Here is a 72089-nt window from a genome sequence, read left to right on the forward strand (position 1 = left end):
AGTCTAAAAAATTAAAAAAATAAATCAAAAAAAGAAGAAAAGAAAATGGAGAGGCCGAGGTGAAAACCCGCAAAGGGCGCTTTGAGACCAAAGGGGATTTGAGTTGAAAACCGAAAAAGGGTGACTCAAATATTGATCAAAATGGGGCATGAGGTGATGAGAGCAGTTCAAATTTTGATCAGATTGGGGCATGTGGTGATCTTGCTATACCTGAATCAATAGGAAAGGGTAGGCAACATCTTGGGGCATCGACAGAGTAATGTAGATCTCCTAAACACATGTCAAATTCAGAATGGTCTTCAGAAAGTTTGTATAAAGAAATTCAAGTTGCGATATTTGGGGCACCCAATTTTCATACTATTTATATTGAATTTGTTGTTCTTGGAATACTTCATTCTTTTCCAAGATACATATTCCCAATCAATTTTTTTTGTTATCCTTCTTTACTATTTTTGATAATTTATTTCTTTCGAGCTATACTCAGAACCAACTTTATTCTTATCCATTGTTATGACCTTTTTTGCAAGCATACTGCATTGGGATAATGATTAATGGACTAATAAAACTTTCACAAGGGAAGTTTTTCATATTACTCTAGAAGTTTCTAAATAATACAGGAACCTGAAACAGGACTATTGTTTAGAACGCACCAAGTTTAAAGGTTGGAAGTCTAAAAAGGAAGAGCCTAAATTAAGACTTTCTCTTTGGATTTTGTTTTCAAAAACATTGATTGAATAAAATGACAAGAATGTCATGTTGATGACAAGGCTTAAATAAACAAGCAAGCAATGATTACCAGGCAATAGGAAGAGGTTTCCTCGGAGAAGAAAGCCTTCATTTGAGCATGAGACTTTGGTACGACACCTTGGAAATGGTGTAAAGGATCAGAAAGATTTAAATCTGGTATCCTTGAATTGTGATAGGAAAGGATTGAGGAAAAACCATATATTTCTACCCTTGGGTTACAGTGAGAGAATAATGGTATAGATTTTGCGTCCCAGTGGATTGAACTTTAAAGTTTACAGTGGGGGCAATCTGACTAAGTGTTTCTTTGAAAACGCCAGCCAAGAAGGAAGGTGTTGTAGCACTTCAAGTGATAAAGCCTTAATAAACTTTGAGCAATGATAACCTAAGTGATAAAGAAGGATCATTCTCGAAAAAATAAATTATGCATTCATGCAAACACCATTCACACATGTCTAGTTAGGAGCATTTGATTTATTTTGATCATGTTATCCTAATCATTAGGCATAATTAGGTTCATTATACAGGTCATGTTCCCCAGAGAACAGATTAGTGAAAATAGCAGATCTTGCCTTCTTGCACCTACAGCAAAGCAGATTAAAAATTATAGATCTTATCTCCCTAAGCAATAGTGGAGTAGATTGATGACCCCAGCCCTATCTCCCTGGACAGTAGTGGAATAGGTTGAAGGTTGTGAATCCTATATCCCTGGTCAGCAGTGGAATAGGTTGAAAATTGAGAATTCTATCTCTCTGTGCAACAGTGGAATAGATTGAAGGTTGTGAATCCTATCTCCCTGGTCAACAGTGGAATAGATTAAAGATTGAGAATTCTATCTCTCTGGGCAGCAGTGGAATAGATTGAAGATTGTGAATTCTATCTCCCTGGACAATAGTGGAATAGATTGAAGATTTAGAATTCTATCTCCTTAAGCAGCAGTGGAGTAAGTTGAAAATTACAGATCTTATCTCTCTAAGCAATAGTGGAACAGATCGAAGACCCTAGCCTTGCCTCCCTGGGTTGCAGCGGAGCAGGTTGAAAATAACAGAGCTTTCCTTCCTGTACTGACGGTGAAGTAGATCGAAGATTGTAAGTCCTATCTCCCTGGACAGCAGTGGAATAGGTTGAAAATTGTAAATCCTCTCTCTCTGGACAGCAGTAGAATAGGTCAAAGATTACAGATCTTATCTCCTTAAACAGTAGTGGAGCAGATCGAAGACACCAGCCTTGCCTCCCTGGACAGTAGTGGAATAGGTTGAAGATTACAGATCTTGCCTTCCTGCACCGACAGCGAAGCAGATCAAAGACACTAACCTTGCCTCCTTGGGTTACAGTGGAGCAGGTTGAAAATAGCAAATTTTGCCTTCCTGTACCAACAGCGAAGCAGATTGAAGACACTAGCCTTGCCTCCCTAGTTTGCAGTGGAGCAGGCTGAAAACACCAGATCTTGCCTTCTTGTATTGGCAATGAAGCAGATCGAAGCGAATAATCCTATCTCTCTGAAGTGGTAGTGGAGCGGATTCAAATAATAGATCTTATCTCTCTAAAGTTACAACAGAGTGAATTGCATCAAGTCTTATCTCCCTGAGGTTGCAGCGGTGCAGACTGAGAAAGCAAGTCTTATCCCCCCTGAAGTTACGGTGGGGCAGACTGAGAATAGCGAATCTTACTTCCCCGGCGGTGTAGGAGAACAGATTGAAGCTACAATGGCGAATCTTTCTTCCCCGACATCACAGTTAAGTAGATTAAAGTTACGAGTTACAAATCCTATCTCCCCGACGTTGCGGTGGAGTAGATCGAGGCACCAATTCCTATACCTCAGAGGATGCAGTAGGATGAAATGAGGCTACGTGGAGAAGAAGAGCACCAAGGTCCAGCATGACCGGGCAAAATTGGCCATTTCTAAAGTCTTTGCTCCGTTCCCGTTACACGACAACGAGCAAAGAGGGGCAGTTGTAATACCAATTTTTAGCCCTGGCCCATATACCTTATATATAATAATATAAAAATCAGATAAACAAAAAAAAACAAATAGAATAAATGTCCCATAAAACAGTCCATTTACAAACTATTAATCCATTTAAAACCCAATTAGCCCAATTAGCCCAATTAGCCCAAACCTGAATTACAAATACCAAATACATGGCCCAAATCATTTCAACCTAAATTACCCCAAATTAACCCGATCAGACCCAACTCTACCCAAACCCAAAACACATCAACTCAACCCCAAACCCGATTATAATAAGTAGAAACCCAACACCAGCCCAAAAATAACAAGAAACCCTAGCCTTCCTCAGCAGCTTTCTGTTTCAGCCGCCACAGTAGTAGCCCAGGCGCACCTCTCCCCTGCGCGTGCTGCACCACCGCGCGCGTACATCTCCAGGCTGGCCCTGTACCTGCAACAACCAAAACAAACGAAACCAATCAGCAAACAGAAATAGCAGCATAACAAATTGAGCGAATTAAAAATTGTAATAGAAGAGAAAAAAGCGAAAAACAGAAAAAATAGGGATTTTTGTATTTTCTTTTTTTGGCTATATAAAGCCATTACAAAATCTGTAGACGGAGACACAAATTGAATACAAAAATCAAAAAAGATATTCGAAAGGTGATTTGAATTTTTTTCTTTTTCTTCTCTTTTCTTTTTTCTTTTTTTTCTTGGCTCTTTTGTTCATTAATAATACTGAAATAAAAGAGAAAATAAGGTTAGAGAGCGAGGAGTTTACCTGATTAGCCGGATCTTCATTTGCTTCGTCACAATCAGAGTCGGGCGATGGTTCGAAGGCCTCTGAGCAGTCTTTTTTGAGCGGCGCAACCTTGGAATGGGGGGCAAACGTTTAGTTTTTTTATTTAAATTTGTTTAAGGCTGATAACTACTAATTTTAGGGTTTTAAAGTTTGTATTTATCGTGTGAAAAACGACGTCGTTTAGGGCCTGCTTCAGTGGCCTTAAAACGGCACCGTATTGGTCATATAACCCGCGCATGTGACCCGACCCGAGGAAGGATTCGCGCGTTTTGTATTGTTTGGGCAAATTGTGCGAATGACCCTCGTGCTTTTACGGGGTGTTGCAACTTAGTCCTCATCATTTCTTTAAATTTTAACTCGCATTTTGCTACTGTTACATTTCAACCCATGCCGCAATACATCGTTTTGGGGATGAGGAAATATTTCTTATCTGGCCCCCATGTAATCCGAATATTGCGATTTTGACCCCGCATTTTGTTTTTAATTTTTTTTTCTGTTAACTCGGTTTTGAGTGCGATTTAATCGTTTTTGTTATTTAGTTTTTTTATTAATTAATCTATTGTTATTATTATTATTATTATTATTAGTAATATTATTATATGTTTATACTGATATATCTAACCTATATATATACATGATTTTATTCTACTGTATATTGTTATTTAAAGTTATTTTATATATATTATTATCATTTAAGTTTACAATGTATTATTTTATTTTATATATATATTTTAATGATTTTTTATCTTATAAAATGTTTTTCTCTAAATTAGTTTTTATATGTTTCTATGTTTTAAAGATTTATATGAATATATTTTTTTATAACATACTATTTTATATATACATATATAATTTATATTGGATTATTTCTTATCCTATGTGTATATTATTGATATTCTAAAAGTTTTATATGTTATTTATTCAAATTAATATATGTATATTATTTTGCTTCAAATTTATTTCAAATACTATTATTCAATACTTATTTTTTATTCTATTTCGAATCTATTTTATACTCATACATGAAATTTATTTTAAAACTTTTATACATATGATATATTGATTTATTATTATTATTATTATTATTATTATCATCTTGGTGAACCTTTTAAGAAATTGATGATAGATTTATTTAGTTTTTGAATATTGATATTGATGTTTGCATAATGTGATTAAAATCATTGTTGCTATTCTTGTTTGAATTTATCTATTGATCATTCATTACTCATTAATGTATATTTTATTTTCGAATTATTCTTTTGCGTGGTACATTGCCGTTCAACCACACTACATTTGTTTTAAAATTATGTTGCATTAAAGCATTAAAATCATCTTATTTCGTAAATTTCTAAAATATTTGGTATTCACGATTCTCGAGAAGGATTGTGTGCTAACTTATTGGGCTTCAATTCTTTTTGATGAATTTAGGTAGCCAAATATTTATGTTGCAATAAAATCACACAGATTCAAAATAAAAAGCTCTCTCGGGATTTTAAAATGTTGGATCCTAACTTACTGGATATGACATTTTGCTATCTTGAGTTAAAGATTTCTAAAATTAAAAGCAATATTCTGTATTTAGGAATTTTGGGAAATTGAACCCTAACTTACTGGGTTTTTATTTTCCATTCGACCCAAATAACTGAATATCCTTTTCAAATTTAAATGCATGGGTTTTAAAAGTCAAGAGATAAACTTAATTTTAAAGATTAAAAATGTTGCGCCCTAACTCACTGGGTGTGACATTTTCTTTCTTTGAAATAAGAGTGTCTCATTATTCGATTCAATATATTCAAGTTAAAAGGATCATATTTTAAAATCTTTTCGAATTTTCGACGCTAAGACATTAAATAATAGATTCGATACCAATTTTGGACGTCACGAGGGTTCTAACCCTTCCTCGTGCGTAACTAGCTCCTGAACCTATTTTCTTAAAATTCGCAGACTAAAATTATTTTCAAGGTGATCCGATCACACCTTAATAAAAGATCTGTGGCGACTCCAATTTTCATTTTTACAGTCGACAACTAGATTTTTTATTTTATAAAAAAGATGGTTTCTACAACATGGATAAATCTTCTAAAAGTTTATATGAACTTTTTGAAATTTGTTGATTAAATATTTATGATTATTTTTAAATTTTTATGAATTATACATGGATTGTCACGCTAGTGGCCACATCAATGTTGTTAAAATTTTTAACAGGTCAATCTATTTTTTCTTTTAAAAACAAACAATTTGACTAAATTTTAAATGTTGGAGGCCAAAATGACCCCCCAAAATAAGTAAACATTAGGGGCTAAATTAAAATTTATGCCTATTTTTTATTAACTAGTTTCCAAGTCACTTACGTTGCATGTGATTTTACGCTTTTACTTTTTAATTAATTTTTAAATAACGTATTTTTAATTATTATTGCCTATCATTAATAGTGATAATTTCTCTTACTTTTTAAATAATATATAAATTTGGAACTATATAAGAAAATAAACTATAACATTAATTTGAAAAAAAAATAGGTAAAACAACTTACAACAATTATTATAATAGTTCATGATAAATACAAAAGATATTTATATCTAATTAATAAACACATTTAATAATAATGGATAAAAATAATTATTGAAATTTGACTTTCTTTTATAAACAAATCCACAAAACATTTTTTACATACACAAAACAAATAACAAATAGATAAAAGAAATGATTTTAAGGGTACTTACTTCACACATAAACAACTTATGTAAAAAAAAATTAAAATAGTATCATAATATTATATTATCTCATTATCAATTAAAATAATCTTCGATCACATCTCTATTTTAGTGGTAAGTTTTTTTAGATGTTACTTAATAGAATATGTCTAACTACTGGATGCTATTTATAAAACTAAATCTAAATTTTAATTGGTATATAACTCTAATATTAATTTAGTGATAATTAATATGCTTGAATTTCTATTCAAGCAATTCAAGTAATAACATTATTTTATATTAATAAAATTAAAAAAGTTTAAAAATAAAAATTAACACAACTTTTTTACATAAAAATTTTAACTAATAATTATAAATTAAATTATAATTATCAAAATTTTCTTATATTTTATACTTAGAGTTGTATTCAAGTAATAATTTTATTTTAAAATTAGTACAACTTTTTTAATTAATATTTCTAAATTAAATTACAATTATTTTTAAAATTAATTTAGTAATATGATGAAAAATGAAAGGTATTCTCATTGGTTCAAAAAATTTTCTAAACTCATACTTTTATTTATCGGAGGAATGGCTAAAAAATTCAACATCAATGATGTTGGTGAAAAAATTGAAAATTCTTGAGGAGTAACTGGTTGTAGGATAGATATTGCCTTATATTGATTACCATATTTTTGTCCAATTTTTTTTTTTTACCTTTATTTGATGAATTTTTAAAATTGTATAACAACAATTTAATGAAATCAAACATACCTAAAATGTGCTTAGTAAGGATGAGATCGAAGACTTTTAATATAATTCAAGTTCCCTCATATACAAGATCAAGATCAATTTTAAAGAAAATTTGATCTCAATAAAATCTCTACTAAACCGGAGATAATTGAAAATAATTGAAGATATTTTTATTGGAATACTTCAAGGGAATTGTGATTATAATTTAACAAGCTATATTACTCTTGTATATATGCATGACTTGTTTAGGTTTTATTTACGAATTAGAGGGCACTTTATTTTATTTATAAACTGCACATTAATCAATTAATTTACATCTAAGCTTTGGAGAGAGAAATATAAAAGTAAAGTTGCTACTTGAAGAATGAGTGAAACTTAACAAAATTTTTTTTTTATTGTTTTGTAGCATCAATATCTTTTTTGAGCAGATTGACAGCATTCTTAAATTCAGTGAACTCATCTTCATGGAAACATGGTGGGATTGTCATGTGTTGGACATCTTTAAAGTCTTGCCAATACTTACGGGCTTCTTCCTCTCTCTGGTCCATCAAGCAAATAATAGCCTACAAATTTAATATTCACAAGTACAGCTATTTTAGTTAAATTTCAAGTGTTTGCTTTTCATTACAACATTGCGAGGGGAAGGAGACATCATAGTTTGAATCCATGTCATTTAATCATTATTCTAATTTATGATACTTGAATTGGCGAATATATATATAACAAGGTACACAAATATAATATTGTGAGAAGAGACGTACCTTTTTTTTTAATTTTAATTATTATAATTTATTTTTCTATTTTAAATATAATTAAATAAATATTTATTTATATATTGCATTTATAACAACTTCAAGACTCTAACTCAACATTGAATATCTTTGTTGTTTTTTTTTTGTAATTTTATATTTGATATATCTCTGTTAAAGTAATTTTCTTTTCTTTTTTTAGTTTTAATTTTATTTTTTATTTCAGATTTAATTCTAATAATTATTTTTATTTATTTAACTTTTTATTGTGAACTCTCTATTGATATTTTATGTTGTTATTATTTGATTTAACTTTTGGTTATTTAATTCATAGTTGCATCTTAAGTTAATTCTAATTTAAAATTTAAATTACTTTTAATTATTCTACTTTTTCATTAATTTTAATTTAATATGGAAGCATTATAATTTCATTTATTTCAATTTTTTTATTTACTTTTTTTATATGAGTGTAGAATTATGATTTTTAGTTTTTATATATATATATATATAATGTTTAAAACTATCCATAGCACCTCTCCAATCCTTAAATAAGAGGATAATGTGCTTCAATACAATCGAATCCACTTTCTCTTGCACTAGCAACAATGTCAATGCCAACTAAGCTAAGACTCAATCTATTATTTTATGACATTTTTATATAGTAAATGTTAACTTCATTAGAATTTGGACTTATTTTATTCTTTTTAGTAGTATAAAGACTAAATTAATCAATTTAATAATAAAGAGACTAATTTGATTCAACCCCTATAATACAAGGACTGTCTAGATACTTTAGCGAATTAGAAAAGGTATAAATTAGAATTTTTATAATTAAAAAAAAATAAACATGTTCTCAATCATAAGTGAATTTATCTATTTCAATATCCCCCATTTAAATTTTTTTTACTTGAATGCCTACTTATAGCCAACACATAATTTTTTTAAATCTAAAAAGCTGAAAAAATAATGTTTTAAATTAGAATTAAAATATCACTTTATCTATCGTATTAAAATTAACTTGTTTTAAAATAAAATTTGGGTTAGTATTTGGTACATTGACAGCGTATTTTTTATTCTACAAATAATCTTAAAAAATTGACACGTATATCTTCTTTTAAATATTTATTTTTTATTATTTTACTTTACCCATAGGGCACTTGTTAATTCCCTGTGTACTAAATAATTTCACATAAAATTTATGTATACACTTTAAAAAAATTAAAATCTGATTTTAAAATTTTTTAAACTATTTATATTTAAGGCTCAAAAAAATAAATTGTTTTAAAATACAGTATCAAAATAATTTATCAAAATTTTGTATGCATTTTGAAATATTATTTTTAAAATGATTTTACAAGTTTTGAAATTTTAAAATATTTTTTTATAAGTTTTTCTAATAAAAAGTTTTAAACAATTAAATAAAAAAATATCTTATTAAAATCTAAATAAATTACATAAGTATTTTTAATTGCTATTTAGGATTTTGAAAAATAAAGTGAGAATAGTAATTTTATCACCTTATAAAGGGGACGTCGTGCATCAGAATCCCCTGCATCTTCTACTAAGCATTTGCAGTTCAAAGCCTGTTGAACATCTCCCTGCACAGAAATTCCAAATCAAAAGCCTGTTTAAGAGAAACCTTTTGTTCCAGCCGTTGAATATATATAGCATCCCTCAATGTTAGAAATTGGCCAAATACATTTCCCAGTCAATCAAAGCAATTGTTAGAAACCATTAATAATGACAAAACTTGTTGGTCACTTGAGTGGCAGATTGTTGCATAAGTGGAAACTAGAATTTGATGAAGTGAATAAATTTAAGGAAAAAAAATAGACCTTGTAGATATACAATTCTGCAAGCAGAATTTCAAGCTCGTAAACTTCATGCGGTTTGCCTTGCTTTCGGGCCTTTTCCAATGCTTTATTCAACACTTCCATGGCTTCATCTTCTTTTCTGCTCATTTCCAGCCTCGCAAGAACACGCTTCCAAAACAAATGCAGATAACACACTTGGTATACGCGTATAAAATTGGTGAGTCGGAATAATTAGAACAAGATTACAAACCTGAATTTCCTTGAAACGAGGATGTTCATCAGCAAGTAACTCCTCCAGCTTCTTGATATCAGCATCAATGTTGGTTGACTTGCCTCCATAATTGTGATAATCAACCAATCTCTCCAAAGCCAGTTTACCTCCATGAAGGGCAGAAAAGGACATGGACCTTGCGAGCTTCGGCTTTGGTTTCCGATTCCATGCACGGCTCACATATCTCCATCCCAAACCAATGCATATACCGCCCAGGATGATAAAGGGTGTCACCGTCACTGCTATTGTTCTATATTTATTCTCTGAATTCATCTTTTTAGCCGAGTTTTCCATTACAGACCTTTATGTTTCTTTCTTGGGTGGTGGATATATATACACTATAGGTTTAGATTTATCAAAGCTGAAAAATGGGGCCACCAATGGAGGTCAAATTATATAGATTTCTGACTTGCTTGATAGGCAAAGAAAATCCCCTATATGTTCTTGGAATGAAATCAAGTTCAAACATTTACGTTATTATTCCTTACTCACCTCTTAAAAATTAAAATCCTTTTGTATTACCTGATTCCTTGCCAATAAGCAAACATTACTTCCCTGTAAAGCAATAATATGATGCCTTTCTTGGCAACTTGAAAGATTAGAAATAGAAGTTTGAGTGTTCCATACTTTATTTTGCTCTTCAAAGCAATGCCCAAATTTCCATCAATACACAATAGGTATTCTGATTTCATTCAAGAAACATCAAATTCTTCATGGAAGCTGCACTCTGCCTTGGCTATGGACCTTTGCCCAGCATTTCCCTTCGCACAGTGCCAGCCTCCACCAGACTTCATTTCGGGTTTAACCCTTCTTTTTTATTGGTTTCGAGTGGCTTCATAACGAATCACCGACAATGTCGTAGGTTCTATGGTCCGGGAGCTCTTGCACTTGACAGGTCTAATTCGTCAATGGCTTCTGCAAACGAAAATGGTGGTGCCAAAGTTGTTCGAGGGGCAGTTGGGGCGTCTCTTGCTTTGGCTTGTGCATTAGGCATCATCGGTTGTGGCTGTAAGATGAACTTTAAAGCTATTGCCGGCCCGAAGCCTGTTTATCGGAAAGCTCCATCTTTCGAACATATTGCACCTCCAGCACCGAGGAAAATGGCACTTAAGTCATTGTTGGATGTCACGGTGAACCTCGCTTCAAAAGAGGGAAGAAGGGCCAGGGACAGTCCAGGGTCACAAATCCCTGGTCCACGGCCTTCATCTCCATCTAAGGATCAAATTGATCAACTCAAGGTTCAGTTTTATACATAGTTGTGTGATTTCTTGTTAAGCTCGTTGTAGTATGCAATGATTTATTGGTTCATTTTTTGTAGAAAGAGGCAGTGAGCCTAATGAAACGTGGGCTGCCTGAGGAAGCACTATATATGTTGAAGAATGAATACAAGAAATATGAAATGTCGGAACCTGAGGCGGCTTATTACATGAACATGGTACTAGTTGAAATTTTGATCAGTCAGGTATTTTCCCTTCATCGATTAATGCAAGTAGCCATTCACATTGGATTCCGTAGCTGGAACTAACTAGAGTAGTTTGAATCAACGAGTGTTGTTAAAATGGCGGTCATCCCATTTCGGGTTTTAAGTTAGATACCTAAGAGCTGTTAACTACATATATACTCCATATCTATGTTCCAAATATAGGTAGGTATAATAAGTGTAATAATATGAAATCTTCAGAAAAAAAAATTGGAAATGCTAGAAGGAGTGTTAACCGGTAAAAGTACTATGGAGGTCTTTGTGTTAAGATTTAGATTGTATTTTGCCTCCTCAACTCAAAAAATGAGTAAATTAGTCTCTGTACATTAGATCATAGAGCAAACCAATCCTTTTGTTAAAATTTTCATTAATTTCTACCGTTAAAATCTAGTCTCAGTACATTAGTATGAGGCACATGTGACACACCATGTGTTAGCGTCAAGTTATTTTATTAGCCACACCAATTTTCAATAGTAAAAATGGATAAAAATTTTAAAAGAAAGAATCAATTTGCTCTTTGACCTAACATATATGAATTAAGTTACTCATTTTTTGGTAGAAGAGGCAAAATACAATCCGACTCCTAATACAACGAATTCCATAATACTTTTACTAAAGTTAACCACATTAAGATACCATAAAAATGATGAAAAATAGGTCGTCTTTTTTTTTTCCTTGATAGTGTGATTATCATTTATGTATAGGGAAAATATGAAGAAGCCTATGAATTTATGACTTCTCATGATCAGAAGGTTTCAGAGTTGGATGTTCGGCCTACTCTTTACAAGGTATGTTATGGGACATCTAAATTGGGTTAGCAAAAGAATCTATGTTTAAGCTCTTCAAGTAGATAAGACCTTTAATCAGTCTTTCTTACTCTATTTTAACATGTTGATTTGCAAAATTTTGATTGAGAAGTGATGTTTTATTGCAGGCTATTATATGCACCATGTTAGATAAAGATGATGAAGCGCAGCGTTTATGGGATGATTTTGCAGGATCCGTTGAAGGGTTTTTCCCCCATGGTTTCTAATTGGCATAATATGGCAGGAGAGTTGGGGGCATAAACAACAAAACTAATTACTTGCATACAATTTAGTCCGAAACAGAAACCCCATGATTTTCAAGTTAATTAGTATATCCATATGTATTTAGGCCTTTAACCCAGAGATTGCTCATATGAAATCACTATTCTTTGTGCTCCATCTATATATCAAATTAAAGATTGAAATCAACTAGAAACAAAAGAAATATTAGAAACAGAAGAAAGATTTACCAATCATCGTCACCAATTGCCGATGAGACGAGCTCAAAATTCTGCTGATATGGGCCATGTATGTATTCTCTATTTAGTTCGAACGCTAATGAAATGTTTTTAGAATAATGTTGATGGCATATATGAGATGGAAGAATTTGCACAAAAATAAATTTTTAAGAGAAAATACTTACCCCATAAACATGCATGACACATAGTGCATACAATATGTAAAATAATATAAGGTGATGCACAAATGTCATTGTCCGCAGAAAAAGTTCAAATAGAGGAGAAAAACAAACTGAAAAGAATAATTGTAATACTATAAAGATTCAAGATCAAACCAAAGATGCATCATATTGATCAAATTGTTTATATTTCTACCCTAACCTTGCCATCATAAGACCAACTTGATGATGAACACTATTCAATAAAAAATTCATTGTCAAAATCTTAGAGACCTATCGCATCATATGTGCAAAAAGGCAAATCTCAAATGACCTATCCTCTTTAGCACCTTAAAGTCCATTTTTTATGAACACTCTCCTAATGAGGTTTTCTGGGAATAGTTCCCAATAAATCTAGCAGTGCCCTTGTTGAAACACCTTGGACCCGATCCGATTGGTTGGATCCAGATCTTGGGTATTACCACGCTAATACAGACAAAAACTTAATCTACTTTTACAAATTTAAATCAATTACAAGTTACATAATTACAAAGTTTCAAAACTAAGATACATGATTACATATACAACTTCAACACATATAATAAGTTACAATGATACTTATATAAAAATTCTAATCCATTACAGATACCCCAAAGTAGGAATTTCCAAGTGACATTTCAGACCTTGAACACATCGCTGAACTCGCTCTATATGCATAATAACCCGATACACCACTTCTTGGCGTAGTCCTAGCATCGTCCCTCTTGGCGCAAACCCATATCATCTTGCCTGTAACATAACACACACATATAAGTTCATAACAACTTAGTGAGGGAAAACATCATTTACCTGAGTCATATTTTCACGTTGCAACTAATAGTTCAGATAGGCGTTCCCATCATTCTTAACTTTCAACTTTGTCTTTGACGAATACTTCCTCAAGTTATGTTCCCATATTCACGTCAGATACCATACCTTACTCCGAAATCACTTCCTCCTATCGAAGTCTTCAATACATCACTTCCTTCAATCAGAACAATCATAAATCTTTATTCATTTCCTTTCCAGAGTTCAATACAATCAGTGACAACATTACACTTTCAAACTTACTTCTGAGCCATCAGATCATCACAATTCAAATGAATGTATGCACAGACTATAGATAACTCCTTCAAACATGGAAATTTATATCCTTATTCTCAGTCGAGTCATAGCCTTATATAACTCCTTTTTACCGTATAACCCATAGAGACATAAAACCTTTTTAATCTTACTTATTTCAATTAAGATTCATGCTAAACGCGCCAAATCAGTTTATTACAGAACTCGCCACAAGAACATTCCTTTCGATATGCCATTAAGAACTTTATTTTGACACGCCACTAAGGCATTTATTTCAGAGTTTTCCACAAAGGATACTCTTTCATATTGCACCAAAAAGGCGTTCCTTTCATATTGTGCTACAAAGGCTATCCTTCAGGGTTCGCCGCGAGGGCATTTTTTTTCTTGACGTGTGATAGGTGCTAAAAGTAACATGTTTTAACCTCATTTTTAATGAGTTTTTGGGTGATTATTTGATGCTAATTGTGAATTTTATGTTCCTAATCTTTTAAATTCATGTTTTGATGCTTAATAAAGCACTTGGAAGAAAAAGGAACAAAAACCAAAAAATCGGAGCAAGCTACAAAAGCCATACAAGCTGACCCATTTCACACGGGTGTGTGGTAGGCCATGTCATTTTCACGGGATTTCACATCGAACTTCAAAAAATCACAATTTTTAGATTTTTCAGGCATTCTAATATGTATATATATGAACTCTATGATGGATTTTGTCATTTGATTTCTATTTTACGCAATAAATACTTAGTTTCTTATTCTCAATTATTTGTACTTAATTCTTTGTTTGATAGTTCTAGATTATTGATTTATGTTTGATGTGCTTAAGTCGAAGGTTGAATAAACTCTGTTTAAAAGTAGATCTTGAATAGTTGAGTGGAGTTGCATGCAATCCTAAAAATAAGACAACATAAATCTACCAGATTATAGTCAAATCTAATAGGGGAATCCATAACACCAGTTAATACGATAATAGGGGCTTTAATTAGAAAGAAAATTCAATTAATCAACCTAGAGTGAGTTTCTCTTATACTCGAAAGAGATATTTGCGTAATTTAAGGATTTCTACAGATTAAGGCACTAAGTAAAGAAATTGTGTAATTTAGATTGATAGTGCCAGATGAAATCTAGGTGAATTCTTTCTTAGGTATTGTTTTGCTTCTTGGTTTTTAATCGATTATTTTCTTGTTCTGCTCTTTGTTGTGTTCGTTAGTTAATTAAATTAGTTAATTTAGTTTTTAAATCAATCACTCGAATTATTCGGTTAAATAATAAAAATATAGTAATTACTAGCACTTTTAGTCTTCGTGGGAACGATATTTTTGCTCACCGTAACTATACTATTAATTGATAGGTGTGCTTGCCTTAGTCAAATTTTTAGTTAGTTTCGTGGACATCAAGTTTTTGGTTTTATTATTGGGGACTAAAATATTAGGAAAACTTTATTTCTATTAATTTATTCATTACTTACAGACTTACATATACCTTACCCGCTGAGAACTTGCTCTAAACATCATACTTTGACAACAGTAATCGAATCACTAGAACTACGTCGGGAGAGATGTTACACAATTCACAAACATGTACAATTATACCATTTATATCATATACTATTAAAATAATGCTCATTTAGTGAACATAATGTTTAAATTCATATTCAATCTTTTTAACTATTTCGTTTCCGCTTAATTACCATTTTTGCTCGAAGAACCTTAGTAAATTGAATTTGGATACTTGGAATTGATTTGCTGACATAAACTGACATTTTGGGCTACTCACACAAGCTTCAGATCAGGGTTACTATACAAGCTTTATTCGATGCTACTCACATAAGCTTCAAAGAATTCATAACACGTGTTGGATCTCAAGTCATCGATAAATAATGATTCGATGTTGTTCACACAAGCTTCAGAGAATCCGCAACACATGTCAGATCTCAAGCCATTGATCATTAAATCCTTGACCAAACACCCAATTCCTTTTTGAACCTTAATGACTTACCATTCATATCCTAAACATTTACTAGTTCACACGACATTATTATTGTATTTATACCATTTCAAACTCTATAGCCATATACACGTTTTTCAATATCTCATATAGCAATCCATACACATTTTAAACTTGTAACAACATAATATACATATCAGCCAATCATATAATAACTTCACCTCTATTTGATACCATGTATTTATATTCATTTTTATTATATATTTCATATTTTACAATTTAGTCCATTTGATGCCAAAAACATTATATGCATAATAATTCAAACTAAAAAGCAAAAAAAAAATATAATACAAACTTATCATAATTTAATAAAGTAAGTCCAATATGAACTTACCTAGCAAAACAGCAAACAAACAAGACATCGATGACTAATATGAAATTTTACCTTTTCCTCGATTATCCTCCGATTGATTCAATTTCTGATCCATACGATAATTCATTTCAATTTATCAATTTCAAATACCTTATATCATCCTATTATAAGTATGAGCCTGTTCAATTTCACTTTTTGAATATTCTCTAAAATTTTGCATTTTATTCAATGTAGTTCTTAAAATCGAAATTGTGCTAACTTTCAAGTTTGAGCCTCGATTTCGAAATAAATCTCAATATAATCCTTCTACAACCTCTAATTATCCATAATTACAAAAATTCAACATCAATTTCAAAATTTTTACACTTTAGTCCCTATGTTCAAAAACTAGCAATTAAACATTACAAACTAGTCGTTTTTCACTTCTAAGCTTAAAACTAACAATTTAGTACCAAAAGCTTAAAAAAAATCATCCATGGAAACTTTTGAAAACTTTAATAGTTTTATAAATTGGTACACAGGCTAGCTAAATTAAGCTCCCGAGACCTCAAAAACATAAAAATTACAAGAAAATGACTTAAATACCAAATTGAAGGACCAAAAGCTTAAAACTCCGAAAAAAAACCTTATTTTTTTCTCACCCGCGTCAAGTTGAAGAATATGAAGTAAAATTGTCATATTTTCTTTTATTTTGTCTTATATACTTGGTTTAATAACTAATTAGTTATAATTTATTTAATTAAACTTTAATTAACATACTTAATAATGATTAACTAAATTGATGAATGAAAGTTGTCATCCACCATCGTTTGGTGATATAATAAAGGTTCAATTCTCAAGTGGTCTTTTAGCTAATTAAAAATTCATAGCGATTAAGTTTGATCATTTGTACAATTTAGTCTTTGTACCTTAATTTACTGTCCAAATGACAAAAATAGTGAGCCAAATTTTACTTAGACTTTATACTAACATCGTAAATATTAAATAATAATATTTACGGACTCGCTTATCGAAAATGAAAATTTGAAACCACCGTTTCCAACACCACTGAAAAATGAGTTGTTACAATTTACTTAATTGATTAACCAGTTAAACAGTCGATTCATGTGAGATAAGTGTAAAGTGCAAGTTTATTCTACTATTTATATAAACAATCAATTAACTAAATTAACAATAGAGATATAAATAAATAGAATAGGGAAGAGAATGCTCATGGATTGATCAATGTAAAAGTGCATTTCTGAAACAATCTCCGCTCGCAATCGTCTAACTTTAGAATAGAAGAATTCCGATTCAGAAAACATAAATAACTAGACTAAGGAATAAATTGCAAACTGAAATTGAAAGTATAAAATCTGATCTAAGTCTGAATCCCCCTTTCTTTTGGTTATGTTATTACTTATATAGGCTAAAATTGAAAGACTAAAATGCCCCTTTAATTAATACAACAATTAGGGCTTTAATCTCAAGAAAGACCCTAAACTGCCCTTTGAAAATGCAGTTGTCGTGTTTGTGATCATTGTGATGTCGCGACATGAAGCACATTGCTTGTCGCGATGTCGGCTCTGTTTGTAGCCTTTCCTTGCTTCGATCTTTAATGTTGCAACTTTTGTAGCCCGATATTGTGACATTCACTCAAGTTTTGTCCTCAAGGCTATTTTCAAGTCAGTATTTGATTTCGTGACTTCCATACTTTTTTGCCGCAAGTTTGGCAGCAGTTTCAACTCAAAGTTACATTTTTAGCTCCCAATTCACAGTACTTAGCTAGATAACCTTATGTAAGTATCAAAATATCATAAAAACTATATAAAAAAAACATAACTTAACTACTTCAACTATAAAACATAAATTAATACTAAAATGACTTGATTTAACTATTAAACAAACTAGAATTATGTGAAAAGGAATCTAAATTATAGTGTAAATCATGACAAATCACAGTCATGATACAATTCACAATCTCTCTTTGTCTTCCTTGGACATTTTGTTTTATCACTTTCTTCTTGTGGGTCTACTGATAAAAGAAAATAGCGGATTAAGATCCTTATTAATTAAACCAACATGAATAGAAGTTATCTATGTTATATTTGATAAAAAAAAAGAGAAATAGGTGGAAAGAGAAGAGATTATACTAAATTGTTACTTCATATAAGTATTTTTTTGTTTAAATAATTTCACTTAAACAATTGTTTGAAAGAAAAAAAGAACATATTTATCCCAAATTAAGGTTTCAACTATTACAAGAACACTTATGATTTTATATTAATCTTATTTCTTTTATTAATGCATGAAAAAAATTGTTTCTTTGAAAAAAACAAATTTATAATAAAGAGATAATTTTTTTCCCAATGTTGTAAAAATCACATCAAACTAATTGATTAAGCCCAGAACCATGCAACTCAAAATTCTTCAAATCAGATATGAAACTTATTCTTGTAAGTTAATGAAAAAAATGTTATATTAAAATAATACTTAATATTTAAATTATCTGAATACAATCTTTAATATTGGATCCTAGAATTAAAATGTAAGATTGAAATGTTTAATGTATACTTTAATCCCTGGAATTTTAGTGACAAGTCGACCCCACTCCAACAGCAACATTCCTCCCCAACCTGAGTAAGATTGTAAAGTTGACAATGATATGCCTCTTTGTGGAATTGCCATCATTTTAATCTAGAATCGACTATACCACAAAACTTGAATTCAGATCAACTGTATTATTTTCTTTCACTTTTATAAAAGAGTTTGCAGTCTAATTATATACAAAAAATTTAGAATTTGGATATTTTGATTTCGACCAGCCCTAATTTTGTTATTTTACTTGTTACAGTTGTTGACGCTACTTGTCAATTCTATCCATTAAGGGATTGTATTAACTTAATTCCGTTAAAATTTTATTTTAAATTTCAAACAAAATAATTTTATTCACTTGTCAAGACAGTGAAGATGCTGGCCTCACTCTGCTGACCTCTGATGAGTGATGACATTTATGGAGTGCTCAAATTATTTCCTTAAAATATCGAGAGAGAGAGAGAGCTTTAATTAGCGCTTTTTTTCTTGCCTGCTTTCCCCACTCCCCAACATGTGTGTACGCAATGAATGATACCACTTAGTTTAAGAAAAGAAATTATGACCCTCCAATTTTAAAATATATGTTTTTTTTAATTTTTAAATTTATATTTTTTTATCAAATCACCTAAAAATAAAAAAATATCACGTCAGTAATTAATTAATTTTTAAAAATTTTAAAAATTCAAAAAAATTATAAAATTTATTTTTAAAAAGTAATTAATTGTTAATGTAACATATACGTACAGTAACAAAGTTAACAAAAGTTTATTTTTTTTATCCATTTTAAAATGATTGATAAATAATATAAGTTTAAGGACTAAAAAAAATCAAGAAACGTGATTGGTGTTGATAGAAAATGGGTGAATTTTGAATATTTAGGCAGAAATTAAAAACAAATCAATCACATTATCATGTAAATCCTCTGTAATCATGTCAAACATTGAAAATTTTTGTAAAGGGGAAGGGAGTAATCAAAGATTTGAATCCCCTTTACCGTGTGATAAGAATCCCCCCCCCCCCACTCCACTAAACTAGTTTATGGAAACAAATGACAGTATCATATAAATAAATATTCTTGACGTGATCTCTTTTAATCATTTGAAACATTGAAAACTTTTGCAGAAGGGAATTGGATTACAATGCATGTTTTAATTGGTTGATACCAAGTGATAGAATGCATTAGAAATAGCAATAGCAAAGTCTTTAGGCGTTGGTATTTAAATCCATCAACCCTCAGGCCCCTACAATCTCCCCTCTGCTTTCCTTTCTCTTTTCGAACCACCATGGTTGTGTTGTCACAGCCACCAGCATTAGAGCATTGTTCCTTGATCAAAACATGCAAGCCTACATGTGTTTTCTCAGGGATTCCGGTGATTGAACTAAGGGACCCGGAAGCAAAGACCCTCATAGTCAAGGCCTGTGAAGAGTATGGCTTCTTCAAACTGATCAATCATGGTGTTCCAATGGAATTCATGACCAGATTGGAAGCTGAAGCTCTTAGCTTCTTTAACCTCCCCCAGTCCGACAAGGACAAAGCTACCCCTTTTGGCTATGGCAGCAACAAAATTGGACCAAATGGTGACGTGGGATGGATTGAATATCTCCTTGTCAATACCAATCCTCAACTCACCTCCCTCAAAACTCTTTCAGAAAATTTCTGGTATTACTTTTCACAACCAACATTTCTTTTAACTTCCCTCTTTGTTTCGATTAGTAATTTTGGCATTTTTTTATGAAGCAGCTATGCAGTGAATGACTATATTCTAGCAGTGAAGAGATTGGCATTTGAAGTAGTGGAAATAATGGCCGATGGCCTGGAAATTGAGCCAAGGAATGTGTTGAGTAGGTTATTAAGAGATGAGAAGAGTGACTCGTGTTTCAGGCTAAACCACTATCCACCATGCCCACAGCTACAGGCATTGAGTGGTAGAAATTTAATTGGGTTTGGGGAACATACAGACCCACAGATAATTTCTATCCTAAGATCCAACAACACATCAGGCCTGCAAATATGTCTGAGAGATAGGACTTGGGTTTCAGTCCCTCCTGATCAAACCTCCTTTTTCATCAGTGTTGGTGATGCCTTGCAGGTAACTTTAAAATATTCTTTTATTCTCTCTGTATGTTTCCTTTCCTTATGAACATACTAAATTGTGTAATGTGGGTGGGGATGAATATTTGTTTGTTTTAAGGCAGGTAATGAGTAATGGGAGGCTAAGAAGTGTAAGGCATAGGGTGTTAACAGACTCAATGAAATCAAGGGTTTCAATGATCTATTTTGGAGGGCCACCTATGAGTGAAAAGATAGTGGCTTTACCTTGTCTAATGGCAAAGGGAGAAGAGAGCTTGTACAAGGAATTCACATGGTGGGAATACAAAACTTGTGCATACAATTCAAGGTTGGGTGCTAATAGGCTTGGGCTGTTTGAGAAAACTGCTAATGCAAGCCTATGATGCTTGTGAAAGCTCCTCCCCCCTAGTTTGGATAATACTTTGGATTTTGTTGCCATAGATTTTTTCTTTTACTGATAATACTATTGAGTTTCTGACAAAGCATAAAAGAATATGTTATCCATGTTTTCCTCTTAGGCCCTACACCAATTCCATATAACATAATTTTGCTTTGGGCTCTAACTCATTTCCCCATCCATTGACACTTTCTTCTATCTCCTAAATTCTAATATGATACATTAATTTGACACAAAACATGGAGTTTTTAATTTTACAAATAAAATTAGTAGGTCGATAAGTATTTTATAATAAAATATTTAAAAAATAGTTTTTTTAAAAAAAAATTACATTTCAATTTTTTAAAATTACCAAATATTCACCCTTAAGTCCATTCCCAGTACTCAACTTTTTTCCTTTCTTTCTGCCCCTAACCACTTGCATGTTTGCTCTAATAAAGCTACGTTTATTCATTCTATCTCTACCTACTCTAACATATTCTCCTACAAAACTTCCTAAAATGTGGTCACACGAAGAGGACCACCAATGTTAGAACAACCTCTTCCTAAACGATTGGACTTTTGATCAAGGTTATTGAATTTAAATCCATGTGTCAAATTAGTTAAATCGAAAATCGATTAATATATTAGTTTAGAGTTAAGTTAAAAATCAATTGACATACACCGATTGAATTGAGATAAAAATCGATTGAATTAATTGAATTGGATTTTATAATTTTTTTATATATTTTTTATATTTAAAAAAGTATAAGTTTTTTAATAATTCATTTAATTGAAATCGCACCGGCAATTGATTTAGAATCAGTGACCTAATTGATTCGTTTATTGACCCAATTCCAAAAATATTTTTTTTCTGGTTTACTGGATTAAATCCGTCAATTCAACCACTTTAAAAATTAAAATAATATTAATTAATAATAATTTTTAAAATATTTTTAAATACTGAAAATTAGAAAAAAGAAAAAGGAAAAAAAAGCAAAAAGAGAGAATATATTTAGAAGCCAAAATGTATCTTGTTTTAAAAGTTATATTCAAAAGTCAATAATATTAAATTTTAACTCTAAATTCATATAACATATTATCATATAGTTAGAGCAAAAGAAAGGATCCAAGCAACAGGAGAAACATTTTAAAAAAATAAAAGATGAATAAAACACTCAAAACAAATCCCCCAAATAAAAAAAAATAAAAAATTGAAGGAAAATGAAAATCTCAAAGCATTTTCCACCGACTATATATTTGACGATATCTCAAATATATTCCATGTGCCGTTTTCATCATGAGACTGATTTGATTTAATTCCTCTTATCTGTGGCCGGCAATGCAATTTGTTCTCTACTTTTTTTTTCTCTTAATTATTACTCAACATCGTAAAATCGATAAAATATTATGAAAATTTTTATATTAAGATGTGGATTATATTTTATATTTTTATTTAAAAATAAGTAAATTAATTTTTATATATTAAATTAAAGAGTAAACTAATTATTCTGTTAAAAATTTATCAATTTTTACTATTAAAAATTAGTTCTTATATGTCAAAATAAGGTTCACTTGACACGTCACGTGTAACTAATTGATTATTCTGCCAACACCGTAAAAATAAATAAATTTTTTAATAGAAAAAACTAATATATTTCTTAATCTAACATATAAAATCTAATTTACTTAATTTAGCTGGAAGGAGTAATAATATGATATGTGTTTTAATTAAGTAACATAGGGTACTCCTTATTTTTAACCTGTTTCACGTGCTCTTGTTTTATTTGATTAAATTAATCATTTGAATCCATGAGTAGATCTTGGTAGATTATTATTCATATTTTATTTAAATTAATGATAAAACAAGTACTTTTATTTATTTATTTATTTATTTTGAAATGGTAAAATTTGAAATAAAAAAAAACATGGAGTTATAGTTTAGTGATGTGATTCTAATATTATGGCTAAAAGCCAAGTGATTTTATGCATGTATTCATTTGCTTAAAAAGAAGATAAATTTATTAGAATTTGTAATCATAGTTGAAATAAATCTTCAATTGAATGTATATGTTGATTCTAAATAATTTTTTTTATGTAGTCACATTATTAACTTTTAAATTTATAAAGTTATTATGTGGTGGGGAATAATAAAAAGGCGTATTAAAGAGATATAATTTATCTTGGAATGCATTTTCGTTGAAAATCTTTCATAATCAGGGGTGAAATTAAAAATTTTGGTTGGAGGGGCGAATTTGAATTATAAATTTTTTAGTGAGCTAAAAATATAGTTTCATTATTGTAATACCCTAATTCTGCCCGGCTCAATTTTATAAATAAAAACAAAATTATTTAAAGTCCTAATACAGTCCATTTACAATAAAAATACAAAAACCAAAATTTACAAAGCCAATTAACCCAAAGTACAAGCTCAATGGCCCAAAATGGCCCAAATCACTAACCCAATATACCCTAGCGACCCAACTTACAAATCCAGCCCAAATTCAATTTATCCCAGGCCCAAAATCTGCCAAAACCCTAGCAGTACCCAGTTCCCAGCGCCGCATGACCGCACTCTTCCGCGCGTGCTGCACCCCCATGCACGTGCATCGCCCCAGCTGGCCTCCGTATGTGCCACGTCCTTGACGTCGTACGCCGTACCTGCCAACGCAAACAAAATACAGCAGAGAACAAGCCAATTGGATTTTTTTCCATTTTTTTTATGTTCTTTTTTTTCTTTCTTTCTTTCTTTCGGGTTCTTGCTAAAAATAAGAGTATAAGAACTGAAAAACATTTGTAAACAGGGGGATTCAATATTCATTACGAATACAAAATCAGAGAAAAAGGTGATTTTCCCAGTTTTCCTCCTGTTTTGATTTCAGTCTTTTTTTCTTTTCTGCGTTCAATCATTAGTTTTTTTTAGGCGAGAAAGTGATAAAGAGAAGACGAAAGCGTACCTGGCAGGGGATTTCGGCCTCCTCCATCGTCATCGGATAGTAGGTCGGAATCGGAGACTCTTCATAGGCCTTTGGTACGCAGAACGACGCAAACGGATGGGGGGTTCTTGATTTCTGATGCGGCGCAAAACTCTTCCTCAGTTTAAGTTTTGTTTTAAATGATAGGTTTAGGGCTTATTTTAGTTTTAAGTACTGATTTTAAAACGTTGCCGTTCAGAGCCAATACAATGGCACTGAAACGGCACCGTTTCATAGGACCCGATCCGAGTGGTGACCCGATCCGGGAAGGATCCGCGCTTTATGGACTGTTTGGTTTATTTATTCACCGAGCCCCTCTTAGTTTTTATTAGTCCCAATTCGATTACTTTAGTTCTTTTAATTTATACTGCGTATTTAACCTTGTTTGCATGTTGATCCAAAGTTAAGCGACACCGTTTTACACCTAATTGCTATTATACTATTGTTTGCGCGAAATTGTTGATTGAGTCCCTTAAGATTGAAAACGATTTCATTTCGGTACAACTGTTTTTAATTTTAATAGTATCTAATTTTATTATAGTTTAAAATATAACAAATCATTATTTTAACTTGTATTTTATGTTTTAAATTTGTTTTGCACTAATACTTGGGGTTTATTGTTTTCTTTTATTTTGTTTTTTTTATCATTCTAATTTTTACTAAAATTTTGATTTAAAATCCATTAATTATTGTTTTCAATTATAAAAAAGGGGGTCTTTACATAATAAATTTTGATTTCAAAAGTTTTTTTTTTTTGAATCGACTTTATATTCATTATTTCTGATATTATTTTAATATTTAGCTTAATACTACTTTCAAATTTGCTCTTAATATATTTTTTAGAAATGATACCCAAATTCCTCCAAATTATTATATTTAAATACATCTTAAATTCATTAAATATTATTTCATTTTTTTATATACTTCTTTAATTTGATATATTGTTATAAATTTCTTCATTTATTAATACACATTGGGGTAGATTAGACATAATTATATATTTAGATGTTGTATAATGTCAGTAAAATTATTGTTGACATTGTATTTGTATTTATTTATTGCTTATTTGACTGCATCTTAGTTTATGTTCGAATTATCATTTATCGTTTTACATTACGTTTTTAAAACTTTGCACCTTTATCATACCATTTCATATTAAAAAAGCCTAGCATTTATGATCTTCGAGAAAATTGAGCCCTAATGTATTGGTTTCTAATTTTCCTCGTTGAATCCAAATAATCGAAAGTCTTTTTAATCAAGATATATAAAACTCACTTTCGGGAATTCGATAAGTCGTGTCCTAATATATTGGATGTGATGCGTCGATTTCTCGAAATGAGGTTTTTTTTTAAAAAGAAAAAATAATAAGTGCAATATTCAATGCTCGGAACTTTGAGAAATCGTGCCCTAACGTATTGGGTTTCAATTTTTTTCATCGGACTTAAAGCAATTGAATATCCTTTCAAATCTCACCTCGCAAATTTTGAAAATCAAAAGACAAACTTATTCTCGAGGACTAAAAATGTCGTGCCCTAATGTATTGGGTGTGTCATTTTATTACTCTAAGATAAGGAGATCTTTGGTATTCGCATCGATTTATCCATGAATCTTTTATGAAATTAAAAAGAAGGGGGAAGGATCGTATTCTAAAAAGTTTTCCAAAGTTTTAACACTAAGACATAAAATGATCAATTCGGTACCGCTTTTTGGGCGTTTCGAGGGTGTTAACCCTTCTTCGGGCGTAACCGACTCCCGAACCTATTTTCTCAAAATTCGCAGACCTAAAATTATTTTTCAGGTGATCCGATCACACATTAATAAAAGATCGGTGGCGACTCCCATTTTCCTTTTTAAGTCGATCCCTGCTTTTCAAATTTAAAAATAGTTTCGACAATTATTGTATTAATGTAAAATTTTACAATTTAAAAGATTAAATTAAAGAAGTTTTATTTTTAGAAAAGGCATAATTTAAGTATTAAATTAATTTAAAATTTTAGGGGGGATTTTCATATTTGTGTAAGCTTCGCCCCTTGGAGACAAGAAATAAAGAGTTTTGTAAGGCATAAGATGATTTTTATTTTGGTTGAAAAACATATTGTTTCTATGTTTTGAAAGAGCTGCATAGGGTACACGAGAATTGTGCTTCCCACTTCCAGCTAAACCACTATAATCGCATGATAGAAGGTCAATCAAAACACGCAATAACGAACGGGTTGGAAACAATTCCATCCCCCTCTTCCCATTTCTCCCACACGAAATTATTTTCTCTCTTTGTAGGTCAATACATATTTTTTAACGCCATAACTTGAAACCCATCATTGTTATATGTCGTTAGAACGTAATAATATGCCGGTACGTGATAACTTTATATTATGACACGTGACAAAGCTAAAAGTATAATTTAATAAGAATTGAAATATTAAAATAAAAAATATATGAAAGCCAAAATATTTGTTTAATTTAAATTTAGGCTTTTATTTTTTAACTTGAAATATTTTTATTTATTTTAGTTATTAAATATCTTTTGAAATAAAGAAAATTAATGTAAAAGAAATCTTAAAGACTAAAAAAATTGGTTTTCCATCAAAAAGAAAATTAAACAAGTCGGGTTGGGCATTGAAATATTATTAGAATTTGGCAATTACATATTGCATATGTAAAATGTCAAAAATTATTCTAATTAAAATAGTTAAAATATGCATAAAATTATTTGATGTTACAAAAGAAAAGAAAAAGATCATATATGGTTAGAGAAAATAAATCATGTCAATATATAATTTGCATAATAGTTTGATTTTATTTTTCTATGAGCATAAAAATAAAAATATTGAATGTATTCGAGTGATTGGAATGGTAAATAAATAAAATTAAGCTAAGATGAAACCAAAAGTATTACTAAATTTATTATGCCAAACTATAAATTTTGAAGGGTTAAATATAAATTTACCTTATTCTAAAAAATTATGGCACTTAAAGAAGATTAAAAGAATTTAAGGGGGGACAAATAAAATATTATTGTATTTGAATAGGATGTTAAAAATTGTAGATCAACTTAATTTTTTTAGGGCGGCAAATACATAAATATTCTTTCTTTCTTTTTTTAATGGGGTACAACAAGCTGAGGAAGTTCTTCAAAATTTTAGGAACCTGTATATGTTTTACCCATCAAATTTTAAAAATAACTTAATAAATTTAATAGTTGTTATTTGGTCAAGATTAAAATTCTAAAATTTTAAAAGTACAAGAATTGAAAATGATTAAATTAAAGTATAAGTACTAAATTTATAACTTATTCAAAGTATAGGGTCTAGTAGCATAATTTGACAACAGATTTAAGTAAATATATTATTATGTATTGATTTTTTAATTGCTTGAGGTTTTGTGAAGTATTGATATTTAGTATTGATTTTATATGATATTAAAAAATATTTATTTTATTATATTTCGATATTGGCATAATTAATTTTTTTATGAAAAGTTTAAAATTATTAAAAAGTACATTCAAATGAATTTGGACAAAATGACATTAGGTTTCTTAAAATTTAGATATTCATTTGTCTATGTTGGTTTTAGATAGGAAATAATTTTTATATCTTGTTATAAATTTATAATTTTTATTTTTTGGTAATACTTATCACGTCATAATATGATGTTGCCACATCTCGTAATATTGTTGGCTATCAGTGCTACATCATCCTTTTCTAACAACATTATAATGAAAGTACCAAAGCGTATGACAGATTTCAAATTTAGGTACCAGTTAGATTTAAAAAGAATATTTAGTTACCAAAGGAGTAAAAGTTACTAAGCTTAGAAGTTAAAATTTATACTATTATCTAAAGGATTGTTTGAGTTGGTATCACCCATCGATCAAATACCAATAGTTGAAAATTTACCAAAAACTATAATTTATGGTTTTAAGAATAACAATACACACAAAATTTTTAGAATTTTGAATATACTTCAGTTAGTTCTATGGCGAGTGGCGAGTGGTGAAAATTTTGAATTCTCTAAAGATCAATCAACCAAAAAAGTGAGATTCAAGGACTCGAATACAGATGGGGACATTGATATGGTAGTGGATTTGGAACCTAAGGCAACATTTTCCTAGAAAGACAAATTTGTGGGTGGTTTAGCAGGTGGAGCCAGGGCATCAAAGGCTCATTCTGGTTTTGGAGTTGATGAAGAGATTGAATTGTTGGACGGGGATATCATGAGATCTATGGTGAATGGAGTTCCACGATTAAATTTTAAGAAATAGTTAATCAATTGTCGATTCAAGACATGGCCATCACGGTGGTCATCAATGTAACACGCCAAACTCGATCCTTTAGGAGGGTCCGAATGTGACGTGTCACTATTCAGAATTCATTATCTTAAGCTATTTCTGGTGTAAGCATTATAAAATCATAATGTTTGAAATAAAAATTTAATAAAATATGGAAAATAAAGTATAAGCCAAATGACGTATAGAATTTCAGTAATATATTTTATCAACCTAGGATAAAAATTCTTTTCAATCATTCAATAAATTTTAATGGAACTTCATTGAGTCATAATTCTTCAACATGAGTTTTAATTACAATTTCTTTCCAAAAATACAATCAGACATCACCCCCATCATCATGCATAATACAAAACAATAGAAGTCTCACAGCAGCAGATGCCCTCTAGCGTAGTCTAACAGAATGTCTTCCTTCAATAGAAAACCTGAAAAGGAAAAGGGAAACGAGGTAAGTTTAAAAGAAAGCATAACAATAGTTATTAATTATTTGAGCAGATCCTTTCAAGGTTTAAACACAATTATACAATTCGCTAGATGGCGAGTACTATTCACAGACAGACAATATGTCAGTTTACTATTACTTTGGTGTATACAATACGCCCATATGACCATTCAGACAAAACTTCATCATGTTAGCCACATACCTAGACCCATAGTCAGATTCATATCATTCAATCCATTCTTATTCCTTTGGTTTATATCATTTGTTGTGATTTGCCAATCTGATTTGCAACATTCATTTGCCCTACCAGAGGCTACACAACCGTTTTCTTGTATCGCGATCTGCCAGTTCAATGTACATTTCATCAAATGCAATGCCATGAATATACTTCCTTAACAACATTTCCACGATTAAGACCATATCAATCTTGTCAGAAGCAGAAGGTAATGACTTAAGCATGAAGAATGATTCTTACACTTTAACACAGACATCACAAACCCATATTGACAACTTTCAACAACTATTTTTCATATACACACATTTCAGTTTTGCAAAGCATAAGTACTTGCCTTACACAAAATATAATGTAAGAATATTACACACATGGAAGCAAGAAGGAACTCACTAGAATACAACAAAGTTTATAAAGTAGGACTTTTCCTTTGTCACTCGGTCCTTCAATAGCATATTGAGCTAAAATATGGATAATTACACTTATCAGATCATTACTCCATTGAACCCAAACATACATGTAAGAAACGCTGACACATAACCCAGAATCAAGAAGTTTGCTTCCTTACATATAATTCTAACACTTATGCATACAGAGCAAAAAACACGTAAATAATTATAAAAATAACCTAGGGTTCATTAGTATTTACCATAGAGCTGGTTGAATACAACGAACCCAACTTCAATAAGGTTTATGAACTTAAGCTTTTCAAAAAAAAGTGCAGAGAAAATCAAGAAGAAGTTGAATGTGAAAAAAATCAAAAGTTTTTTGGTGAAGACATTGATAGTCTTATATACTTAAGTACAGAGACAAAGTTAGTGGAAGGATCAGATTATTCCACTAACACTCTCGATTTTCATGATTAAATGTGTTTATCATAATTTAAGTCTTATCAACTATAGTATATTAGTTCTATTCTAACCAGTTCTTATTGAGCTAACTAAATAGTCTTATAAAAATAATAAATAAATCTATGAAACTACATATTTGACAACTTCGCCAAAACATTTGGGGTGGCGTATACTCAACAGAAGAATATGCCAAACCACAAATCTCGCCAAAAACATAGAATTTGCCAAAACACAAATTTGTCAAATCACATAATTCACCAATCAGCACATACACAGAATCTTATACTTAGCCACAACTAATACTTACTTACTCAAAACTACACTTAGCGCAATAAACAATAACCATAAATAAAGACTTTTTCGGATGGGTTGTTACAATCAAGCTCTTAGGACGATCCATCGAATACACAACCTTGCAAAATAGAATCAATAGTCTTTGGCAACCTTCCTCTTTGTTTCAGTTAATGGACATAGAGAATGGATATTTCCTAGCAAAATTCCAGAATAAGAATGATTATAAGAAAGTCTCATATCAAAGACCATGGATTATTTACGGGTAATACCTTACAGTGCAGCCTTGGACAATGGACTTTAACCCGATGCAGCTTTATTCGAGCATTGTGAAGGCATGTATTAGACTCCTAGGTCTCCCAAGTTTTTTTGTATAAATGCAAGATTCTTAAAGAGATTGAGGGAATTATCGGTAAAGTTGCAAATATAGACTTTAACACTGACAGTGGAACAATAGGGAAATTTGCTCGGATGGCAGTTTATGTAAACCTTGATAAACTATTGCTCTCCCAAGTTCTGATCAACAAAAACATTTAGCAGGTTGAGTTTGAATCTCTTTTGGTGTTGTGCTTTTGTTGCGGGAGGTATGTGTTGGGAAATGTGCTAATATTGTAGTAAACATGTAATTTTTTTCTATTTATTTGAACGATGAATAAATAAATAAAGTTAATTTCACATTTCACTATTATGTCTTTTGTATTTATGTCTTTTATATTTTACATGCATAACGAAATTGTGACAAAAAAATATTAGCTCATTGATTGTCTATAGTTCAAACTGAAGATAAGTGGCATTGTAAATAACATTTACATTGCAAGAAAGATGACTTACTTCAGTAGATAATCTAAATGAGTCCGTAATCTCGTAAAAGAATCAAAGTGAGCATTTGAATCAAATATTGACAATGATTATTATGTCATCTATAATTCTAATTAGGGAGATGGCTAGTCTTGGCTATCAGAGTAGTTGACTCCACGAGTAGAGACAAAGATGTATTCATTGGTAGAATGATACATTGGACTAGACCCAAGATGAATTAATTCTAAATCCATTTGTGAATTAATTCACTTGTGATGTTCATGGTGTGATTTACCTAAATCCTGAGTTAGTCACTGACCATGCGTATACAACTCATGTGCTTTGATATAAGTGGGGGCTTATGCTTTAAAGATGATCGAGCCTATAGCTAATATGTTAGGTACATGACTTGCGTATGGCATGGCTTTACTAGCAATAGTTGAATTCATAACTCAATTAAAGAGTTAATGATATCCTCTCATTGGCATTGTATGGATTGATAAATATGGAACGTGGCCACGAGTTGCTTGTTCTCGTATGAGCAATTTATCCTAGTCATTTGTTGATAGTGATCATATCAATCATTAAGAAGAAAAAATGGTGACAATGAGATAAAATAGGATTGTATTGAGTAAACAGATTTAACTCAAATGAATCAATGATATCATATGAGGGTAACACATACATGAAGAGGTCATTGGACAAAGCAGTTGGATGAATTGCTTTCGTAAAGAGTAAACAATAAGGAGTTTTCAATCATGGTACTTCTTGTGGACTGACTCCATGATTACATAATTGTGAATTATCAGAATGATACTTCTGGATATAATTGCAGCCACTAGATCCTAATTGTATATGTTCGATTGGTCCTTTCGCTAGTTCAACAAAAGCTTGATCGAACTACATTTGAATCAGAAGAAAATTCTAAGACTTTGAGAATAATTTAATTGAGTCGATTTATTCGATGTGAAATTAAATTAGGTGGTTGTGAGAATGTTCAACTAGAGAATTTGATTGAAGAATTTTCTTAAAAAATTAATTTAGAAAATTTAAGTGATTTTTGGAAAAATTAATTTTGATCAAGTAAAATTAAATTAATCAAATCAATTATAATTAATATGATATTTTTTTGAAATTAATTTTCAAGTCAAACAATTGTCCCAATGGGTAATTGAACTTGAAATTTAGACTTGAGATCGTAAATTGGGAGCCTAAAACCGAGACTAAGACTCAAAAATTGGTCAAACTGGGCTCGGTATGTGAAACCAGGCTGACGGTCCAACTGGTGGCTAGACTGGATCGGTCGGGTCGTCATTGACCTAGACCGAATCAGCAGTAGCCGAATCGACTCGAGGTGCCGTAAGGATGTCGCATTGCATCACCAGACATGGCGGTGTTGGTGGTTGCGAGGGCGGTGTCCCGACGACCGGCGGTGGTTGGTCGTCAATGGTTGAGCAGTGGAAGAGTTACACTGCTACTAAGACTCTACCAGAGAATTTGATTTTGGATTATTTATTCTAAAAATAATATTATTTTAATAGTTTAATATTAAATTTAATTTAATATTTATCTTAATAGTATTTTATTAATTTAATATTAAAGTGATTAAGTTTAATCATTGTTAAACTCTCTAAACTCTCCCTATATAAAGAGAGCCTTAGATCATTATTTACACATACTTGAATTCAAGAGAAAGTTGTACAGAGAAAATTCTCTAAAGAGATTATTCCAGAAAATTTCTAGAGATATTTTTCTGATTTACAACTTGACCTAAAAGTTTAGAGAAATTACAAAATTACCCCACTGGTAATTTTTGTGAAATTTTTTTGATTAGAAGCGAGTCCACACTCGACAGACGTGAGCTTGAAGATAGCAAAGAAGACTACTCGATCAAAGCACTTATCCTAGACGAATAAAAAATGTACAATTTTGATTAAGTGTTTATTACTTTAGATATCACAACCAAGATCTTGTTTTGGGAAAATTTTTTAAACTCTGGTTTTTCCCTAAATTTATTTTCTGCTACATTTTCTAAACCCGTTTTTTCAACAGTATGGTCATATGAGAGAGGAATGCCCAAAGACGCCCATTGTTTTGAACCAGTCGGTGGTGGAAGATTCAACGGTGGCTAAGAAGTCGATCGGGGAATTGGTGGCATACGAGCCTTGGATGGTGGTTGAAAGAAAATCTAGATAGAATCCAAATGATACTCGTAGTTAATAGGCTAAAAAATAGGATTGGAAGTGAATGGTTCCAGATTTTGAGCCCTTATTTCTGAAGATAACGTTGACGGCAGCTTAGAAGCTGAAGGTGATAAATCATCAATGGATTCTCTTAAAGCTAGGAAAAAGTCTAAAATAGCCTTTCATGAAAATTTAGTTGGATAGGGTTATGATTATGTGGCCCATTTGGTAATAAAAAGGATAAATCAATAGATTTAAACTCTGGTGGGAAAATTAGGCCAAAGTATGAAAAATCTCTTTGGACATCCCTAGCCCATGTTTGGACATGGAAATCCAATAGGATAAAAGGGTTGGGCAAATTATCCATTAACCGCTCTCTTCCTTGTTTGGTTAGTAATAAAGTGGATCAATTGGTATGGCCTAGAAGGAGTTTAAGCTTGCGGTCTCTAATTTAACTTTTAAAGCGTCTAATCTCAATATACATGCAGATGTAGATTGCAGCAATAGTATGTAAATTTTGACAAAGCAAGTCCCTATTTGAACAACCTTTATTAATATTATTTTTGTTGGTTTGGTTGGGACAGAGGTTTCATTGAAAGATGGAGTTCTTGATTCTAGCAGACATTCGACCATTTCTTTTAAAGAAAATTTGGCTTCATTTGGAGAAGGAGTATTGAAGGGAAACAGTTCCGTTGAAACAATGAAGGGTATCCATGTTAGTAAGAGACATGGAAATGGTGGAAAAGCTGACTCGAATAGAAATGGAAAGATCCGTAACAAGACTATTCAGGGTCGTGGGGAATAGATTCAAGGCTATTGGTAATTTGCGTACTCCTATCTCAAACACTATGAATTCTATGGTTGAACTTATTAGTTCCTAAATTGATGTTGTTGATGACACGAGTACCTCACCAAGGAATGGAAACGGTTTGGGAAGCTCGGTCTCTGCTAAACAATAAAGGTTAATCTTTTCTCTTTGTCTTTGTATTTTATTATGAATTTATCAATGTTTTCATGGAATTGTCAAGGTTGTGCCAATTTAAAATTTTCTAGCTTATTTCAAGAGTATAATGTGGAAGATAAGTCAAATAACGCCAGTTTGTTAGAAACGAGAGTTAGTGGTACAAAAGCATACAATATTATTTCTAAGTTGGGCTTTTAATTTTCTCATTGTGTGGAAGTTATTGGTTTCTCCAGGAGAATTTGGGTTGGCTGGAAAGACTCAGTTCTGGTTGGGGTTATCCATACCCACCCCCAATTTATTCTTTTTCAGGTCATTGATCATATTCTTCAACAACCAATTTTTATTGCTTTTCTATATGGTAGCTTAACAGGAAAAAATGAAAATTTCTTTAGGAATGGCTTAAAGTTACTATTCCAATGGGGGATGTCGCTTGGCTTACTATTGGAGATTTTAATGTCATCTTTTTTGCTAGTGATAATAAAGGGGACGGATTAATAGAAGGAGGTGTTCTCTTTTTGGTAACTTAATGGATTCTACTGCATTACATTATTTGGGTTTTAGAGGCCCTCAGTTCACTTGGTGTAAAAGGGGGGTTTGAGAGGCTTGACAAAGTTATTGGGAATGATGCTTGAATGAATAAGTTCCCTAGTAGTTTGGTCACCCACCTTTCAAGGCTTAAGTCTAACCATACATTGCTTTTCTTTTCCTTGAAACCTAAGGATAGATTTTTTTAAAAAAGTTGCGACCTTTTAGATTTTTAGCTAGATGGCTGGAACATCCGTATTTTTCAAATTTTGCTAAAAGACAGTAAAGGTTTAAATGGTAATTTGATATACCCTCTTTTTATTTTTTCCTTGGGGTTAAAGAAGTGGAATCAAACTATTTACGGGCACATTGGAACGCACAAATGACATATGTTGAATAAGCTTTCAAGTATTCAAAGAATGATAGAGTTTTCTGACAATAGTAGGCTTTTTCAGTCTAAAATAAAAGAGCGTGAAGAATTGGATAGTTCTCCATCATGAGGAGAATTTGTGGAAGCAAAAGTCTAGATGTGAATGGCTAAACCTGGGTGACTGGAATACTAAGTTTTTTCATTGTTGTACTTTACAAAGTAGGAAACAAAACCATACTACTGATTTAAAAATGATAATGGTGAATGGATCTATGATGCTGAAGCCCTTCAACTTGAAGCAATTAGTTTCTTTAAGAAGTTGTATGGTGAGCAACCAAAGCCCATGAGTGATTTACCTCCTAGTGCTTTTTCAACTCTTGAGCATAGTGATATTCAATTTATTAGAAAGGAGGTGTCTAATGATGAAATTAAAATTGCTTTGTTTGATATATCTCATTTGAAGGCACCAGGGAGTGATGGTTTTTAAGCTCGCTTCTTTCAAAATCAGTGGGATTTAGTTGGAACAGCGAATTGTGAGTGGGTTAAATCAGTTTTTGTTGAAAAATGTATTGAGCTTGATCTTAGTAATATATTGGTAGTCCTCATTCCTATCTTTTCTAAGGTTCCTAATTTTGAGAATTTGACACAATTTTACTCCATCAGCCTGTAGTCAATGATGTATAAGTTGGTGATAAAGGTTATTGCTAACCAGTTTAAATTTGTGTTCCCTAAAATCATTAGACAGGAACAGACGAGCTTTATTGCGGGTCGAAATATCATTGACAGCATCCTCATTGCTCAAAAGGTTATTCACTAAATGAAATGTAAGCATAAGAATAAAAATTGGATGACAGTCAAATTTGACCTTGAAAAAGCTATGACAAAGTTTTTTGAGAGTTTATTGAAGCCTCTCTTTGGGATGTAGGTATTCCTAATATGCTTATAAATGTTATTATGTCTGCTATCATGAATTCTACTATGTAGGTGTTGTGGATTGAGGTTCATACATAGAAGTTCAGACCTGCAAGAGGTATTCAATAGGGGTGCCCTTTATCACCATATTTGTTTGTTCTATGTATGGAGTGGCTTGGACATAGCATTCTTCATGCTATAGATAAAGGTCATTCGCAACCTCTCCGCTTATTAAGGTTTGGTCATTCTCTTTTACATCATTTCTTTGCAGATGATCTTGTTATCTTTGGTATTCAACAAGCTTTACTCCTTAAAGATTTGTTAGAGAGGTTTTGTGCTTACTTTAGGCACCGGGTTAATGCTCGAGAAACAAATATTTACTTTTCCAAAAGAATAGATGATGAAATTGAAGAGTAGTTGAGTAGAATTCTTGGTTTTCATAAGGTTCAGAATCTTGGTATTTATCTATAGGGTGCCTCTTCTCCATGATAGGATTTCAAATAGTACCTTGCATTTTGTTGTCGATAAGGTTCGCAACAAGCTAAACAGATGAGATGTTTGGAAACTCTCTATAACTGGTAGAGCTACTCTTGCACAGATGATCTTGTTGATTCCTAATTACTTCATGCAATCCATGATAATCTTTAAAGGATTGTGTGATGAGATCGAAAGTATTGTTCGATAATTTATTTGGGGAGTCCTTTGAGGGTCGACAAAAGATGTATTTGGTCAGTTATTAAGCTATTTGTCAGCCTAGATCATGTGGTGGCCTTGGCCTTTGACAGTTGATGGACTAAAATACCTCTTTTATGATGAAACTGAGGTACAATCTAGTCTCCAAAATGGATGCTTTATGGGTTAGTGTTCTTAGGTCCAAGTATGGAATGAAAGAGGAGATGCTAGAAGATATTTCATGAGGATGATGTTCTTTCCTTTGGAGGGAACTCTTTAAGGTTTGACCTCTACTCCGAGAGAATTTGCTTTGGTCTATGGGAAATGTGAATAATATTTGTTGTTGGAAGGATCCGTGGATTCCAGATGTGGGACCTCTAATCCATCAGGTTCTGTCCTATGCTTATATCAATCAAGACTGTTTGCTTAGTGAGATGATTACTAAGGAAGGAACTTAGACTTTGGAGCTATTTTGTATTTGGCTACTAGATGAGATCATTAGGCGTATCGTGAGTATTCCCCCGCCACACATCTCTGTGGGTCGTGACAGGATTATTTGGGCTCTGACTTCAACTGGTTTCTTTTCCCTTAAGAGTGCCTACTAGAGTTTACGAGAAAGATCGAGGAGCCCAAGGGATGCAAAATGGAATATTTTGTGGAAATTTCAAGGTCCTTAGAGAGTTAGATTCCTCTTATGGCTTGTTTTGAAACAATGCCTACTTACCAATGTGGAGCAAGTCAAGCGGGGCATATGGTATGACAGTTCTTATGGTTTGTGTGGACATCAATTTAAGGATATCTTACATGCCAACAGAGATTGTCCTACAACTAAGGAAACTTGGATGCAGGTTTTGCTAAATGAGCTAAGCGAGTAGTTCTTTGCAAGTAATCATCATGATTGGGTTAAGTTTAATTTACTCAGTCCGTTTAAACTAGTTCTAGACAAGGTTGTTTCGTCGAGCCTTTTTAGTTTGATTGGCTGGAGAATATGGAAAAATCAAAATCTTTTCATCTTTCAAGGTGTTCCTTGGAAAGCAAGTAACACTGTTAAGAATTCATACATCTAGGTAAAACAATTTGCTTCCTTTCACAGGAAAGATCTATCTAGACAATAGTCGCCCAGACCATTCATTCCTATACCGAAGAATTGGATTAAGTTATGCACTAATGGTCTGGTACAAGTTGTGTCCAGAACTACTACAGTACAATTAAAATTTTATTTATTTAATAACATCATATCAAAATTTAAATATAATTTAAATATTTAACTCTTTATAAAATAACAAATATTATTATAAAAGAATATTACTGATAAGTTTTGAATGTATAATTAATTATAATCTTTAATAATTAAAATTTACCATTTCATTAATTTTTATTAAATATAAGGGTGGCTGATAATAGGACAGCCAGCAAAGCAAACTTTTGGGAAAAACATAAATAAAATAAAATCCCATTTTCTCAGGTTTTAAAGCACATGCTCTGCTCTTCTCTTTTCTGTTCATTTCAACTAACATAGAGTGAGGAATCTGAATTATAATCTCTCTTTTCTTCCTTTCTCCACCAAAGAAAATCTGATTTAAATTTTAATCCATTAATGGCTGATGAACCTTCTCTCACTCGATGGTCTTTTCTGGTACTCTCTTTTTCTTTTCTCTTTCCTTCTTTCTTTGTTTTTCTTTTCCTTTTCCTTTTCTGTTTGGTTGTCAAATCGTCGTTTTCTTCCTGATTTCCCTTTGGTCAATTGAACTGTATGAAGCTAATTGACTTACTTCGATTGACTATTTTCCTTTTTTTACTCATTTATTAGCTTAGATTGCATTGCATTGAATTTCTTTTTCTAACTCTTAAATTTTGAACCAACTGTGAAGAAATGTGAAGGAAAAGGGAAAAAAAAAAAGAGTTCTAAGCATTTTCTTTAAGCAATTATGTTATTATTCCATAGGATTTTAAACTATTTTATGATGCCAAGTTTGGGAGGAAGAGATTGCCTGAGCCGCAAAATGGTCAAACTGCTGATGAGCTCGACTCCAATGGCACTAATTCGAACGTGACTTCAAAAGAAAACCACCCTGTCAGGAACACTTCTGATATGGCTATCTACGAGCAGTACCGGAACCAGGTACTTTTGCGGTCTTAATTTTCTGTTTTTCTCGAGGCGTTTTGCATGTTTCTTGATTGGAATGATTTATTATTGTTTTGTTTCGATTTCAGGGTACACACTCGGTGCACTCAAATGGCGTGGTGTCTAATGGATTTGATTCGAGACCGTATGTTCATTCCTTTCTCTGATTCGTGATCTTAATGTATTTCTCCTGTACACTTAGAACATAGGCTTTTATATGCACATTCTCCACATTGACCGCTAGGATCAGTTCTAGGATTCTCCAGCTTTTTAGGAAATGAAGATTTTGATGTACTTTTCTCTTTCTTTTACAGGCAAAGGTCTCTGCTTCCTGCTTTTGAATCTGCAGAAATGCGTGCATTAGGAGAGAGTTTAAGTAGGTAATTATTAAAATATCAATTACTTCATTGGTGACAGAAATGCTTGCATTAGGAGAGTTTGAATGCTTGGGTAGTATATTCTTTAACATTTTAGCTGGAAATATTTGTCTACCATCATATCCTTCTTAGGGACATCGTTCGAGGGAATCCAGATGTTAAGTGGGAAAGCATCAAGGGATTAGAGGATGCCAAACGCTTACTTAAAGAGGCAGTTGTTATGCCTATAAAATATCCCAAGTAAGTATTGCTATGACATAGACCATGGACTTTGAGCATGGTATTCCACTATTCCTTGAAAAAGATAACTGCAGGGGCAAAACCAGAACCTTCGTCTTGACGGTGCCAGGTTAAAAATACCGCCAACATTTTTGATTGAAAAAATCCTAATAAAAATAACTATAATTTTTTTAAAAAGTGAAAAATAACCATAAACTTGAATGATACAAATAATGTCATTTATACACAAAGAAATAATCTTTATATTGTCAAAAGACTTTTTGAACAACAATTTTTTGTCCAGGAACAATAGCACTGCGACACGGATAAAGAAAGAAAAAAACATAAGTTGTCTATGCAGTTCGGTTTCTCTACATCTACAGAGCTTAGCTCAGTGAGATAGTCTACTATCTTTAAACTCAATACAACAGGTGATTTAAGTCATATCACATCCTGTTTTTAAACTCAATATAACAAGTGATTTAAGTCCTATCAGATCCTAATGTAGCAACCTCAGTTTGGTACTAAAAAAATCTAGATTTCACCTTTTAAGTTTTCCTCTGAAAACCACGGGAAAACTTAGGTTGTAAACCAAACAATTAACTTGTTTCACTCTCAATGCTCTCTCAAATTCCTCAAAGAATAGATAAGTGATAAAAACACTTGATACAAAACCTATACAAATCTCTTCAAAAATATAAACGTTTGAGACTTGCGAGCATTTTAGATCAATTACAATCAATCCTTCTAAAAAACTGTAGCTAAAATAGAATACACAATATAATAATAAAGTCTAAGTTAATGCAGGAACGTTGGAGATAAGTCGTCAATGCAGTCTTGATCCAATCTCTTTATTTCATGGGATCCAATTGCTTTGATTCGATTCGACCCAATTTTCAAGATATGTTGCATCAAATGGATCGTTCTTCATAGAAGGACTATCATACTTCTACAACATCAGCAAGATTCTCAGCTTGAGAATTTTATTCCCAAAGATTGTCAACCCAAAAATGTCAAGTTATGTTGCCTATCGTAGTGCTAGGTGCAGTGGCCACTGCATGAGCCACTGCTCACATAATTGCCTCAACATTTTATTTTGTTAACTTGGTTTAGTAAAATGTTATGAAAAATTGAATAACATGTTATGTAGGAATTTGAGGGTTTCATTTCAGTTTATTTGATATCTTGTAGGTACTTTACTGGTCTTCTTTCACCATGGAAGGGTATTCTCCTTTTTGGCCCCCCAGGGACAGGAAAGGTGTACATTTGGTTCTGTTGCTTCCAATAGATTGATCTTGTCTATGCAATTCATTTGTTCTAGATATGCAAGATGTTTGGTTATTATGAGGAAAATATGTCTTTAATCACATAGTACATTTTAGACTGATGAACCTAGGGGGCTTTACTCCCAATGCTTGCGTTCCCCCTTCTCCTATGGAAACCCTTGTGCAAAAGAAAATTTCTTTTTCATAGGTCAATCTCCTCAACACTAGAGGAAAAATTTATGCATCATGGCGAATGATTTAACATATCTTGGTAGTGCTATTCTTTTTCTTTATCATTGATGCTATTTTCTATTTGAATTACCATTTTGGTTGCAGACAATGCTGGCAAAGGCTGTAGCAACAGAATGCAAGACCACATTTTTCAATATTTCAGCATCATCTGTTGTCAGCAAATGGCGTGGTATGTTAAACACATTTTTCCAATATCTTCTTTGATTTGTAGAGGGATTTGGTCCTAGGTATGTATGAAAGTTATGAAGAATTGTCTCTAAAATGGAGAATGGAAGATATAATTGGAAAATACATAGATGTATCTTTGACTGTCCAATTATATTTTCTGATTAATTCTTAGTTCTAATGACAGCCTAAATTTTTTAATGATAAGAATGGTAGGAGTTTTAGATGTAGATTCTTAGATATTTATCTACTAAATGAGGGACTATTCTTTTTCTCTCCTAATATTTTGTTTTTTCTTACCAAAATCTAGTCAAAGGGGAACCTTACAGGATAAGCATTATTCTTTAATTGGATTGTGGGAATGTCAAATGTGTTCTGTTTATGGTTGTGTGGGTATAAAAGTTTTTTTTTTACTTGGCACTAAAAGAAGAGTCATCTTTGATAAAATTCTTTGACTAGCTATATGGATCACAATATCGATATAAACCAAAGGTCTTAGTAGGGCTGGACCCAATAACTTTTATAGTTACCTGAAATAACACTCACTTATCTAACTGCGGAGTTCATAACATTTCAGGTGATTCTGAGAAGTTAATAAAAGTACTATTTGACCTAGCAAGACACCATGCACCGTCTACCATTTTTCTTGATGAAATTGATGCCATTATAAGTCAGCGCGGTGGTGAAGGACGCAGCGAGCATGAAGCTAGTAGGCGTTTGAAAACTGAGCTACTTATACAGGTTTTTTTTTTTTGACAGATACTTATACAGGTTATGTTTCCTAAAAACTGTGTCCTTATTCTTTTGGATATAGATATGCTGTGTGGTTGCATGTGAGTGATTAAATTAAAACTTGGATTGATAATTTATTCCTATTGATTATATACCTTGTAGCTAGACTTGTCCAAAGGCTGGGCTACCTTCTTAGACGAGCTGGGCCTTGGACAATGAATTCAGGCTGCCCTGATCTGAATTGTTATTTAAGATTAAAATCCTTTTATTCAAATTTCATTATAAATTTTTAAGTATTAATATAAAACTAATTTTTATCATATTATTTTCTACATGGTGAATAGGGCCCTTAGGCCGGCCTGGGTCTCTCCTGAGTTTGGGTAAAGGAAGCAAAAAATTCTGGGCCGCAGCCTAACCTGGCCCATGTACAAGTCTACTTAGGATTGCTGAGCATTGTTTTAAACAAATTTGGTGGTATCACTGTCACTTGTTTATTTTTTTCCTCATTCTTTCACTTTAGAATCAAGCGGTGCATTGTTTTCTTCCGTGCAAGTGATTTTAACTTTGAGCATGGTTAGCATGTTAAACCGACTCTGCAGCAGATCTAGTGGTGCATTGTTTTTTGCATTTATTATTTGCAATAATTAGAAAATAAAGTACTTAACTCATACATGCTTTTATAGTGATTTAGAAAATAAATCATGTTTATTTGCTACTGATAAGTAGAATTACATTGCAGATGGATGGTTTGACACGGTCAGATGAGCTTGTGTTTGTTCTGGCAGCAACAAACCTCCCCTGGGAATTGGATGCTGCCATGCTCCGTCGTCTTGAGAAGCGAGTATCCAGACATTTAAATTTACCCTGAATCTTTTCAAACATTATTAAAAATTAGTTTAAAAGATTATAATATACACATTTGAATTCTGGCTGGACAGAAATTTACTCAAAAAACCAGGATGAGATTGAAGCCTAGAAACTAACTGCTCTAAATTTCTTTCCAACATGATTACATTGTGATGTAAATCAGGTCACGGTGTTTATGCTGTCTCTAAACTATTCAGTTTTGTAATGTTCTATTGCTTGATACTTGCAATTATATTTGTTAGCATCTTTTACACAATTAATGAAATAAATATCTTTTGAAGTTCAAGACTTGCTATTAGTTAGCGGTTTGCCTTTAACCACATAAAATAAGATCCTTGTTCCTCTCCCAGAGCCAGAAGCAAGAAAAGCGATGTTTGAAGAGCTTCTGCCCCAACAGCATGGTGAGGAGGCTCTTCCTTATGATATATTAGTGGAAAGATCAGAAGGTTACTCAGGTTCAGATATTCGATTACTTTGCAAAGAAGCAGCCATGCAGCCTTTGAGACGCCTAATGGCTGTCCTTGAGGATAACCAGGAAGTAGTGCCTGAGGATGGTATGTGCTTTCTAATACTTGAATTAAAGGATGTATAAACTTGATAATGAGCTTTGCAAAATCAAAATTTTCCCTAAATAGGAGCTCAATTATTTAGGTGGCTTAACACTTATTCCCTTAGGTGTCGGTTCACATTCATCAGTTTATTTTTGTAATTTTCCTTTCTTTTCTCTGTTTCTTTAGTTATAGGTCTGGTTTGGCAAACTCCAGAACTCTTATCTCTGACTATCAACTACCACCATAAAGTGCTACTAGCTTTTGTTAGCATAAATAATTTTGTGCATATCCTAGGAACCAGGATAAATAAATCAAATCATATTAAGCTAAATAATTTTTTAAGGTTTTCTTGGTAGTTATAAGGCCAACATCATCTGGTCTTGCCCTAATTTCAATTCAAAATCTTGCCATCTGCTTATCAATTTGGCTGGAAGAAGACATTTGAATGGGAGACAAGAACAAACTCTGGAAGGAAAGAATCCTTTTAGGCGGACATGTTCTATTTTCTTATTTCCTTGTTCTGCCTGCAGCTTTTAACATGCTTCATTTTTATGTAGATGACATAATGAACTCAAAAACTAGTTTGTGGTTTGCAGAGCTGCCGAATGTTGGGCCAGTTACGTCTGATGATATAGAAACTGCTTTGAGGAACACCAGACCATCGGCACATTTACATGCTCATCGCTACGAGAAGTTCAATGCAGACTATGGCAGTCAAATACTCCGATGATGGCATGCTGCTGCAAATATACTTTTAAATTGTTAGTTATAACTTCCCCAGATTTTATATTGATCAGAATTCTATTCAGTTTTTACTTTGCATTGTCCGTTTATGGAAACTTGTATATCCATGTTTTTTTTTTCGAAGTGTTCTCAGCAAAGTCTATTAACCATACAAGCATTGAATTGTTTTGAAATTTATATAAGAATTATTACTAATGTGTAAAAAGAAAATTATGGATATATGATAATTAGGCTCTAAAAGAAGTACCAAATAAGTCATTGTAGTAAAATATCTATGAAAACCCATACAAGGATCTGGTGTTTTCTCAGATATATCTAGCATCTGTCCGCTTTGGCACTGGTTCTCTTCATTTCTTCGTACATAATCTGCTCTTAGAACCTTATGCTACAGGTGGAAGTAAACATAGCTTTATTAAGTCCATGATTCCAGCTATGGGATCTCGCTCTTTACCCATACTTGGTTGGCTTCAGCCCAGCTGTGTGAAAAATGAAACTACTCTTTTTTCTTCAATAGCTAAGCTTGGCAATTAATAGCCTTGTCCCGAGGTTTTTTCTTTCTTTATTTTTGAAACCAACCCCATACTTACTCGAATCAATTGGGTAACTAGTTTTAAAAGGTAATATTAAGGAATTATAATTTGTGGTTGAAGATTTATGAAAAAGATCGTGGTTGTGAAAATGTGGAAAAGATTAAATTGAAAATTTAGAAAAATATGAGGACTAAAGTCTATTGACCTATTAGAGAAATTATGGATTGATAATGATTTGTTAATATTGAGATTGTATTAAGAAAATGATTTTTGGACTAATTTGAATAAAATAAAAAGTACAAGGACCAAATTTTAAATATTTTGTTTTTCGCTCAGATAAGATTAAAATGTAGTTTTTGGATGGTTGGATAGTATTATGGATCTTTATAGTGATATACGAAGTTTTACACCATGTTTGGTTGGGTGTATTGGCATAGCCAATACACCCCTAATCAGTGGCCCCACTTAATCCTCCTTTAATCCATTGTTTGGTTGGTTGTATTATTATTACGTCCCAAATCTGTTCCTTCCCTAATACACCCGGTCCCGTAATATGTAATCCCCCCATCCAGCACCGATTACAGAATCCTTACCCATTTCTTATTTTCATTTCCTTTTTCTGCCCTCATAGATTTCTGTTTCTTCTTCTATCGATATTGCAGTTCTGTCCTCATTTCTTCAGCTTTCATAACAAATCCTCAACATTGTCTTCATCGGAGGCCGATTTTTTTCTCTCCTTTATTGTTTTTTTTTTGGTTTGGGTTTTGTTTGAATGCAAGTTTTTGTTCCATGGATTTGTTATCTCAATCGGCTGACACTTCATCAACGCTCTCTTTAGGGTTAGTTTCATCTTCGCCGCAATCTCACCGTACCCAGATCCCTGATGACTCTATTAGTCTCGAGGTGGACGGAAGGGACCGACTCAGATTTTGCACTCGCCAAACTCTGAACGCAACTCAGATTTTTATCAGGACCGACTCAGTTTAATGATCAATCACGCTAGAAAGGTAAGAGGGTAACGAAGGATCGATCATCGCCAAAGTCAACGAACCGCTCAAAATAATGGCTGGAAACTTAGGATGCGTCGTCGTATCCGTTGATGGCAACGAAGGAAGCATGGACGCCTTACGATGGGCGCTCGATAATGTTAAGCTCCGACTATTCACGGCATGATTGATTTTTCTTATTTCTGATATGTGCGAATTTTTTTTTTCTTTTTTGAAATTCAGCCCATCTAGAAGTTCCTGCATTCACGGTAGCTATCGAGGCGCATCAGAAGAGAATCACTGATGCAATCTTGAACCATGCTCTTCAGATTTGCGTTGAAAAGAAGGTCAATTATTATTATTATTATTTATTTTTCCAAGTTTTTGTTAATTAAGGTATATAGGCAAATATTCTTTGGAGGTTTGACCTTAAGTGATTAATTAATTTGATTAAATTCATCGTTTTTGTTAGTATTTAACTTGCTGAGGAAAATGAATTACGAGTTTGGAATATTTCTAACTCAGGCAAATGTGAAAACTCAAGTTGTGATTGGGGATCCAAAGGAAAAAATTTGTGAAGTAATTGAAAATGTGCATGCTGATTTGCTTGTGATGGGTTCCCGAGCTTTTGGCCCTATTAAAAGGTATTTTCCTCATTGCAATGTAACATTCCTTGAATCGAGACTAGTTGAATTGTTTCATTAGACCATTTGTGTTATAGTTTTATTCATGTTGATTGAATTCGTTTTCATGGAATTTGGTTATATCTCTGCATCACATGAATTGCCTATGCATTTAGTTTAGTATTTCACATTGTTGTTAAGATGTTTAACCTTGTGAATCCTGATCATTGATCAAGGCATCATAAAAAGAGAGCTGATCAAGCATGATAATAATGGACTAAATGAAGCCTTAGTGAAGAAGTTAGCATATAGGCTAAGCTTATCAATTGTAACAACTTCTAATTGAAATGTGAAATGAAAATTTATATTACTGGATTGGGGAATTTGTTCTATTTAGTAAAGCATTCTAATATATGTCTTTTGAAGCATTGTTACATGTGTGCTCAGAAGTTTTTAACATGAATAAACATTTGTTTATATGCCTGCATTCTTGTTTTGGACATGCAAAGCCTTTTGTTTAGATGATTTTCCTGCTTCAACTATGGTGTTTCGACTCCAGCTTCTTTTTGTCTTTTCTTTGGATGGACCAACTCTCCGCCTTCTATTGTTGGATGCCTCCCTTAAATTAGTTAATAGCATTGATATTACTTGCATCAATACAGTTGGTAGGACATAGGACTACTATTATAACTTGCCTTCCAGTGGACCATCCATTCATTTCAAATATGATGTTCATATCAGCTGCTGTTTGCTCCGAATGTTGTAGCTAAAGATAAAAAATTGGCATTACCTAAGGAGAGGTGATCGGTGTCTCTGGTAGCATTTCTCATTGCTTAAAATCATAAAATTAATAACACAGTAGACCATGTTGAGAAAGGTGATGAAGCCGATTGTTTCTCATTGTAGCACATATATTTGAGTTATATATGTATATAGTTTAGTTGCTAATTTCATGCTGTTCAATTATTGGCATTGCCATAATTTTTTTATAGTATCAAGCACTAAAAAGATTTTCATATAAAGCTGGCAATGGGAAGGATCATATTTGCTCTGAATTATTTTCTTGTACAAAGTTGTAGTTTCCTATTTTGCATTCAGAAAGCTCAAACATGACTTAAAACTTATATATATATATTCTCTTGTTCAGATTAAATTTGTATACTAAGGAGTGTGATACTGATATATTACTTATGAACTGGTTTGGGCTATTTCATGGTTCTTTATGCAGAATGTTGTGGTTGATCAAGCACTTGGGCCTGGAAAAAGAGTTACCGTTGCAATGGGAACTAACCAAAACTTGGATTATGGCAATAAAATTGTTCTTATACTATTTCATGTTTCATGTTTCATTGTCATGTAATTGTTTTTCTGAATTGATTTTCTGAATTTAGCTTTTAATTTCTTCTGCTGAATGCTTGCTTTATATTGTAGTTGAACTAAGATCTTGAGGCAGTACTGCAACTTGTCAACAAATATGCCTTCTATTTTTGGTGCTTTAGAGGAAACATGTGCTCTTGGCAATTTAGCCTTCCTGGAGAGGTAAATTACTTTTGATTCATTGTGATTTTTAAGCAACCTTACCTCATGGCCTTCTATTTTCTGATTTATCAATGCATCATATTAATTCAGAATTGGCAGAGATTGCTTTTTCCCTTAACTTGTGGAATGGACACATGAAGTTGGAGGTTATTTTCAATGGCAACTTTGGACAGTATTCGTTTTCCTGCTAGATTGGTGAGCTATTTTGTTTGAAGTGAAGAATTGGTTTCATGGAAGGCCAATTGGAGTTGAGAGCAGGGTGAAAGAGATATTGTATTGGCTTGAATTTCTTCTATTGAATGCTTGCTTTATATTTTTAGTTGAAGTGAGATATTGAGGCAGTACTTCCGTTTAATTCAGAATTATTGTAAATTCAATCGAGTTCTTGATGATAATTCGATATGGTTATGTTTTTTATTTATTTTTTAGAGTTCAATTCTTACTCACTTATTAAATTTTATTAGTTATAATTATTTTAAATTTTATTAAATCATATATTTTAATTAAAATATATTTAATATTAATTATTTCAAATTATCTTTTATAGTATCATATATTATGATTTTAGTAAATTCATATAAGAATATTAATTATTAAGAATTTTATTAAATTATATATTTTAATTAAAATATATTTAATAATAATTATGTTTAAATATGATTAAAATATTTATTATTGATAATAATAATCTTATTAAAATTTAAATAACAATAATAATCATCATTTACCAAAACAAATTTATGCTAAGGGTATTCTAGTCATTTTAGTTTTTTCCACTATGCTATTACACCTCTATTCCATTCAACCAAACACAAGATTACTATTACGCCTCTATTCCATTACATTCAACCAAACAGTTGATTTGCTATTACACCTCTAATCCAATACACCTTTAATCCAATACACCTCTAATCCAATACACCTCTAATCTAATACAGCGAACCAAACGCAACCTAGTTAATGTTTTAAGTGTCACATTTGATATTTAATAAAGAGAAGTGACATGAGAAATGGACTAAAAGTGCAAGTTTTCCATTAAAAGATATTTTGAGACTTTTCAAGAGTTTTATATTTACAAATTTAGAATTTATAAAACATTTGTTGTTATGAGAAATTTATTACCATATGATTCGGAGTTTTTAAATCATAAAAAATTGTGCACCTTTCATTTAAAATGGGTTGAATTTAACCATTTTATTGGTAATAAAAGCAAGAAGAAAAGATGAAAGCTCTCATCTTTCTCTCTTTATGCTGTCCATCTCCATTCGAGAAGAGAAAGTTGTTCTCTTTTCATTTTTCTCATTGTTCCCCAAATTTTACAAAAAAATTTCAACACCCAAGTTATTTTCTTATAAGAATCTTGTAGAAAACTCATTTTTAATCTTAGTTCCACCATAATCTTCGTTATTGGAGGCAAGGGTTTTCATGAACTAGAAAGAAAAAATTTAAGTTAGAGTGAGAAAATAAAGAGTAAGGTAAAAAAGTGCAGTATGTCATCTCCAATATGATTATTTAAGGTTACTTTACATGTGTTTTTTTTATGAAATTTTGAGTATTATGTGTTTTGGAAGAAAAGAAATTGACAAGTAATTGATGAAGATTTGGGCTAGTGAGTACAAAAAAAATGGGTGATTTTGCTCTTTCAAAGGAGGGTAAATATTCAAAGAACCATCATCACCTTATTTGAATGAAAATTGATAATCCTTGGTGTTTAAATGGTTAAATGAGATTAAATATTAACAATTAATATTAAATTAAATAACTTAATGGAAATGAAAATAGAAACAAGTATGAATATGCCATGGTCTTGTACTAAAATGTACATATTGAGTCTTATTGTATTTTGATAAGTATTGAGTTACAAAATGATTTGAACATGGGAAATGAAAACTTTTAATAAAGTTAATAAATTTGTAAAGAAAAAAAAGTAAGCTATGACATTAAATATTCATTATATGTTTTGGTGTACAATTGTGAAAAAGAGGTATTAATGCTTTAATTAGTATAATAATAAGAATTTGGAAAATGGAACTTTTTATGGGATATAAAGTGTAATGGTAGATTGCAATAATGGAATAATGGGTAGCTCGTGGAGCTTTTATGAATTTGTATTATGAAATATTGAACGTATGTGAAATTAGTGTCACATAACATTATTGTTCATATTGAGAACCTCATATTAAAAATAAGAGTAAAAAAGTGTAAACTCATAAATTAAAATGTGAATAGTTTTCCAATGAATGCTTATTCATAAATATGAAATGTGGATACCACTTTGAGATGAATTAAGTGGAAATGTGTAAGCATAAGTGTCTTAATGAATGTATGCAATGATATATACGTTAGTAAGGTCATGTTATTAATTAAATTGTTAATTGAACTTGCCCTTTTGAACTTAGAGAAGTAATTAAGATATGATTGGCATGCCAATAGGGATTAGATATGGAGTTTTATTTTTGGGCTTGAAATTTTATTTTGTCCTGAAACTCAGTTTTGACTTGGAATTCTATATTTATTGATATTTTGCAGGGTTTCGGAGTTATATGATGTTACTTGGAGTTTTAATATGTTACTCTATGGTTGGCATGTTATGCAAACCACTGGGTAAATTGAGTATTAAACCCCAAGGTAAGTTGAGTATCTTCCTTGTTTACTTACTAAGCATTTACGCTTAATGCGTTGTTGTTTCTTGCACATAGATTGATTGTGGATCATCTGAAGTAGTGTCTTCTTGGGAGATTCCGTCACCTTAGCAAAGCTTAAAGAGTATGTATACATTCTTTAAGTGTTGTTTTCTATAGGTTTGGCGTGTCCATAGGTCGAATTCTTATTTAGTACCAAGTTTTTTAAATCTGAATTTGGCTTTATAATGTCATGAGTTATGTGGAAATGATGTGGGAAGTGATAGATGAAAGTTTGCTCTAAATGAAACCATGAAGTCTTAACATGTTTTCAATATCATTTAAATGATTTCATGCATGTAATGTTTGGTTGAACATGTTTTGAAGATGATATTTACATGTATTTGAACAAATTGTAAGTAGGTTTTGTGTATACCATGTTTAAAGGTGATTTGGAGATAATTTGGAGTGTTTTCGGGCTGCTTTGCTGCTAAGTCATGACATTGAACTTCGTAACATCGCAACATTGTAACTTAGAGGGTGAAGTCGTGATTTCATATGTGTGACATTGTAAATTCGCGCAATGTCCCAACATTGTGCACAACTATGTCCCCACTGCATTGCTTTGTCTATCTAGAGTTTTGAACACCTCTAATTTTCACCAAATCACTCTTAAATGGTTTTAAATTTATTTTTAAAGCCTTTAAACTTCCATAAACTTGATTTATGGATTTTATAAAAGTGTTTTAAATTGAGAACACTAAAAAGAAAAAATATATTTCCAAGATTTATGGTTCGTACATGTTCCATAAGTATTTTTCATCCATATCGAAAATCGATAGAGGTGAGGGGGTGTTACAACAAATTCCTAAAATCTAGCAACATGATAGGAGAAGTGTTGAAAATGCGAAGAGTGACATTTAAGCTAAACGTGTAGGAGATGAAAAAGAGTCTATTAGTTGTGTAACTCCCAAGTAATTTAGTAAACAATTGAATTCTTAGAGATGACTTATTCAAAGGCCATAAAATTACCATGTGTTACCCTATTTTTGTTTATAAAATATGTATTTAAAGGTGGTGTTGTATCATTATACCCCATTGAAAAGCTTAACTTGTCCTCAAGTAGAAATGTAGAGAATTACTCGACAATTGTGGCACCCCACACTCGACTTCGACAATAGATTCGAATGCGAGATGTCACACCTGTTGCTGGAGCAACTCAAATGACAATCATTCATTACATCAAGTTAAGAAATTAAGTTTGAAAACATTTTTGTAAAAACATAGAAAATAGATAAACTCAAATTTGAACTTGAAAGTCATGTTTAAACCATTTAGAATCAATTTATAGGGTTTTGAATGTGTTTGGGACCACAAAAGGCCTTGAAAGTCGAAAATGCTTAAAACAGGGCAGGGACCTAAGCCTTGCACCGTGGTATCGGTACAAGTGGTTAAAAGTACCGATATTTCTCCTTGGTATTGTAGATTTGATGCCTAGAATCTTGATACTAAAACTTGAACTTAGGGGGATAGAAAATCAAGTTTAAAACACCAACCACAACTATTGAAACACCCTTGAACATAGTAAACAAAAAACATGCTTAGAGAAATATTATGACCATACTTAATTTCTTCATCAAACAAGTTCAATCATAATTAAAATATACTATGAAAGGCATGTAATACCAATCAAACATTACCTTAGTGAGGAGATGGCACTAAGAATGCCAACATAACTAAAACTTCAAACACAACAAGCTTAAAAATAGCCTTTAGAGACTTAAATGCTAAATAGCAATTGAAACAAGCACACATTGACATACAAAAACATATTCAAAGTATTCAAATTTCCAAAATTAACACATAAGACTCATAGGTTCTCTAGACTTAGGTACATGCCCTTTTACTACTTAAAATTTGGAAGATACATTACAATCACTTGGTTGAGTTGAGATATGAACCTTTAGATGTCATTGGACTTCACGATAAAATCAAGATTGCATGAATGACGTTTTGAGACTTCATGAACATGTCTTGAGACTTAGAAGGCTTTATATTTAGACATTTCACCTTAGAAGCAAAAAAATTAGCTTCAAAGTTTCATGTCTTGAGATAATCGAGCCTATGTCTCAAGGACATGGTTGGAAATCTCGAGACTTGTCTAAAAATGTACCGAGACTTTGCTCCCTTGAATCAGAGTTTACCTTTGAAGTTTCATGTCTGAAGACCTATAGTCCTATGTGTCGAGACACTGCTGGAAAAATGAAGTATTTAGGCTTAGAAACATTTTTAAAGGACTTTGGGATACTAATTTTTTTTTGTATATTACATGAGTTATTTAGAAACTTTATTTTTGAGTTTGTAACACATTGGAAATAATTTTAGAATCGTTAAAAAATTTTTTGCAGATTTGATTAAGGGATGTTAAAGTTTATATTTTTCATATCAAAACATTTGAAAATCAAAACTAACATGTCCCCTTTTTTTATATAAAAAACCTTATAAAAATTAGCATTTGTAAACCCTCACTAAATTCAAACATTATTTTCAAGTTAAAAGCTCCCCCTATTTAAAATACTTTATGAATACTTTGTTTTGAAAATGATTTCATATAGTTTGCTTGAAATTCATAAGAGGAAAAATATTATGACGTTTTGAAATTCAATTGTCATAATTTATTGGCAATAATCTAAAGTTGAAATTGTTTTGTGTTGTCATTGCATATTAAGTTGATGAAATTTGTAAATTTTTAACATAGTTTCCCCCTTTTTGGTATATATAAAAAATGGACATTTGAAAATCAAAGAATGTGAGGAAGCAATAGGAAACAAAGGTATATGATATGATGTAACACCCCAAACCCGGCCTAGGAGTTATGGCCGAATCTGGCGGTGTCACATTGAGGTGTTTAGCGTAAAACTTGTTGTTGTTAAAATCTTTAAAATCAATTAATCATTTTGTTATTAAATGATGATTCCAAAATGGGTTGTTCATTTCCAAGCATGCATCATTAAAAACTAATCACTTTTAAAGCGGTATAAATTTTCCAAAATCTCATTTATTGCGAAAACGTGGTGTCTTTGAAAATGATTACCTTTTGAAAACCCGTCTTATTCTACAACTATTAGTTTATATCAAACTAAATAAATAAAAACCCGACTTAAAGTTTATAACTTTAGAGAGGTCTTTTTACATAAAAATACCCAAATTCAGTTACTTATAAATCAAAAGCTAAAAATAAAAGTTGATGCAGTTGTGTGGCCACCTCCGAGTCCCTCGCAACACCGAATCAACTATGGCTGAGGACTACCTGCACAGTTAAGAGGAGAGGGTGAGTTTACAAAGACTCAGTGTGTAATCCCTTATCAAACAGTTGGCATACAGAACAGAATTAGTCTAGGCCAGAGCACTTTAACAGTAACAGTATAGTATGGACCTTAGCCCAAATACAGAATTAGTGTGGGCCTAAGCCTGATACAATATTAGTATGGTGTAAGTATGCAAACCCATCCCAATCCAGCCAACACACCACCCGTACCAACCCAAGACACCATGTGGGGACAGAGTCGACCCACCCAACCTTCACACTAATATTGCATCATAGCTGCCAGTAGTAATAATGCAGCAGAGCTGCCAATAGTCAGAATGGCTAAAAGCCGTAAACAGGATAGTTATAAGCTACAAACAGAATGGCTACAAGCCATAAGTACAATAATGTGATTGGCACAAAGCCATCAGTAGCAGTGATATGATCGACACACAACCATCAGTAACGGTAACATGATCGGCACAAAGCCATCAGTAGCAGTGATAAGATCGGCACACAGCTATCAGTAACAGTGAAATATGATCGGCACAAAGCCATCAGTAACGATACTATGAACGACACAAAGCCATCAGTAGCGGTACTATGATTGGCACAAAGCCATCAGTAGCATCGCAGCAAAGTTGCCAGCAACAGTATCGCAGCAGAGTTGCCAGTAATAGTATATGTGGCTAAACCATCAGTAACAGTGATTGTGGCAGAGCCACCAGTACAGTACTTCCTCCATAACAGTATCCCAACCCCATGCAGAATGTTGTGTATGCAGAATGCCATGCTCAATCATAGTCATACATATTATAGAGAAAATTAGTCATACATAATATAAGGCCATAACAGTCATTTTACCCTATGGGGGTCTCGGTGTAGATATCGACCTCTCAAAAGGCTCGCAGTTGCCTCGAGCGACTCAAGTAACCTAATTGGTCATAATAGTGTAAATGGGCCCAAGGCCCATTACTCGGCCCAAGTGGGCCCACACGCTCATGTGGCCTGCTTAGCCCAGATTTCACCACGACTATGAGATCTACATAGCTCAGTCTAGTATTTGCAAAAAATAGTGGGTTTCATCCGTGTGGGCCCACAAGCCCATTGAGTCCACACGGCCCAGCGTGGCCCATTACGACCTAAGCCCATGAAAATGCTCATGGAGGCCTCTACAGTTTATCGCCCATGATTCGCATGTTCGACTTTCCACACGAGCGATCGTACACTCGTGTAGTCTCAACGCCGTATTTTGGCTTTTCGGCTTTTTTTCCGTTCTACAGTTATAGTGGGGTGGTTACACACCTGATGCGATTTATAGATTCCCTTTGTTCCGAAAATTAATGATCATCGCACCCTTGATCAACCTCGACCACCACCACCACTTAGGAATAGAAGCAATGTAGGTTGGAGAAATCAACGAAAACCTTGAAAACCTCGCCAAATCCCAATATTCTCTCCTCCAATCTCTCCAAATATCTATATTCTTGATATCCTCCATAACAACCTCCAAGACCCATTCAAACTCTCACCCAACAGAGTTCGAAACCACCTCAAACTCCTGCCGCCTGATGCTAGCAAAATAAATATCCTTTTTGCTTGCAATGAGATTCGAACCCAAGCCCCCCTCAATAGCCCAACATGCCACTTGCCTCATTGTCACAAACTCTTTTATGTCACATTTTGTCTTCAATTAACTAAAAGGTTTAAAGGCCAAAGTCCAGGTTCCTTTAAAAGAAAAACCAAAATAAATTGCAAGAACCAAGACTTGAACCCAGGCTCCCTTCCAACCTTAATGACGCCACAACCACTAGACCACATGCTTCCTTATGACATTTTTTAACACAAAAATTTAAAAGGCCTACATCCAAGCATCTAGGGTTTTATCCACCAAAAACCAAAATTTTTGCTAAAGCCCAAGTTTGAACCCAGGACTTTTCCAACTCCTCTCAGGTCCCTTAACCACTAAAGCAGACATACTTTTGTACACAGTTTCTAAACCGTTCCCTTACTCAAGGCCCAATACTTCTAGGCCTAAATTTCGGGGCGTTACATTTGACATATGGAAATGCAGAAAAAAAAGAGATCAAAGTATTCTATAGAAATTGAAAACAATAACAAAAAAACCTAATAGCATCCAAAGTTAATGTTAAGCATCCAAAAGCAACAAAAATAGCCCACCAAAATATGAATATCCAGAATGAAGTCTAAAGCATCCTAAAATATAGGACTAGAAACCAAATGTGCTAACAAAAAACATTTAACCAAGGCCTAAAACATCCAAGAAAGCATAAAATACCAAGTATCAACAAAATATACCAAATATCAACAAAGTGCATAATAGAGCCAACAAATCGCACATCCAAGAAATGAGATGATGGAGAAGGAAATCAAGACATGAGATGTGTCATTTGATCCTCCAAGCCAATGAAACGCAAGTCAAATTTTTAAGAGAAAGCATCGAAATAGTCGGTAAGTGAATGATCCCTATCAGAGATTCCCCTAAGGACAGTGAGAAGGGCTAACATGGGAGGAGAAAGAGGTAGAGCTAAGGTTGATGCATTTGCTCTGTCGCCATGGGCCTTGAGAGGGTTAGAATCTTATTCTTTCTTGGGTTGGTTCTCACCACCATTGGGTTGATCTTCACCACCTTCAAGTTATTCTTCATAACCTTCGAGTTGAGCTATAGGAGCATGTCGCTTAAGGTTTTCCTTGGCCTATTGCTCATTCTTGAAAAAATAACCATAACTTTGAATCATTTTTTACCAATAGATCTTGTTGTGATAATTTTTGGATTGACAGACACAATAATGTCAAGCTTGGCGAAAAAGTAGTTGAGGTACATGCCAAATTTGGGTGTGGCTTTTGAAGTGAGAGGCTTTCCAATAACGAAGGAAATATTGTGAAAAAGGAGATAAGCAAGGTTTAGTCAGAAATTATTTTTAAGGAAATAAAGTCACCAAAAATCTGTATTATGAAGGTAGACATGGTTGTTTATGGGGTGCCACACCCAAGTCAAAATGAGGTGAAGTAGCTGATCATGAAGACCTAAATGGGTGCCATTATTGTTAATAGAGTAAGTGTTTGGAGCAGCCATACCATTCTCAAGAGAAGTGCTAGCATAGTGAATATAAAGTTGGGTAACAAATTATGTAAGGGTAAAACTAATGTTAGCCCATAATGTACAAAGAGATGCCTACGGTTTCTTCTGTACAAGAAGATTGATCAAGGTGGCATTAAAATAGAAGGCACAAACTAAGTTAGGGAGAACCAAACATTTGATGGTAAGAAAATTAAGCTAATCCCAATTTTCAAAGGTAGTAAGGTAAGTGAATCCAAACTATCGCAAGTAATAAAAATCAATGAGGTAATCGAAAGATAAGGATTAGGCCGCAAAGTGAGAATAAAAATGAATTTTTGCATAAGGAGTTTGAAAATAACTGGAACGACGAAAATGTGTAAGTGTACACAATCGCAACAAGTAATAAAGTGACAAGTGATGTCGAGTTATCGTAACCATAAGGACTGTGAAAGAGAATATTTATGAAATGCAAATTTAAACAATTTGGTGATGGAAAATATGTTTATTTGAAGTGGTGATATAAAAACTAAAAAATTAACTAAGTGCTAACTAAGAAAATAAAAAGTAAAATTCGAATGCACAATTGCTAAAAATGAGTTTAATCAATATGACATAAATGTATTAGATTAATTTTAATCTTTAACTTAGAATTATTGAAATCGTGTTCATGTTGTTATGAATAATTTCACAACAACTTGGTAACTTACTAACTAATGCACATACTTACCTACTAGAACTTAATAATCTCTTGACCATATCTCTATGTCAATTCAAATGATTAATCGAATTTTAATAAGCAAATACAAGATTAAGTGAGGTAACAATATATCTCTATATTGAAATAATTTAATCACAATAATCTTGCAAGTTATGCAAGGCTAATGTATTATTTAATACTGTCACTAAATTAACCCTCAGCTACTTTAGAAGATTAAACATGCACCAATTAAATATTGTGTCCATTAATTACAGTTTCATTCCGTTTAAATAATTAATTCAAATTTTACTTTACAAGCATAACATAATTATGGTTTTATTTAATTAAACAATTTACTGAGACCTAATAACAACACAAATACATTTTTAATAATCGTAAGTGAACAGAATGCAATTAATATAAAACGAAGGAATTTAAGTAATTTTAATTAATTGAAGAACAACTACACAAATATTCATGTTCATGATCAAAAAAAAAAAAGAGAAGGGCACTAGAAAAACAAATCTCGGTGGTTTTCCGAAGCCAAACTAGTACGCTCCTCTTTTCTCTGCTCATTTTGTTAATCCAAGGCCTTCACGAACACTTGATTGTTTCTACTTCAAGAGGCGTGCAAGATATTTTTCAAGAGGGGAATTGAAAAAGGAAGGAAGAATTTTGGAAAGCAACTAGAAGGGAAAAAGAGATAAATGTGTGTGAGAGAGACGTGTGAAGTGAAAGATGTGAGGGATGAAAAATGATGAAGTGAAGGGGGATTTTTATAGGGGGAGATGGTTGTTAAAAATAGCAGCCATCCCTCTTCCCTTGGTCAATCATGCATGGTCGGAGGGATGGTTTGACTTGAATTTGCTATTTTTAGCTAAATATAGAAAGCTTGAAAAAGGAAGGGGTTTGAACAACATTAAGGACAAGTTCAAGGGCTGATTTTCACTTATAAAAATTAGCTAAAATAAGATGATTGGATTAGCTACATGGGACGACTTAATTTTCTTGGTGGATCAGTCCTATTCATTTAGCACAACTAGACCCCTTTTTCTTAATCAGGCTTGTAGTTAATTTTAACCCAATTTGTGTTTGATCAAAATTAATTATAAAATGTGTTCAATAATTATCATTGGACCATCCATGGCTGGGAAAATAATTAGCTAAATTCTTGGGTCACTTGATACAAAAAATGCCTCAACGACACAATCTTCCCTAGGTGACTACCGAGCCAATTTTTCACCCTTTGTGCAAGCTGTTGAAAATAAATCAAATTTGTGTAAATTTATTATAAAAATAATAAAAATTAAATATTTTCATAATTTGAATGAAAATTAATTATTTTATAATTAAATATGAATTTTGACAAAAATGACTAAGAAACTGCCTGAATTAGAGTTAAAAAGGGGCTGAAAATGTCTATATATTTTTGTGTTTCCACATCCCCAAACTTAATTTATTACTTATCCCGAGTAATGCACAAATTGTATAAGAAGTTACTTAAAATCACCTTTGAAAAATTTCTTTAGAAATAATTTCTTCCCACAATTATGAGTTTAGTGTAATTATGCTCAAGAACAAGAATTTTTGAAGTTATGCAACTCAAGTATACCCATTGGTCGAATTATTCTCAATTATTATCATGATAGCAAGAATAGACCAATTGCTCTCTCAATAAAGATATGCTAAATTTTTACCAATTAATTTTTATCTCCTCATTTAAGATTAACAATCACTAAGTTTAATTTATACCTTCATATATTGAACTTAACAATTTATCTCCACTAATGTAGTCAGCATAGAAATTTGAATCAATAGGCCTTTTAAATAGGTTGTAACTTGGATTGGCTAGGGGTTGGTAAAAAATAGATAATTTTAAGCTAAAAATCCTAGAATCAGCTTGCATCGGACCTTTGAAATAAATTCCTCCAAATTCATCAACTAATTTTGTATTTGAGTTCACATGCTCTTTGTACATCTATTTCTTTTGAGTACATATGCTTGATCTGCCATAATTCAGTGTAGCAGATTGAACTAGTAGTCGCACTTTAGGATCTTGAACCTGACTCATATACTTGCAGATGCCGTCTTTTATATCTTTTGTTTAGGATTTTTACTCTGGACATTGTTACGTCCAAAGGCGGTAAAGTTGTTGGCACCGTTGCCGGGGAGGCAACGTCACTATATTGATTTTAATTTTTGCATATTAATCGAATAATTAAGAAATTTTTAGATTATAGCTACAAATTTATTTTTGTTATTTTCTACTAATCTTGTCTTTTTGGGTTTAATGTATGACTTGTAGTAGGGGAACACCTACAGAGCCAGTAACAAATCTAGAAAGAATAATTCGATGGAATCGTAGACAACAACAACAACAGTAACACCTAATGTAGAATCTGCTACCTGCTGGAGTTAATTTACAACCACGTGAGAATCCACGTGAGAATCCATTGTTCGACGAGGCTAACGATAACAATCTAGAAGATCCACCAACATCACCACAACTACCCGCAAATATAAACATGTCATATAATGAGAGGACTCTTAGGTAATATGCGCTACCGAATCTAGATATGGTTTAAGGGAATATAATGAGGCCAACCATCACGACCAATAATTTTGAGATTAAGTCAGCTATGATCTAGATTATAATAGCCCATTTTTAGTGAAATCGGAATAGTAGTTTCGAGACCACAAAATTTGAAATCAAAAAAATTTATTTTATTATTATTTTATTTCCTAAGCATGATAGTAGTACCGTGTAAAAATTTCGTTAAGAAATTTTACCATTTACATGCTTAATTTGATAAAAAGGACTAAATTGAAAAAGGTGCAAAACTTGAGCTCTATAAGCTAAAGGGATATAATAGCTATGGTATTAAATGCTTGGAGGGTTTATGTTGTAATTAAACCATTGAAAATATTAGTGGACTATTATGGACATCATTTTAATGATTTTAAATGTTATATACTAAGGTTAATTAAGTAAATTGTTAAATAAATAAAGTAAAATAAAGAAAAAAACACATGGATATCTTCATTTTCACTTCATCTTCACCGAAATTAACCTAGAAGAAAGCCATTAATGGAGCTTAAAAATTTGACTATGTATTAAACTTGCATGTAAGTGTATTTTTGCTTGGTTTTTAATATTTTCTATGTTTTTGGAGTCGTTGTAGCTTAATCTAGCTAGCCCGAGGACTAATTTGGAAAAATTTTAAAAGTATAGGGTTTTTCCATGAATTTATATTAGTTTTTTTATGATTTATGGAGGAAAAATGAATGTTTGATGATAGTTGAACAACTTCTGTAAAGTAAATTTTGTTAAAAATGTCAAATAATGATTTATTTAAAAAAATGTGTAAAATATGTAGTGAAATTGAGAAATAGTGAAATGTATGAGTTTCTTTGGTGTGTATGTAATTCGGCTAGCTTGGGTAGGGATTAGATTGCATGAATTTTTAATTTACGAGCTTAAGGAGTAAATTGAAAAGAAATCAAATGTGTAGGGGCAAAAGTATAGTTTTGTTAAAATACGAATTTGGATTGAATTGAATAGAATAGTTCGTAAATTGGTTTAATTTATTTATTTAGATCAAGATAGATCTCAACCAAATTTAAATCGAGGGAAGGCAAAAGTCGTGGATTAGCCGATCGTACTCCTTCGCGATAGTGTCGATGTAAGTTCATTGCAGTAAATTGCTTAATTAAATTTCTTTATGTATTTGTACTCTATAATTTAGTAGAAAACGGTTGTACTTCGGTACTCCTGATCGCACTTACGTGCCCCTGTTGTACTTAGTACCCCTCATCGTACTTATGTGCTCCTGTTGTATTTCAATTCTCCTGATAGCACTTTTGTGTTGTGGTTATGTTTTGATAACATTAATTAAGTAAAATAAGAGTTCATTCATTTAATGTTAAATTAAATAAATTGCTACGTACTTACTAAGCTTTATAAGCCTATATGTGTTTGTGCGTCGTTTTGTAGATTCTTTTATTGACTTGGGACAGATTGAAACTTCGGCTCACACTATCCATCACCGCTATTAGCTTTTGAACACTTTTGGGATTATGGCATGTATATGTGGCTATAAGTATATATGTAAATGTGTTTAGATAATTTTGGTATAATAATTAACAACTAAGTTATGTGTTTGGACACTTTGTTTTCTAGGTTGTATATATGTATCTTTTGACTTGATAAAATGGTATGGATGCAGTCACTTGTGATATGATGAATTTGTGGTGAATTGGTATTTTAGTATGTATGACTTATATGGCTATTTGGTGCTAGTTTAGAATCGCATATTTTGGTACCAAATGGTTTGTGTTAGCTTGGTAAATCAAATGACATGTGAAGTTTTAAACTTAGTTTGAAGTTAGTAAACATCTTGACAAAAATTCAAGTATCTAATTGTATATGAAATGATTTTGTGATTGAGGTGCCTATTGGCACATTGGTTGGCTGTGTTTGGATCATGTTTGATTAGTTTGATTAGGCATGATTTTGGTGTCTTATGATGGCTTGAAAATTTGTGCAAAAGTGCTTATACATGGTAGTTTGGGTGAGAAAAATGGCTCATAAAATGGACTATTTTTGTCCACACGGGTAGAGACACGAGTGTGTGTCTCAACCGTGTGTGACACACGGCCAGGCGACACGGCCATGTGTCCTTTGTAGCTTTCAAAGGGTTGCAAGTTAGGCTGTTACATGGCCTAGCACCCGGCCTGGCACACGAGCATGTGAGGTTACTTTGAAGGGTACACAGCCTGGCACACGGTCTTGTGGCTTGGCCGTGTGACCCAAGTCAGTGAGTTACACTGGCATGGACATGGGCTAGAACACGCCCGTGTGACCCCTGTAGTGTTGAAAATTTTCAATGTTTTTTGAAAAATTCTTTGAGTTTCTGATTTAGTCTTGACTTGTTTCTAACGCATATTTAGGGCCTTGTAGGCTTGTTTAATGGATAATATGAATGTTTTGAATTGGTTTTAAAGTGTTTATTGAGATTATTTGAAAAGTTTTGAAATATATGCTCGTTTGATTTGAAAAACTCCAGTAATGTTCTGTAACCCTATTCTGGAGATGAATACGGGTTAGGGGTGTTACACAGATGATCCAGAATAATTTACAATTTTGAGGAAAAATGACAGAAGATCTGAGTTAGCATCTAAAATGGTTCTTCCAGATTTGTGATACCTTCAAATATAATGGGGTCACTGGTGATGCTATTCGTCTTCGGTTGTACCCTTTTTCATTAATCGATAACACCTTTTCTTGGCTAGATTCATTGGCACCAGGATCAATCAAGACATGAGATGAACTCGTAGGGAAATTCCTACAAAATTTCTTTCCCATGAGCTAGACGACCCAACTAAGAAGGGAAATTTTGATGTTCAAACTACTAGAGGGGGAAAGTTTTCATGAAGCATGGGAGCGTTTTAAAACGTTAATTCAGAAATGCCCACACCACGGACTGCTTGAGTGGTTACGACTGCAAATTTTCTAAAATGGGTTGGATGTGCATTCAAGGTCAGGATTAGATGGAGTAGGAGGAGGAGGAGCCCTAATGAACAGAACGTATGAGGATACGTACAAATCAAGAGAAATTATGGCAATGAATTCTTGCCAGTGGCCAACTAAACGATATATATATGGCCAAAGACCATCTACGGTGAAGGCTGCCCAGGAGGATGACAAATATCAACAATTAGTGGACTAAATCAACCGAATAGAGGCTGGGAAGAATGCATTGTCTATCTATGGAGGTGACAAACCACTTTTCCCTTACATTAACAATCTCACCCAGGATGTGAACTATATTGGCAATAAGGGTGGAAATCCTTATTCAAATTCATATAATCTTAGATAGAGAGATCACCCGAATCTGAGATGGGGAAGAATCCAAGGAGGAGGTAATAACTCGAACCAAGTTAAAAACACTAACTATCAACCTCCTTATATACAAAAACCTCAGGAAAGGGCCAACCCGAATGACTACTGTATGTGGTCAACTTCTAGATAGAATCGAGGAGGAGATGCAGTCAATGAGAATAGACGTGAAACATGTGCAGTCTCAGTGCCCAATTCAACAAGAATATTGGCTAAGCTTGAAGATCAGATGAGCCAATTGATGAGCACGATGGGGGATAAAGAAAATAGGCACATGTATTCCTAGTAATACCAAAAATAGCCCTCGTAAAGAAGAGAATGAGCATGTGAAAGGAATAGCGCTGTAATTGGGTAAAATACTGAGTAGCTCAGAGAACCCAACTCAGGAGATGTATAAGGAGAATACTGATGATCTTTAGGAGGAACCCTTAGAAGCTGATAATGAACCTGAACCAGAGGAAGTAGTTGCATCAACAGTTGAGCCAAAGATAGAATCAATTAAAGATTTTGCCGTTGCAAAGATACCATTCCCTTCAAGGCTAGAAGAGAATCAAAAGTGGGATGAAGATGAGTTTGTAAGTTTTCTAAACTTGTTCAAAACGTTAAATGTCAACGTGTCTTTGATTGAATTAATTTAGAAAGTTCCTAAGTACACTAAATTTCTAAAAGAAATCATGTTTAGGTGTAGGAAAATTAAGGTAGGAGAATAAGTTAACATGAGCGCTTCTTGTAGTGCTATTATTTCTAGACAGGTTCCTCAAAAGATGAAAAACCTAGGAAGCTTTAAAATTTCCAGAAAGATAAGGCGCATTCATTTCCATAGAGCCCTATGCGATTTAAGAGCTAATATCAATTTAATGCCTCTACCGATATATGAAAAACTCGGATTAGGGGATCTCAAGAATACCCAAATAACATTATAGTTGGCTGATAGCTCTTCAGTGCATCTAAAAGGAGTATTATAAGACATGTTAGTCAAAGTGCGCAACTTTATCATCCTGACAGACTCTGTAGTTCTAGACTTTGAAGAAGATCAAGGGATACCAATCCTATTAAGTAGACCTTTTCTAGCCACTTCAAGGTACACCATTGATCTGGAAAATAATGAATTAACAATGAAGATTAATGGTGAAACGAAAGTTTTTAAATGTGGACACCAACAGAATGGGGAAAATGAAAGGGACTTAGGGAAGCATTGTAATAAATTATCTATTTCTAACCCTAATAATCTCGAATCAAGGGATGTACTTCCTTTAATCCATGTAGGTTAAAAGAACAAGTTCAAGGAAAGAGATAACCGGAAGAAGGTGGAGTGGCACGACAAGCGATGGACTAATACTGAAAGAACCAGAGAATCGTCCTTATGTGATTTAATGGTGCTGTTGGATGAATCTGACAATAATGATTATTTAAATTTATGTTTAACTTTTTGTGAATTATTGTATATTTAACTAACTATTAGTTTGGATTTTAATTTTATTAAATTTATGTTGTATAAGAATCGTGACACTTTGGAAATTGGAAATTTTGGCAGAAATAGAGGCAATGTCACAACACAGTAATCCCGTGTTGCAACACCAAGGCCATAATTCATGAAATTGAGAAAATCATCTCAATGTCGTGACACAAACGTTGTGTGTCATGAAACTGAAGCCAGTTTACCCAAAAATCCAAAAGTCTAGAGTGTGTCACGACACAGAACCCCTGCGTCACAAAAATGGAAACCTGTCTAGGATGTGAGGACATGGAACCCTTGTGTCACAACTTCGCTGCAATTTTTTGCAAGGTTGATCCGACCCATTTGCACAACTCGGCTGATTAATCCTCAATTATACCCGATTTTCAGCCTAAAAGTCTTTATTTGAAAACTTCAAAACACTGTTAACCATTACTTAAAACCTCTTTTATTTCTAATTCTTTCAAAATCTTTGAAACTCATAAAACCTTAAAATCTTTAAAACCTCAAAAATTCCTTTTATTCCAAAGATATTTATTTTTCAACACTTATTTTTTAGAATAGACTCACTCGGTGCAAGGACTTGAAGATGAAACAAACAAGATTTCGAAAGGGCATTTGATGAATTTCCATTTAAGGTTAAGGGTTCCTATTTTTACTATTCCAATGAAAACTTTTCTTGTTAGTTCATTAGTTTTTGAATTTAAACAATATTCAGAACGGCTTTACGAAAGGTTTGAAGAATTAATGCACTAAAACATTTGACGGTTCCAAATCCCTCTAATTTTTCAAATCCAAACATTGAAAAATATTTTGTAAAACTTTCAGGAAAAATGTATATTCAAGAGAGGGGATTTGAACCATCTCTGGTTCTCTATCAGGAGATGTGGCTTTTAGTTAGATATCATAGATGGAAAATTTTTTGTATAATCCCAGAAGACTCTACTGTGGTCCCTGAAGATACCCTAAAGATGAGTATACTGCCCTCGATGTCGCGACACAGGACCTGATGTGTCGCAACATCGCCTCTATACAAGAAATTAAAACAAGCCAAGGGCATTTTAATCTACATAATCCAACTTTAAGCACAGGAATGTCAGCTAACTTAGGGTAAAGGATGACGACCATTTTAAGTCTATAAATAGGCTTAGCTAATACATGTTATAAACACCTTTTTCATTTTGTAAAATTTTCCCTTTAGATTTAATCTTTAGTATTCTCTTTTCTTAGGTTTTAGATTTCTATTCTTGTTATTTGCTTTTGTACAAAAATCAAATTCTAGAATTACTATCAAACTTCGTGAGGATTCTACACTTAATTTCAATACAAATCAGGCTTCTTCCAAACTCTATTCTTGAAATTGTTCTTTATGTTCATTCTTTCATTCAAGTTTGTACAGCCCAAATTTTCCCAGGCCCAATACCTAAACTTAATTACAAAGCCTAATTCAAATCAACCCAGACCAAAACCCGTAACCCAACAAAATAAGCCCAGGCAAACACAAAAAACCCAAATACAACCCAAACAGAAGCCCAACAGCCCAGCCCAACAAAAAAAGTCAAACTAGGGTTTCAGAAAAGCTGAAAGCCTAGCCCTTTTGATGCCTGCCGCCGCACAGCCACCTGCCCTCTTCAGCACCGCCCCACTTGCGCCATCAAATCACCTGCAAGAAGAAGATGAACATGCAAGCAGCAAACAGAAACAAGAAAAATCGAAAATAAATCATGTATATCTCGGCTATAAAAATCGAGATCTAATGCTTGTAAAACTCTCTTTTTTTATGAACATCAGAAATTAAAAAGGCATTTTAGAGGTGATCCTTTACTCTTTTTTAATATTCGTTTGATTTTTTTTGTCTTTCTTTTTTTTCTTTTGCATTTAAATAATAAAATAAAAAAAGAAATGGGGAAGAGACTCATCGGAGTTGTGCCGTATCTTGGTCGTCGAAAGGTCCCTTTTTCAGTGACAAAACCCATCGTTGAAAGGGCTGATAGTCCTTTTTTATTGCGTTTTTGGGTGTTTTGATGTCGGGTTTGAGTCTAAAGGTCAAAAATAAAATAAAAAAAACAATTTTTTTACCTTCGCTGGCCACCGTGCATGGCGGCCGGCACGGTGGCTAGCAGCTGGACCCCTGACTGGATTTCTGGAGGGAGGGGGATTTTTTGAGAGAGATTTTTAGTTTTTTTTTGGGTGAAGGGCTGTAAATGAAATTTTAGAAAAACTTTTGGGTCAAATAAGTGCACGAAACGACGCCGTTTTGCGCCAGTACACATCGACGTTGAAACGACGTCGTTTTACGCCCTCACCCGCGCGCGACCCGACCCACTCCAGGGGAATCCAGGTGTTTTCTATACGGAGGGGAAAATTGCGCTTGTAGCCCCTCTAATATTAATGTTTTTGGAATCAGGTTTTTCTTATTTTTAAATTTACCCCTTTAGTTTATTTTCGATTTCAATTTAGTCCTCGCCAGAACGACACCATTTGATCAACGTGGGAATATTTCCCTTTTGGTTCTCTTCCTTTCACGCGCGTTATGATATAATCCTTTTCGTTGTTTTTTTCATTTTTAATTTTGACCCCAAAATTTAGTTTAGTTTCCAATTTAATCCTCTATTTGTTATTTTAGTTATTTTATTATTAAATTTATAATTTTAATATTATTAATACTATTATATGGCATCATTAATCTTGTATTATTATTTATTGTTATTACTGTTATTATTCATTCATTTATACCTTTTTAATTCCAAAATTTTGTTATATACATATATATACATACATTTTTATAATATACGTACATATTTTTTATAACTTATATACATATATACATACTTATAAATATTTTTTATATTTTATCATTTATAAACATATCTATATATATCTATATTCATATTCTTAATTTTCATATATATATATACATTCTTATATATATTTCTTATTATATCTTATAATTTATATATATATGTACATATCTTTTTACATTCTTATAATTTTATTCATTTTCTTTATTTCTTTATTTATCTATTTATGCTTTCATTATTATTTTAAAAGAATGTTTCAATTTTATTTGCTTATTACTTGTTATTTTGTATGCTATTGATTTGTCCCTTTTATTTATCTTATTTTCGTTGCTATTGCTTGTATTATTTTTACACCGTTGTATTTATTATTGTTTTGTTATTCATATCAACAATGTAATTTCTTTTCGCATTTTTTATTACGATATCGTGTTTCATTTTACTCGATATATCAAATTTTGTTTTAAATAAATAGCATTTCGTATTTTGAGATTCGAAAAACCGTACCCTAACTTACGGGGTTTTGATTTTCTCGATAAATTGAAATGCACAAATCATTTCAAACAAAGTTTTTAAATGTTCTCGGGAATTAACAAAAGATCATGTTCTAACTCACGGGACATTATCTCTTTTCTAAACCTGAGATAATCAAATATCTTTCAAAATAAATAAATTTTTTGGCATTTATTCTTGTATCGAGAATTCAAGACATTGTGTCCTAACTTACGTGATGTAATTTTCTTTATCGATTAACGTGAAATATGCCCTTTTCTCTAAATTTTTAGCATTTCAACGAAGGATCATGTTTTGAATTTTTTTCAAAATTTCAATCTTCAACAGTAAGACACTAATTAATCAACTAGGTACCAATTTTGGGCATTACGAGGGTGCTAGTCCTTGTACGTAATCGACTCCCGAACCCATTTTTTGATTTTCGTGGACCAAAATCACTGTTTTGATAAAATCAAATTATGTATTAAAACAACCATTTTTCGAGGTGGCTCAATCATACCTCATCAAAAAAGATTGGTGGCGACTCTCATGTTCATTTTTCATTTTTAAAATCCAAGTCGACCCTGTTTTCACAAAAAAATGGTGTCAATAGCTTGGCGACTCCACTAGGGACGCAAAATCAGAGTGTTAAGCCATGGGTTGATTAGTTTTTGTCTTTTGTCGAAACTTAAAATTTGATTTGAATATATGATCCTTTCGTTGCATTTCATTTCGTTTTATTTCAATTTTTATCATTGTGATTTGATTGCTTTGGTAGTTTAAGTTTGATATACTGCTGCATTGCATTGCATGATCAGTTGATCTTACCTTTTAAGTGGGAGTGAGAAACTATTCCTTTGTGAGGTTTTGACCTTCGTATAGGATAGTGGATCACTTTCGGGATACATCCGTACCTATGTTTTCGTGAGATTTTCATCTCCGTATAGCCATAGGGAAATGTATTCCCCTTAAGTGAACTTGGTCCATATGAGCCTATGATGGGTGAGGATCGAGGAATCTGCCGGTTCGGGTACCTTTTCCTTAGAAGCCAAGCCGCATGTAGTGAACCTTAAGAACACCCTAACCTATTTTTGGATTATCTTGGATTGTATGTTTATACCTGATACTAACTTTCTGAGTTTTACTTTGAATGCATGACATTTCAACTACATGACATTTCATCATAAAAGGCGTTAGTTCATATTCGGTTGCTATATAGAAAGCTTGTCATGAAAAAGGGGTTTCTTGATTAGGTGGACGATAATGCGGCCGTCTGAGCTTGGTCAGAAATGACACAGCATGAGAAATGTGATAGTTTGGTTGAAGGATATGTATCAGAATTGTGGGACTTTACCCGTATCAGAACAGTTTGCAAGAGTTGAAGGAAATTTGGGATCAGTGGAGCAATGAGGTCAGACAGTTATTCTATGCTAATTATGGGGATTTACCTTATCTGCTTGATATGGAGGTACACAAGCATCTGTTTCGGGCTCTCGCACAATTTTAGAACCCTGCCTACAATTGTTTCACATTCGAAAAAGTCGACTTAGTGCCTACGGTAGAAGAATACATGGCTTTGCTTCGGTGTTCAAAAATTCAAGTTGATAGAGTCTACTCGAGAGCTGTAAATGTACCAACCGTTTTGAAGAAGTTGATGAACATAACCAGGATGAGTGAGCAGTGGGTTGCAGCTCGAATCAAACAGAAGGGGGATAACAAGTGCATTCCTTGGAGGAATTTTAAAGATATAATTCTAGCACACCTAGATACAAAGAAGAGGGTAGATGTCTTTGCTTTGAGTATGTACGACCTAGTTGTCTTTCCCAAGGCTTTGGGACACATGGATGAGGCAGTCACTGATTTGTTTAATCGGCTCGACAGGGGGTTACACCAGTCCCAACAATTTTGGCAGAAACATTCAGGTCGCTAAATACCTGCCGGAGGGCGGGTGAAGGTAGATTCATCGGATGTGTGCAGCTTTTACTTGCCTGGTTCCACAGTTACTTCTGGAAGGTCGATAAGGTCTCATATCGGGTCTTCTTCGAAAATTATTCGCCACTGAAAGAGATAGTAGCTACAACGAGGAGAGATGACATCTCAAAGGAGAAGTGGATGGCAATTCTTCAGAATCTGTATGAAGAGGACGTTGAATGGAGAGCCCCGTGGTTGCTTCTGGATGAGATTTTGTATCGATGCGACGATTTTTATTGGGTTCCCTTGCTGGCAATTTGGGGAGCTATTGGTTATGCCCTGTTGCTAGTGCTTAGGCAGTATAGGTCAAGGTAGTTTATAACCGCAACTCATAGACTAGCCGAGTGTGAATTCTCATACAAAGGTGATAGTTACAAAAAGAAGATTTGGGAAATGTCCAATGCATGGAACCAGAATCGCTGAATGAAGAGACTAGTCATGAGTCCAATGACAACTCCTGAGTATAATGACTGGTGGGTTAGAAGAATCAATGATAACATACCCAAGCCAAGTCACGAAAATAGTCAGTCGATAGAGGAACATTTACGAGTCGTCCCTTCTAAATTAGAAATCATAAAGTAAGATTTTGAAGTGAGAAATGCAGAATTAGAAAAGAAGATAGAGCAAATGGAAGAAGAAAAGATGAACTTGAGATTAGATGCAGATGTTCAAAAACTCGAGGCAAAAAGATTAAGAAAAGGGAAAACTAAAGTTGAAGAGGATTTAGATAGCTTGAAGACAGATTATAAGAAGCTGCGCTTATCGATGAGAACTGCCGGGTTGGGAAAAACTTCAGAGCAGTGGCGTGAAGAGATTCAAGAAGAAAAGAACAAGGCCGATAGATGGGAAATGAAATTCCAAGAGGCCCAGACACAAAATGAGGCTCTAAAGATGAGTTTATCAGGGAACCGAAAGGAAAAAGGTGAACTAAAGGATAGAGTGGCTGAGTTAGAAGAATCTCTCCATCAGTATCGAAATTGAAATTCTACAATGGAATTAAGAGCAAGCTTGAGGAAAATTGAGGAACTGAAAGAAAGAATAGGAGATTTAGAAACGGTATTGTAAAATTATGAGACCTGGATCGAGTACCTAGAAGCTAACGAAGATCATCAGAATGAGCAGCTTCACTATTTTTAGAACCAAGTTAGAAATAAAGATCATATTTTGGGAGAAGCCGTGTTTCAAATTCGAGAGGTATCTGATCACCTGCAGAACTTGGCAGTGCAAGTCGAGACGCTGAGCGTGAAGTATGAGTTGGAATCAAATCAGGGATAGGAGTTAGCCTTGTTACTTAAGAAGATCAGAGTTCTGAGCATTAGGGCTAAGCCATACGTGTAATCCATCTTATGTAAAGAAGTTTGTTTTCTAGTAAAGTTTTCAAAAGGAAATTGAATTAGAATTGACGCCTTTTTGCATTCATTTCATTGTATCATATGCATTAACGACCATTAAAAGACCCTAATTAAATAAACTTATTTCAGTTAATCTGGAAAACCAACACCCTTACGGTACCTGAACAAAAACTAAAGGAATTGACCAAAGGTTGGAGAGATTAGAGCAGATGCAAATACAGATGCTAGAGCAATTGACCAAATTTCAACAAGATATGAAGGATCAGATGCTAGAATTCCAAAGAAATCTGATGAGTCAGTTAACCCAGTTATTGGATAAAGGGTTAGAAAAAGGAAAAAATCTAGTGGTCCACTTTGGGGATAATAATGAAGACCTTGCTTATTTTCCAGGCTTTACCCCAAAAAACATCCAAGCACAACCAAATACATATCCACAAAGGGTAATTCTTAACATCCGACCACAATATCAGACCAGTACCTCGACATCGGTGAATTTCTCGACGGGCTTAGGTTCCAACCTTAGGGGCAATCTAACTAATCCTGTTGTCCTTGATGATCTAGCGGAAACAAAACAGGTGAGAGTGGAGTTCTCAAAACAATTTGAGGATCGTTACAAACGGAAAGGGCAAGAGTGGAACTCCCAAATCAATACTTTAAAGGCCCCGAGGAAGAGGAACAATGAGGTGAATAATGCGAGTAGGTATAAAGAGGGTTATTCAAAGTCGATTACCACAATCCAGCCAAGGACGGTTACTACTAGCCATCAGATCTCCCCAAGACAAGAATCCAGCACAAAGCAAA

General features: G+C 32.8%; 4 protein-coding genes, 1 long non-coding RNA gene and 1 other non-coding gene across 8 annotated transcripts; 3 read left to right on the plus strand and 3 right to left on the minus strand.

Moving 5' to 3' along the window:
- Positions 1–7309: 7309 nt before the first annotated feature.
- LOC107900401 (uncharacterized) lies at positions 7310–10180 on the minus strand. The gene is made up of 4 exons (XM_016826014.2): positions 9754–10180; positions 9525–9671; positions 9207–9287; positions 7310–7503 (listed from the first exon to the last, which is right to left on the minus strand). Exons 1-4 carry the CDS (start codon positions 10066–10068, stop codon positions 7333–7335), a joined length of 714 nt encoding a protein of 237 aa, XP_016681503.1. The 5' UTR covers positions 10069–10180; the 3' UTR covers positions 7310–7332.
- A 123-nt stretch (positions 10181–10303) lies between these two features.
- Positions 10304–12489, plus strand: LOC107901886 (uncharacterized). Its single transcript, XM_016828054.2, has 4 exons — positions 10304–11012; positions 11093–11236; positions 11959–12042; positions 12189–12489. The coding sequence occupies exons 1-4, from the start codon at positions 10488–10490 to the stop codon at positions 12285–12287; spliced, it is 852 nt and encodes a 283-aa protein (XP_016683543.1). The 5' UTR covers positions 10304–10487; the 3' UTR covers positions 12288–12489.
- Positions 12490–19673: 7184 nt separating this feature from the next.
- LOC107900400 (gibberellin 2-beta-dioxygenase) lies at positions 19674–21252 on the plus strand. 2 transcript variants are annotated; one of them, XM_016826013.2, is made up of 3 exons: positions 19674–20351; positions 20433–20781; positions 20884–21252. In XM_016826013.2, exons 1-3 carry the CDS (start codon positions 19975–19977, stop codon positions 20896–20898), a joined length of 741 nt encoding a protein of 246 aa, XP_016681502.1. In that variant the 5' UTR covers positions 19674–19974; the 3' UTR covers positions 20899–21252. The 2 variants fall into 2 exon arrangements, with proteins under 2 accessions (XP_016681502.1, XP_016681501.1); XM_016826012.2 differs by having other exon boundaries at positions 19676–20351; positions 20888–21252.
- A 2219-nt stretch (positions 21253–23471) lies between these two features.
- LOC121218354 (uncharacterized) lies at positions 23472–24544 on the minus strand. The gene is made up of 2 exons (XR_005914599.1): positions 24096–24544; positions 23472–23799 (listed from the first exon to the last, which is right to left on the minus strand). It is a non-coding gene; the product is annotated as an uncharacterized lncRNA (long non-coding RNA).
- Positions 24545–38068: 13524 nt separating this feature from the next.
- On the plus strand, positions 38069–44154 carry LOC107901885 (katanin p60 ATPase-containing subunit A-like 2). Of its 2 annotated transcripts, none has more exons than XM_016828053.2 (11): positions 38069–38274; positions 38611–38760; positions 38853–38908; positions 39078–39143; positions 39273–39380; positions 40551–40617; positions 40961–41045; positions 41619–41782; positions 42513–42614; positions 42972–43194; positions 43788–44154. In XM_016828053.2, exons 1-11 carry the CDS (start codon positions 38236–38238, stop codon positions 43919–43921), a joined length of 1194 nt encoding a protein of 397 aa, XP_016683542.1. In that variant the 5' UTR covers positions 38069–38235; the 3' UTR covers positions 43922–44154. The 2 variants fall into 2 exon arrangements, with proteins under 2 accessions (XP_016683542.1, XP_016683541.1); XM_016828052.2 differs by having other exon boundaries at positions 38071–38274; positions 38584–38760.
- An 18544-nt stretch (positions 44155–62698) lies between these two features.
- On the minus strand, positions 62699–62805 carry LOC121218849 (small nucleolar RNA R71). Its single transcript, XR_005915325.1, has one exon. It is a non-coding gene; the product is annotated as a small nucleolar RNA R71 (small nucleolar RNA).
- Between the last annotated feature and the right edge of the window lie 9284 nt (positions 62806–72089).

The sequence above is a fragment of the Gossypium hirsutum genome, chromosome D06 (genome assembly GCF_007990345.1).
Source record: "Gossypium hirsutum isolate 1008001.06 chromosome D06, Gossypium_hirsutum_v2.1, whole genome shotgun sequence".
Taxonomy (NCBI): Eukaryota; Viridiplantae; Streptophyta; class Magnoliopsida; order Malvales; family Malvaceae; genus Gossypium; species Gossypium hirsutum.

What these genes read in the sequence shown, in the direction of transcription:
- LOC107900401 (XM_016826014.2), bottom strand. Translation starts at nt 10,068, where the DNA reads ATGGAAAACTCGGCTAAAAAGATGAATTCAGAGAATAAATATAGAACA. An exon ending in CTCGTTTCAAGGAAATTCAG is followed by an intron (nt 9,672 to 9,753) that starts GTTTGTAATCTT and finishes TTGTTTTGGAAG; the next exon opens with CGTGTTCTTGCGAGGCTGGA. An exon ending in CACGACGTCCCCTTTATAAG is followed by an intron (nt 7,504 to 9,206) that starts GTGATAAAATTA and finishes TTAAATTTGTAG; the next exon opens with GCTATTATTTGCTTGATGGA.
- LOC107901886 (XM_016828054.2), top strand. Translation starts at nt 10,488, where the DNA reads ATGGAAGCTGCACTCTGCCTTGGCTATGGACCTTTGCCCAGCATTTCC. An exon ending in ATCAAATTGATCAACTCAAG is followed by an intron (nt 11,013 to 11,092) that starts GTTCAGTTTTAT and finishes CATTTTTTGTAG; the next exon opens with AAAGAGGCAGTGAGCCTAAT. An exon ending in TTCGGCCTACTCTTTACAAG is followed by an intron (nt 12,043 to 12,188) that starts GTATGTTATGGG and finishes GTTTTATTGCAG; the next exon opens with GCTATTATATGCACCATGTT.
- LOC107900400 (XM_016826012.2), top strand. Translation starts at nt 19,975, where the DNA reads ATGGTTGTGTTGTCACAGCCACCAGCATTAGAGCATTGTTCCTTGATC. An exon ending in ACTCTTTCAGAAAATTTCTG is followed by an intron (nt 20,352 to 20,432) that starts GTATTACTTTTC and finishes TTTATGAAGCAG; the next exon opens with CTATGCAGTGAATGACTATA. An exon ending in GTGTTGGTGATGCCTTGCAG is followed by an intron (nt 20,782 to 20,887) that starts GTAACTTTAAAA and finishes GTTTTAAGGCAG; the next exon opens with GTAATGAGTAATGGGAGGCT.
- LOC107901885 (XM_016828052.2), top strand. Translation starts at nt 38,236, where the DNA reads ATGGCTGATGAACCTTCTCTCACTCGATGGTCTTTTCTG. An exon ending in TTAGGAGAGAGTTTAAGTAG is followed by an intron (nt 39,144 to 39,272) that starts GTAATTATTAAA and finishes TATCCTTCTTAG; the next exon opens with GGACATCGTTCGAGGGAATC. An exon ending in TCCGTCGTCTTGAGAAGCGA is followed by an intron (nt 42,615 to 42,971) that starts GTATCCAGACAT and finishes ACATAAAATAAG; the next exon opens with ATCCTTGTTCCTCTCCCAGA.